This window comes from Polypterus senegalus, chromosome 4, assembly GCF_016835505.1.
Source record: "Polypterus senegalus isolate Bchr_013 chromosome 4, ASM1683550v1, whole genome shotgun sequence".
Classification (NCBI taxonomy): domain Eukaryota; kingdom Metazoa; phylum Chordata; class Cladistia; order Polypteriformes; family Polypteridae; genus Polypterus; species Polypterus senegalus.
In genome coordinates this window covers 228,514,161-228,580,742 of record NC_053157.1, presented here as the reverse complement: position 1 = coordinate 228,580,742, position 66,582 = coordinate 228,514,161, and the positions used below count along the sequence as shown (strand labels likewise).

Sequence of the window (66,582 nt, the reverse complement as noted above, 5' to 3'; positions counted from 1 at the left end):
TCTGATGTGATAAATGTTCTTAGATACAGTTTATACAAACAACAGGAAATAAAAGGTAACACCTTTACAGATGTAGCTGGTTTTTATTGTATATTTGGGTGATACAGTATTTTTATAGTTCTCTATACTAATGTACAGAGCATAAAACACTTGTGAGCTGTTTGCTAGCTGCCTGGCCATTTTTCCTGACAACACCCATGACATTCAAAAGTTGATTCCTCTACTTAATTTATTAGATCAAAGTTCATACTACTCAGCCTATCTCTAGTTTATTAGTACATATTTATTTGAAGCTAAATCAGTCAGTCAATAAATAAATAAATAGGCACTTAATTTGATTAAATATATACATTTTTTACTCATATTTAAAAAAAATGATACTAGGGAAATTCCTAAAGACTGGAGGCTAATAAATTCATTGTTATAAGGAAAATGTGATGAGAATGATTAAAGTAACCAAAGGCCAGTAAGCTTAAAGTTCATCAAGGGCAAAGTAATGGAAGAAAGGTTTTAGGAAGATTAGCACAAACCAAGAAATGAGTACATTAGTGGGTCAGCTCAAGTTGAACAATTGGGAGACAAAGTCAGAGAGGTGAGATTGCGTTGGCTGACATGTGCAGAGGAGAGATGCTGGGTATATTGGGAGAAGGATGCTAAGGATAGAGCTGCCAGGGAAGATGAAAAGAGGAAGGCCTAAGAGAAGGTTTATGGATGTGGTGAGAGAGGACATGCAGGTGATGGGTGTCACAGAGCAAGATGATAAGGACAGAAAGATATGGAAGAAGATGATTTGCTGTGGCAACCCCTAATGGGAGCAGCCGAAAGAAGAAGAAGCACATGTCAAGAACAGAAGTGTTAAGTGAGAAGTTAGCACAGTTCAGGTAAGGGAGGTCATGTTTCACTAACATACTGGAATTCTATGAGGAAGCAACAAAAGGATACAATCAAAGTGGAGCATATGATATTATTTATCTGAACTTTCAGAAAGTATTTGATAAGGTGCCACATGAGAGGATGGGCGTCAAACCAAAAGAAGTGGGAGTTCAGGGTGTATTGTATGGCTCAGACACAGGAAGCAGAGGTCTATGGGTTGAGGAACCCTATTTAAATTGGCTGACATTAAGAGTGATGGCCCCACAGAGGTCAGTGCTAGGACCACTGCTATTTTTAATATCGATAAATGATTTGGATAGGAATATAAGTAACAAGTGATTAAGTTTGCAAATGATACCAAGATAGGTGGATTGGCAGATAATCTGGAATCTGGTGAATATGTTGAATCATTACCGAGGGACTTGGAAATTAGGCAGGCTTGGGCAGATTTGTGGCAGATGAAATTTAATGTCAGTAAATATAAAGTATTACACATAGGAAGTAAACATATTAGGTTTGAATACACAATGAGAGGTTTGAAAATTGTACATATACCTTATGAGAAAGATTTAGGAGTCAAAGTGGACTCTAAGCAATCAACTTCCCGACAGTGTTCAGAAGCCATTAAGAAGGCTAACAGAATGTTAGGTTATATAGCGCCTTGTTGTGCAGAGTACAAATTCAAGGAGTTTATGCTAAAGCTTTATAACGTATTGGTGAGACCTAATCTGGAGTACTGTGTGCAGTTTTGGTCTGCAGGCTACAAAAAGGACATAGCAGTGCTTGAAAAAGTCCAAAGAAGAGCGACTAGGATGATTTATTAGGGCAGAATAAAGGAGCTGACATTTTCAGTATAAGGAAATGGAGATTAAGAAATTACAAGGTTGAAGCATTTAAAATTAAGAAGGGAATTAGTACAGTGGGTTCCAGCTGTTGCTTTAAAATTAAATTTTTCAACAAGAACAAGGGTAAAGTTTGTATGAATATCAGAAGGTGATGGACTCTGATAGACTGATGCCCTGTCCAGGGATTGATCCTGCCTTGTGCCTGATGCTTGCTAGGATAAGGCTTCAGCTTCCCTGTGACCCTGCTCAGAATGACTGAGGTTCAAGAATGAATGGAGGGATAGACTCAGATTATCTATTAGCTATAGTGCAGCTAATACTAATACACCGCTCTATAAAAAACAACAGTAAAGTAGTTATTTAATATTTGTGCAGTGTGACATATAAGAACTTATGATTTGCTGGTAAAATAACTTATGAATATGACATCCTAATGTGGCTTTATTAAGCATCAAACAAACATTAGCATGTTTGCAAAATTGAGAGACATTTTGTCACCCACATAAGCCACCAAACTGAAGTTAGTATAGGCCACGCTGCAAAAAGATAAATATCCACTTTACTGATGCTTTGTGGGGCGGCACAGTGGCGCAGTAGTAGCACTGCTGCCTCGCAGTTAGGAGACCCGGGATCGCTTCAGTGTCACAACAAAAACAGAGACTGTCAACTTTTGCAAAAAATGTGGCTATATCATCATGTCGGCCTCGAAACATAAATTTTCGTACCTGGTGACAGCAAACACCATTCCTGCAGTCTTGAACCCAGCAGCTCAGCTTTTGCTTTTGAAAGACCCAAATCTCTGTCCAAATTATTCAATTCAGACTGTGTTATCAGATGTGGATCGCCTGATGAGCACGGTTTGAAATCAATGTCACTGTCAGTACCCTGCATTGCAGTTTCTTCATCTGGTTCATCTAAGATCCAATCCTCTGGTGGTTTCGGAATTGTAAGACTGTCGTCATGTGGCACCAGTCTCATTGCTGAAGGCAGATTAATATATTCAATTGACTTCTTATTTTTGGCAGAGAAACCAGACACATTAGTCAAACAGAAGTAACAGTCCATCACATGGTCTTTCTGTTCTCACCATATCATCAGAACAGCAAACAGCCTCGTCTTTTAAGTGCCTCTGAGCCAGGCGCTCAGGCTGACAGCACATGTCACACAGTAAATGTGAGGCACCCGTTCCTTGTCTTGATCACCAATTTTGCAGCCAAAATACAGATGATAAGCTTTCTTCACAAGAGCAGTCATCCAATGTCTCTGAGGCGCAAGTGCAAGCACAAGTGTATATTCACAGATATAGCAGAATGTATCGCGGCTGTTACAACATTGACAAGACATATCACCTGACACCAAAACGTCTATAGCATCAAGCTTACTTACTGTTATATTGCTACAGATAATATACTTTACTATACTGATACTATACATACACAGTGACTATCAATATTAACCAAATGAGCAGAATCGGTGTATGCAAGCTACCTTTATAGCATGCTGAGACAGCATCAAGCTCGTTCAGACCTGCCCAGGATGTGAACTTCCACAGAACAGCTTCCCACATGGCCTGATTCCATGCCTGGACATGCCCAGGCTGCACAAACCGTTGTTGATAAGTCACTTATGGGATCAAAAATGTTTGGATACAAATATAAGAACTCTGAAAAGGTATGTGATGAGAAAATGTTGATGTGATATTCGTGATAGCCCCAAAAATCAATAATAAAAACCCAACAGTGTTCAAGAAGCAAAACTTTGTTGTGCAGTGAGCTGTCAAACATGGCGGTCCAGCTCTCGTCTCCAGGTCATAAGAACGTCAAGGAGGTTCAATGGCTCAGAAGCAGCGGCTGGAGTAGATACAGTCTGAGGGAGAGAGGAGAGGAGAGTGAGCCATTAGGTTGGTCTTTTAAATGTTCTAAACCTCCTGTGAGAAGCATGTTGTGCAGTAAGCCAGCAAGCCTGTGGCTAATCCCACAAAGGGGATGGGTAAGAGTGTGTTTGTTTCTCATTGGAATGCTGTTTAAGAGGGAGTTTCTGAAAGGCAGCTGATTTTCTTTGCCACAGGTTTACTGTTTAACAGGGAGACAGCTTGTGGTTAAGAGCATAAGAGCATGCAGCTGGCAGCACTATGTGGGAGTAAAAACGAAGTAGGGGACTTACAGAAATGCACATGATATTCGCCGTCAATATGAGCGACACCAGTCACAATATACATTATATATACATCTGGGCATGGACACTGGATGTTTTATTTCTTTATATGTATTTACTTATGTAGTATTATATTGTAGTATACTGAAACATACAATAACTATATCAATAGAGCTGATTTGGCATGTGTTTGCATGTATGTACATATGTATTTGTGTCTGTTCTGGGATCCTACTAAAGCAGCTGCAAAGATTTTCAAGGATAATCCACCTTAGACTACGGGCCTTGTGGCGTCTCAGTGCTGATCCTGGAGACAGTGAGGGCTACTTGGGCATGATGCACTGCCAGATTGAAGAAGTGCATTAGGTTTTACAGCTCCTTGAATAGTAGCAATGAGCAAACCCAGAAGAAATAAAGTTGCTTGTAACGCAGCTCTTGTCAGTGTTGTTGATGCGTCATAGCTTGCGAATCGGACTGCTTTCCTCATTTTGATGCCTACTGATCAGAAATAAAGCAGCAGAAACTAAAATTATTTTCTTCTACATTGTGTCTGACATACAGTGCTTAGGTTCTTCATTACAAAGCTGACATATTTTGAAAACAAGACGTATCTCCTTACTTTTTCTGGATAATAGAAACGAAATAGTAAGAGAGAAGGTGTTCTAAATACAGTACATATATTTTTATTCCTAAATGTGCTAACTTGTAAATTACTTCGAATACTTATTGTCTACTAGCTGTGAAACTACTGAAACTACTGAAATCGCCAGAAAAAATATTGAAATGTAGAGATGTCAGGTAATTGAAAGGAAGTTTCTGGGCATCTCTCTCCTAGGAGGTTTCGTTTTGCCAACTTGCTCGCATTGTTTGTGCATTAGTGGCTAAGCGACTGTTTTTCTTCTGAGGTTTCCTTTTGTCGGCGTTCCCACCTCACTTGTGTATTAGCAGTGGGAGGAAAAGTACCCCGACTCCACCTCTCACTTCTGGGCCAGAAAGACACACATACTTCCACGCATAGACGTTTATCTATAAGATACTAATATTTATTTATAAGACTATATAGCAACTTTAAAAACACTGTGTCTATGAAGCCACACAGAATGAGTAAATTATTCAAGGTAAAATTAGCTTTCCTTCAATTACGTAGTTGGTTTGATATTATTTTTTGAACTGGTGGTTTTGGTCTGCTAACTGTTCTTCATGTTAATTTTGTAGATATTTTAATCCAACGTGACAGGACGTTATAGTTACTATAAAATTTATTCTTCTAACATGGCTTGTTGTTTCCTTCAAACAGTATCAACTGAGGATATCATTTATGCAGATGTCAAAATTGCAAAACCTTTGAATCAACAACAGCAGTCTCCAACAGGTAAGTTTGGAGGAGCACATTTTGAGTATTGCATACATGTAAAATATCGTTCTGTTATTTTCATAACTGAATGAAGAAACTCACATTTTAATTTATAATAAAAACATCTTGCTAGTCTCTAAATGTTTGCTAAAGCAGTTGTCCTGGTCTCATGACTTTTTTCTTCATATGTGATTGTTTATTTTAAGAAATTTGTGAATGCATAGACTTTTCCCAGATTCTTCAGTCTCCATTCACTACTTAAACATATACATTTTAGGTTAAGTGACATTTCTAATGAAGAGTGAAACAACAGATTTCCATTGGCACATTTCCGTGAAACTAGTTTTGCACATAATTACGTCATTGTGAACACTTGCTTCTTCTCTATTTTATTTTATTTTTTTAATATTTTAGGGGTAGAAAGCAAGGAATATTGCTCCCTAAAGCTGTGCAAAATTAAATTTCCGTACGTTGAGTTGGGGCCTGATGCTTGCTAGGATAAGCTTCAGCTTCCCTGTGACCCTGCTCAGAATGACTGAGGTTCAAGAATGAATGGAGGGATAGACTCAGATTATCTATTAGCTATAGTGCAGCTAATACTAATACACTGCTCTATAAAAAACAACAGTAAAGTAGTTATTTAATATTTGTGTAGTGTGGCATATAAGAACTTATGATTTGCTGGTAAAATAACTTATGAATATGACATTCTAATGTGGCTTTATTAAGCATCAAACAAACATTAGCATGTTTGCAAAATTGAGAGACATTTTGTCACCCACATAAGCCACCAAACTGAAGTTAGTATAGGCCACGCTGCAAAAAGATAAATATCCACTTTACTGATGCTTTGTGGGGCGGCACAGTGGCGCAGTAGTAGCACTGCTGCCTCGCAGTTAGGAGACCCGGGATCGCTTCAGTGTCACAACAAAAACAGAGACTGTCAACTTTTGCAAAAAATGTGGCTATATCATCATGTCGGCCTCAAACATAAATTTTCGTACCTGGTGACAGCAAACACCATTCCTGCAGTCTTGAACCCAGCAGCTCAGCTTTTGCTTTTGAAAGACCCAAATCTCTGTCCAAATTATTCAATTCAGACTGTGTTATCAGATGTGGATCGCCTGATGAGCACGGTTTGAAATCAATGTCACTGTCAGTACCCTGCATTGCAGTTTCTTCATCTGGTTCATCTAAGATCCAATCCTCTGGTGGTTTCGGAATTGTAAGACTGTCGTCATGTGGCACCAGTCTCATTGCTGAAGGCAGATTAATATATTCAATTGACTTCTTATTTTTGGCAGAGAAACCAGACACATTAGTCAAACAGAAGTAACAGTCCATCACATGGTCTTTCTGTTCTCACCATATCATCAGAACAGCAAACAGCCTCGTCTTTTAAGTGCCTCTGAGCCAGGCGCTCAGGCTGACAGCACATGTCACACAGTAAATGTGAGGCACCCGTTCCTTGTCTTGATCACCAATTTTGCAGCCAAAATACAGATGATAAGCTTTCTTCACAAGAGCAGTCATCCAATGTCTCTGAGGCGCAAGTGCAAGCACAAGTGTATATTCGCCACAGATATAGCAGAATGTATCGCGGCTGTTACAACATTGACAAGACATATCACCTGACACCAAAACATCTATAGCATCAAGCTTACTTACTGTTATATTGCTACAGATACTATACTTTACTATACTGATACTATACATACACAGTGACTATCAATATTAACCAAATGAGCAGAATCGGTGTATGCAAGCTACCTTTATAGCATGCTGAGACAGCATCAAGCTCGTTCAGACCTGCCCAGGATGTGAACTTCCACAGAACAGCTTCCCACATGGCCTGATTCCATGCCTGGACATGCCCAGGCTGCACAAACCGTTGTTGATAAGTCACTTATGGGATCAAAAATGTTTGGATACAAATATAAGAACTCTGAAAAGGTATGTGATGAGAAAATGTTGATGTGATATTCGTGATAGCCCCAAAAATCAATAATAAAAACCCAACAGTGTTCAAGAAGCAAAAACTTTGTTGTGCAGTGAGCTGTCAAACATGGCGGTCCAGCTCTCGTCTCCAGGTCATAAGAACGTCAAGGAGGTTCAATGGCTCAGAAGCAGCGGCTGGAGTAGATACAGTCTGAGGGAGAGAGGAGAGGAGAGTGAGCCATTAGGTTGGTCTTTTAAATGTTCTAAACCTCCTGTGAGAAGCATGTTGTGCAGTAAGCCAGCAAGCCTGTGGCTAATCCCACAAAGGGGATGGGTAAGAGTGTGTTTGTTTCTCATTGGAATGCTGTTTAAGAGGGAGTTTCTGAAAGGCAGCTGATTTTCTTTGCCACAGGTTTACTGTTTAACAGGGAGACAGCTTGTGGTTAAGAGCATAAGAGCATGCAGCTGGCAGCACTATGTGGGAGTAAAAACGAAGTAGGGGACTTACAGAAATGCACATGATATTCGCCGTCAATATGAGCGACACCAGTCACAATATACATTATATATACATCTGGGCATGGACACTGGATGTTTTATTTCTTTATATGTATTTACTTATGTAGTATTATATTGTAGTATACTGAAACATACAATAACTATATCAATAGAGCTGATTTGGCATGTGTTTGCATGTATGTACATATGTATTTGTGTCTGTTCTGGGATCCTACTAAAGCAGCTGCAAAGATTTTCAAGGATAATCCACCTTAGACTACGGGCCTTGTGGCGTCTCAGTGCTGATCCTGGAGACAGTGAGGGCTACTTGGGCATGATGCACTGCCAGATTGAAGAAGTGCATTAGGTTTTACAGCTCCTTGAATAGTAGCAATGAGCAAACCCAGAAGAAATAAAGTTGCTTGTAACGCAGCTCTTGTCAGTGTTGTTGATGCGTCATAGCTTGCGAATCGGACTGCTTTCCTCATTTTGATGCCTACTGATCAGAAATAAAGCAGCAGAAACTAAAATTATTTTCTTCTACATTGTGTCTGACATACAGTGCTTAGGTTCTTCATTACAAAGCTGACATATTTTGAAAACAAGACGTATCTCCTTACTTTTTCTGGATAATAGAAACGAAATAGTAAGAGAGAAGGTGTTCTAAATACAGTACATATATTTTTATTCCTAAATGTGCTAACTTGTAAATTACTTGAATACTTATTGTCTACTAGCTGTGAAACTACTGAAACTACTGAAATCGCCAGAAAAAATATTGAAATGTAGAGATGTCAGGTAATTGAAAAGGAAGTTTCTGGGCATCTCTCTCCTAGGAGGTTTCGTTTTGCCAACTTGCTCGCATTGTTTGTGCATTAGTGGCTAAGCGACTGTTTTTCTTCTGAGGTTTCCTTTTGTCGGCGTTCCCACCTCACTTGTGTATTAGCAGTGGGAGGAAAAGTACCCCGACTCCACCTCTCACTTCTGGGCCAGAAAGACACACATACTTCCACGCATAGACGTTTATCTATAAGATACTAATATTTATTTATAAGACTATATAGCAACTTTAAAAACACTGTGTCTATGAAGCCACACAGAATGAGTAAATTATTCAAGGTAAAATTAGCTTTCCTTCAATTACGTAGTTGGTTTGATATTATTTTTTGAACTGGTGGTTTTGGTCTGCTAACTGTTCTTCATGTTAATTTTGTAGATATTTTAATCCAACGTGACAGGACGTTATAGTTACTATAAAATTTATTCTTCTAACATGGCTTGTTGTTTCCTTCAAACAGTATCAACTGAGGATATCATTTATGCAGATGTCAAAATTGCAAAACCTTTGAATCAACAACAGCAGTCTCCAACAGGTAAGTTTGGAGGAGCACATTTTGAGTATTGCATACATGTAAAATATCGTTCTGTTATTTTCATAACTGAATGAAGAAACTCACATTTTAATTTATAATAAAAACATCTTGCTAGTCTCTAAATGTTTGCTAAAGCAGTTGTCCTGGTCTCATGACTTTTTTTCTTCATATGTGATTGTTTATTTTAAGAAATTTGTGAATGCATAGACTTTTCCCAGATTCTTCAGTCTCCATTCACTACTTAAGCATATACATTTTAGGTTAAGTGACATTTCTAATGAAGAGTGAAACAACAGATTTCCATTGGCACATTTCCGTGAAACTAGTTTTGCACATAATTACGTCATTGTGAACACTTGCTTCTTCTCTATTTTATTTTATTTTTTTAATATTTTAGGGGTAGAAAGCAAGGAATATTGCTCCCTAAAAGCCTGCCTGCACATTTGTGTCACATGTTCTGTCTGACACATCAATTTGGGGTCAAAGGTAACCCATCTGTCAGTTTCCCTATCTGTAAGCTGATCCAAGCCAGTATCATTCTGGATGCTTTGCTGTCAGCTATACATCCAGGCAGATGGATTTTACTGGGGAAAAAAGTTCTGTACTGTCTAAGTCTGTAGAACTGTAAAAAGCCCTATTTGCTGTGGAGCTTGTCTAGATAATAGTTCTCTATCCATGCCCCCTTTTCATGCTTTGAATCATATTAAAATGTACCATGTGTTTACACTTTGAGGAAAATATTGCAGATCAGAAAAATATAAACTGCTCAAAAAATTTAAAGGAACACTTTGAAAACACATCAGATCTCAATGGGAAAAAGAAATCCTCCTGGATATCTATACTGATATAGACTGGGTAATGTGTTAGGAACGAAAGGATGCCACATCGTTTGATGGAAATGAAAATGATCAACCTACAGAGCCCTGAATTCAAAGACGCCCCAAAAATCAGAGTGAAAAAATGATGTGGCAGGCTAGTCCATTTTGCCAAAATTTAATTGCAGCAACTCAAAATTGTACACAGCACTTTGTATGGCCCCTGTGTTCTTGTATACATGCCTGACAACATCGGTGCATGCTTCTAATGAGATGACAGATGGTGTTGTGGGGGATCTCCTCCCAGATCTGGACCAGGGCATCACTGAGCTCCTGGACAGTCTGAGGTGCAACCTGGTGGCATTGGATGGACCAAAACATAATGTCCCAGAGGTGTTCTATTGGATTTAGGTCAGGAAAGTGTGGTGGCCAGTCAATGGTATCAATTCCTTCATCCTCCAGGAACTGCCTGCATACTCTCATCACATGAGGCCAGAAATTGTTGTGCACCAGGAGCCACTGTACCAGCATAGGGTCTGACAATGGGTCCAAGGATTTCATCCTGATACCTAATGGCAGCCAAGGTGCCTTTGTCAAGCCTGTAGCGGTCTGTGTGACCCTCCATGGATATGCCTCCCCAGACAATCATTAACCCACCACCAAACTGCTCATGCTGAATGATGTTACAGGCAGCATAATGTTCTCCATGGCTTCTCCAGACCCTTTCACTTTTGTCACGTGCTCAGGGTGAACCTGCTCTCATCTGTAAAAAGCACAGGGCACCAGTGGTGCATCTGCCAATTCTGGTATTCTATGGCGAATGCCAATCGAGCTGCATGCTGCTGGGCAGTGAGCTCAGGGCCCATTAGAGGACATGGGGCCCTTGGGTCACCCTCATGAAGTCTTTCTGGTTGTTTGGTCAGAGACATTCACACCAGTGGCCTGCTGGAGGTCATTTTGTAGGGCTCTGGCAGTGCTCATCCTGTTCCTCCTTGCCCAAAGGAGCAGATACTGGTCCTGCTGATGGGTTATGGACCTTCTATGGCCCTCTCCAGCTCTCCTAGAGTAACTGCTTGTCTCCTAGAATCTCCTCCATGCCCTTGAGACTGTGCAGGGAGACACAGCAAACCTTCTGGCAATGACACGTATTGATGTGCCATCCTGGAGAAGTTGGACTACCTGTGCAACCTCTGTAGGGTCCAGGTATCGCCTCATGCTACCAGTAGTGATACTGACTGTAGCCAAATGCAAAACTAGTGAAGAAACAGTCAGAAAAGATGAGGAGGGAAAATGTCAGTGGCCTCCACCTGTTAAACCATTCCTGTTTTGGGGGTCATCTCATTGTTGCCCCTCTAGTGCATCTGTTGTTAATTTCATTAACACAACAGCAGCTGAAACTGATTAACAACCCCCTCTGCTACTTAACTGACCAGATTAATATCCCATAAGTTTCATTGACTTTATGCTATACTCTGATTAAAAAGTGTCCCTTTAATTCTTTTGAGCAGTATATTTCTAGGAGTATTAATGGTGTGAATTTCATTTGAGGTAAAACATTATTTGTTTCAATTTTTTTTGTAAAGCCAAACTCCAAGTTTCATTTGAAATTAATATTTTGTGCTAATTGTTTCACTCATCACTAGGTATGTCTAAACTGACCCATTGTGATTAATTCTGGCCTGTGATGGACTGACATCGAGTTTGTGAAAGACATTTACCTAATACTGTAAGGATAATGATCTCCTAGAATTTCAACTGCTTTAAAATGGATATTTTTTATGGAATGAAGGTAGTGGTTCTTAAAATTCACATCTGGAACATCAACAGCTCTTTCACATCTAATGTAAATGAAGAGACTGTGTTCCTTTTTCATTTTTGTAAACACATATAAAGATTTAATTGAATGTCTATTAATAGGGCAGAATGGTTATACAGTAATCCCCCGCTCTATCACAGTTCAACTATCGCTCCTCCGCTACATCGTGGATTTATTAATACTATTATTATTACTAGGGGGCTCCAGCCCCTGTTCATTTCGCTCACCCACCCTCTTGTTAGGTTTACCGGATAAACAATTTAAAGAGATTGTTATTTTCATGGGAATTGTTACATATGCATTATTTCAATTCTTACTTTAAAACTTTTGTAAAAACAATATTTGTCCTTTATTTCCTGCCACAGGCGTGGTTAAATATCTTTCTCACGGCACTTATAACGCTGCTCGCTTTGTGAAGGGGGTGTCTGAACGCATGCTAAAGAGATGCGATCGATTCAGCTGGTGTCTTGCTGCTGCTTCTGCTGGCCAGCTGTGTGTTGTTCTTGTTGCGCTTTGCGTCAATCACTTAAAAGCTTGTACAGCAGCTGTCCTTTTTCCACTTCGTGTCTCTGCCGCTCACTTTGTGAAGGGGGTGAGCTGAACGAACGCTAAGCAGAAGTGGACAGATGAGCTACTGGCTTTGTGCTGCTTCTGCCAAGATGCATGCCTGCTCTGTTTGTTCAAAGCGTCCCGAAGGAGAAGGGGGTGGGTGGATGGGGAAGGGGGTCTAGTGTTGTGTGACGGCTGAACACACGTTAAGAAGAAGTGCTCGGATCTGGTCACGATCGCTTCGCTAAAACCCCCCTCCCCCTACCCCGGAGGCGTGCTGCTCCTGCCACTTCGTCTTGGGAATGGGGGAGCTGAATGCACGCTAAGAAGAAGTGGACTTTGTGCTGGCTCTGTGTTGCTTGTTTTTTAGGTTGTCACTCTGCCTTAAAAGCTTGTACAGCAGCTCTTAACCTGTCTCACTGCCTTGTCTTGCGTGAAGTTAAAATATTTTATAACAGAGAGATGTTACCATATCCTTAGCCCGACATCCACATATCATTTGTTTACAGTGTGTTTTAATAAGTTTACATGTGTTTAAAGTATGTGGGATGGGTATTTTAAGGCTTAAAATAAAAAAAAAAAAAATGTGGTCTTTCTATATCGCTGGTGGGTCTGGAACCTAACTTCCGCGATAGACGGGGAATTACTGTATACTGTAGCAATTAGTGTCCTCGCCTCATGGATGCAGTGTCCTGTTTTCGATTCTGGCATCCAGTTTTTGTCTATTTGGAGTTTGAATGTGGAACTTCCTCCCATATCTTAATGCTGTGCAGTTTAGGTTAACTGGAAGTTCTAAATGGGCCCTTGTGTGAGTGTGGGTGTGTGCCTAAATCGGTGCCATGATGGACTGGCATCCTGAGCAGTTCTGCTTCCTGTCTTGGACTTCAATTCTATCTTCCAGAACTCTGAACTGGTTTGAACAGGTTTGAGAATGTTGTATTACAGTATGCCTCTGAATAATATATTAGGACTACTTAGCCAGTAGCTAGATGAACTTGACAGATTGAAAGTGAGTATCTTCTTGTATTATTTATTACAGTAATTTTTGATTTGTTTGCAGATCCTTGGATAAGTATTGTCTGGCCTCAGTAATTTTGATACATTTAACATTGATTTCATTCTTTATATTAAAAGTTACTAACTTTCTTAATATGTTAAAAGTAAACAAGTTCTGTGCTGACTTTTGTGCTGTTTAAATATGTAAAAAATGTTATTATATTGTTTTGCATTTGCCCTTTGTCTGCTATGCTTTTTCCTTACCTTGCTCTCTACTCCCCAATTTTCATTTGCTTTCAACTATAATTTAATGTCTCCCAGAGCCCCACCCTTTATCCTATTTTTCCTACCCTAAAATATGTCTTCAAAACTTGGAATCCCATTGACAGACATCTGAATTTCTGTCCAACTTGGTACTTCCAGATTTTGATTCGTCACGAAAGGAATTGATTGTCATAGTAAAACCGTCATATTCACATATGGATCTTAGCACCCTTTGTGACATCTTTGATGACTCCAGTTTCCTTTAGTTCCACTCATTATGTTCAATTTTTTCTAACATTTTCAATTTTTTTCTTTTTCTACCTTCAGCTCATATCAGTCTGAAGGACATTTTGTAGCTCAAACCTGACTTCTAGCGAGCATGGAGGTTGCCACCAGATTTATGTAGCAAGGAAGCTGCTATGCTTTTAAAATGAGGGACAGATAAAATCAGGCCAACACTTAAGCCCTACCACCCGAATATTAACAGCACCCAGGAAAATGCCCATAAAGATTAAACACACCAAACACACAAATATATAAAATGTTCCTTATTTGCTAGAATAACTACTTACAAACACAAAAAGTACTAAACAAACCCCACAAACAAACCCCCACATGATGATATTTACAGTCCTGAAAAATGTCTTTACTGTAAGTGATGTAAGTGATCCTGGAAATGAAAACTATGATGGAAAGGAGTGCAGAATGCTCCTATTCAATAAACTGCTTCCCACAACATGGATAGTGAAATACTGTCCACCACTGGAATCCAGAAGAATAGTCTTTGGAGGTGTGCCGCTTCTCAAAGAGCATTGGTGGAGTGGATTGGGAAGAAAAAGAACCCACCACCGTCCTTAAATTCAATGGCCAAGCACCATACTTCTCCACTATGAATGTCCAGAACAGGTTTAGGAGTTGCTACGGATGATGTTGATTGGAAAATGGCACAAACGAAAAGTCCAACCACATCCTTCTCTTCCTGTTTTATTGGTGCAGTGCATAAAAACCATGAACTACAAATGCCACAAGCCCTTCCGCATCAGTACAACCCCGTTTAAAGGCACCAACCCCAATTTTCAAGCAGGAATCTGTGCAACCAGTGTTGTTATTCACATTTAACAATCACTCAACAGGACATACTTACATACAAATAAAACCCCCTATATGGCCCCACTACAATGTAGTGTTCTGTTACCTTCTTCTGTCCTCTTCACCCGTTGTGATTTGTTTTGCTCCTTAACTCCTGCCAACAAACCAGCCACCTCACTCTACATTGCTCTCATTAAGGCCTCCTAATGCTCTCCTCTCTCTTTTTCTTGATCTGGCCCCTTGACTTTCCTACTGTCCAGGAATAACTTTTTTAACTCTTAACTCCTAACCATCTGCACATTTAGTTTAATTAAAATCACCATTACAGTATATCTTTCCCCTTGAAAAATGGAATTTGCTCTTAGCTACTTGTTTAATGTTTGTTCTGCTAACATTTCTGGCATCTTTACAGTTCTGGTATCACCCTCTGTACTATGTGACTAGTCCCACCCTAAAATTACTGCATAAACAGGTGACAGAAGTAGTGCCACCTACATAGTATTCATGTTGCCCTGGCACCTCAGTAAATATAATGTGCTTTTTCTACCAGCAAGTCTGATGTGGATATAATTAACCCTGGTAATTTTACAATTGAATTTGGTGTGGTGGCTTTAGTTTCCTTCTTCCTTTGCCACTCAATAGTTTACACCAGGCTTTGCATATTTTTGCTGGTCTGTCTGCTGACTTGTTGGTCAAGAGTTTCTGCAACGGCATTAATACGATAATCACAGGCAGAGATTCCTGCAACTCATTGAATGGTATATTCACCTGGTTAAAGCCAGCGGGCCAACTGTCCTTACAGTTCAAACGCCTGTAATCTGAATGGAGTGCCACTCTTGACATTGTTGGACTTGTGTGTCAAGGATGAGGCCATAGCGGGTCAGACTCTTCTATTTTTACTAACACATAGCTGTATGCTGCTCTTTTCTCAAGATCATCATATGCATCCATTCTTCCTTTGGCCGATAATGGCAGGTCACAGTACATTTGAATATCAAGAGATAGGCTTAGATATTGTCATGAGGATGAAGTGATAACAGCACCTGAAATGGCCTGTTAGCTTGCATTTCTTGTAAGACTGCTTGTACTGTCCTGCAGCTCGGCCCCTATTTCTTGACTTGAACTTGCAACTGATGCAACTGCTAACATAGGGACTGGACTAGGGTTGCTAGGTCCACTGGTTCCATCATGATCAGCTCATACCCTGCTGACTACGCTAATGTTAAGGATAATCAAAATGCATGTCAAAGTCTAGGATTACATGCTGGCTACTTAAAATCTTACATTAAGGTATAAAAGATGTACACAAAATCCAAAAGGATAGACTGTTATTACCTAGGTGCATTTCTAAAGGCACAGTGCTCTTGTCAGATATACATTCTTTTGCCAACTTGCAGGTATGTCAACGATTAAGTATGTTCCAGGGTGGAAGAGATGGGACTTCTTGTTTGACCACAGAAGTGACATCACTATTGTTTAGGTGTAGAGTTATCATATATAAACACTTACATATATGTTGTGAAAGCCCATGACACGTACAGCCACCCCAACCAGACACAGACAGGCACAGAGACGTGTTTTGCACCCAGCACATTGTTTATTTACAATTGTGGAGTATTTCACCCTCCTCCCCACAACACAGTGCACAAATCACCAAAACAAGCACAACACAGTCCCTTCTTTGCTGCCAGCCCGTCTGCCTCCACTCCTCATCAGGCTTTGTCCTCTTCATCTTAACTCTGGCCATTGAGTGGTGGTGACTGGCTCCCTTTACAGGGCACCTGGAATGACTCCAGGGGCCCAACGAGGTTCTTCCTGCCACACTTCTGGGTGTGGTGGAGGTGTGGCCAAATAGGGCCATGAAAATGTCCATGCTCACCCTGGCGGTGGACACGGTCCCCAACAGGATTGAGTTCCCATGCTCATGACCCTGGCCCTGCTGGAAACCAAGGGAGCTTCCCTCTGTTGGTCTGGGGGAGAAATTGTCCTGGAAATACTCTCTCTCCCGGACCCTCCATGCTCAGGATGTTCCGGTCCCAATGTACATTGCAGCTGGTGCAATAATGACAGGTCACAGAGAGGATGAATAGCTGGGACACCAACTAGGTGGCCCTGTTTAATTCAAGGAAGTCCAACAAAATTGCATTGTTTGCGTTTATGAATCAGTTAACCTTGGGCAAATAATCAACTAATCTTATTCAGCACTTCATTGTGGAAATAACGGTCAAGTACTGCATCTCTGTATAGGTGGGTCACTCTGTGTGCAAAAGACGCCTCCTTTCAAACAGCCGAACTTCTTATATCACACGAACTGGAAGTCATGGGGCTAAGTGCCCTCACTAACACTTTCAAAAACAGTTGCCTGTTTACACTACAAGAGATTCTACCCATTAGTTTATTTTTTAGCAATACTTAAAATTTGTTATAGGCAGATGGTAATACAGGAGAGAAAAACAAAACTCTTGTGTACTATACACAAAATCATTTAACATTCAAATGTGATATTACCTTTCAGAAATGATTTTAATATACGAGTCATTTAAACATAATAATTGCTGCATAAATCACTGTTTTAATTGAAGTTTCTTTATTACTGCTTGTCATCTTTTTTAAATAGTCTTAAAGAACAATGTCATCTATGGGGAAGTAAATATTGTGAAATATTCTAATCATCAGCAGGCAGAAAGAAACTCTCGCACAGGTAAGAACTTTTATTAAAACAAGACACCACTATATTTCATTTTGATAAAAGACAGTACAGTACTTCATTTATTTTATAATTTGACTTGAATAGTTTGTTTTATATGTTGTGTTTTACTTTAATAAATTTATTTTTGATTATTATACCACTATATTCCATCACAACAGACAGAATATACTGTATGGACTTAATTAGATTTTGCTTTGTCAGCTGTAGACTTAGCAATGGTGCTGATAATTTGAGCTGAAATGAATGTGAATCAGGAAGAAGAACTGGCTCAACAGGCTCTAAGATGAAAATAATTGGGGGTGTAATTGGGGTACAGCGATTTATTGAATGCATGAATTTGGAAGAAATCTTTGGAACTTTCATGAACAAAAGAAAAATTTGGCAGATTAAGCCTGGAATCAGGAAGTCAATCCCACCAAACAGAGCATACCATTGTTTGAGTTTAAATCAGGAGAAACCAACTAAAGTAAGGAATAAAACCCGCGTTGTAAAGAATTATCATGGCAACAGGACAAAGCTCATACAATGTAAGGAAAATAATCAAGCATTGGATAATGTTACAGACTGTCTAGGAACCCGTATTTTCGTTATATCTACTTTGACTTTAAAAATATGTAATATTTTTCATTGTTCATTTTATTTAAGGGTTGTTGTTTGTGATGCCACTGTGCCCATTTTCTTTAAAATTTTAAAATTTCTTTATTACAATTCTATAGGCACCACTGTTTTGTTTCTGATGAAAATCTAATTGCTACTCATGTGCTTCTCAATTTAGGATATCATCTGTGATGTCTCTTTCCTATTTAGGATGGTGGCACACAGCACCCAGTATCCAAGTTTTTGGATTCACATACAAATATGAAATAAACAAATCTCCATTGGCATTAGTGTTACTTTGGTAAAATGTAGAAAACTGCCATTCTACACTGAGAAGAAAACTCGGTGACAGTAATACAATGGCGATAAAATGACAAAAGACTGACTAAAACATACAGTGAATGTAACATACATTGATTGAAAAAGTCAGAGGTGAATAAAATGCTTTAGAGCAGGAATGTTTTCAAGAATATAACCATAAATAGTTTTTAATCAATGAACATCCTAAAAACTTCAAAATACAGACACAAACTTCCTTATACTCATATCTGGTGTGACTGTCCTTTGTATTCTCTTTGTTCTGCTGTTATGTTGCTTCTGCAGGTTCTCTTAGCATTCCACTTGTTCACTCAATCCAGTTCTACTGCAGATTTTGGCTATCTGACTTACACTCTTCAATGTTTTCTGTTTGTTTGTGTTTCTATACAAGAACATGGTCAGCACATCTGAAACTACCCATCTGCTTCTGCACAGTACTCTGTGTGTGTGTTGTGTGTTGTGAGTGTTTATATAATATATTGTGAAGGGCTAATAAGGCAGAGGAGACCTAAAAAAAGTTGGGGTGCCAGCTGGGTCTCCCCATTTACGGCCAGCGTCCAAAACAAAGAACAAAAATGACAGCAGAGTCGTGCAACAGAAAACAGGTGCAATATCTACCTTTTGAGCCTCAGCATCTTTACTGAATTATCAGCTGTCTTGAGCAGGTCTGGGATGGGGAGCTCTGTCATGTGGGACATAGTTCCTCTAACTGAGATGCCATCTTTCAGTAGCCCTTAAATTGATATAATCCCAACTGGAAGAGATATGATTTAGTTGAGCCGGGGTGTGGCATTTCAGAGAAAATAAATGGTATTGTTAGTGTTGGCACCAGCCCTTCCTCTTGTCCTGAGGGTTTTTTGCATACCTGAAAGGTAATCCTCAGGCGCCCATGTGTGACTACATATATTGTGAAGAGGGGGGCTAAACGCACCCCTAGAAGATGCAGTCGCTCCTCTGAAACCGCCTATTAAACGGTGATACCATGGGAATAAATAGTTTGTTTTTTTTTGCCTCCTCTTTGCTCCATTAGCTGCTGGCTTGCTGCTGCTACCATGTCGCGTGATCTGCATCTCGCGCAGCGCTTTGAACATTTAAAAGCTTGTACGGAGCTGTCCTTTTGTCTTTTTGCCTTGTCTCTCTTATCCTCCAGTCATCCTCTGCTTTATTATGCTGTATACGAATAAAGTTTATGTTTCTTGAAAACCCTGAATGAATCTGTGCAACTGTGTGACCCAAGCCTGACCATATATACAGTACAGGCCAAAAGTTTGGACACACCTCCTCATTCAATGTGTTTTCTTTATTTTCATGACCATTTACAGCACTCCGTCACTCTCCTTCTTGGTCAAATAGCCCTTACACAGCCTGGAGGTGTGTTTGGGGTCATTGTCCTGTTGAAAAATAAATGATCGTCCAACTAACCTGACTTCTGCACAACACAACTGCTGCTCCCAACTCCATTGATAAAGCAAGAAATTCCACTAAATAACCCTGAAAAGGCACACCTGTTGAAGCTCATCGAGAGAATGCCAAGAGTGTGCAAAGCAGTAATCAGAGCAAAGGGTGGCTATTTTGAAAAAAATAGAATATAAAACATGTTTTCAGTTATTTCACCTTTTTTTGTTAAGTAGATAACTCCACATGTGTTCATTCATAGTTTTGATGCCTTCAGTGAAAATCTACCAATGTAAATAGTCATGAAAATAAAGAAAACACATTGAATGAGGAGGTGTGTCCAAACCTTTGGCCTGTACTGTATTTGCAGTTGTTAGTATGAGTAGCTTCTGAATAACTTTATGACATGTAGATAAAAATGAGAGCTAATGAACTTGAAGGTTAGAAGAAAACAGGTGACTATGCTGGATGGCTGAAGTCTCTAATAAGGTTGTTTTACAGGTGAAAAATGTTGCCATATTAATAACAGGGACAGTGTGTATCAAGTTTACACATGGGCTATTACTCTGAACACCAGCTTTATAACAGTGTCCATATTAAATGTCTGACTCCATTTTTTTTTTTTGTCAGATGCCTATGGGTTACAAAACGAATTGAAGAATGTCATGACTACAGCACTGTTGTCAGGAAAAAGGCTGAAAATGAAAAACAATCCAATGATGGCCAAAGTAAAGGTGACACAACAATAACCTCAATCACCTGGTGAGGCACTTTATCTTTTGTCTTAATTTCACCCCCTTCTCTAACAGTCTTCTTTTTTCTTTTTTTATTAGTGTTTCCATGTAATGACAAACAAAGGTTGTGGCTTTTAAAGCTGCTGGTGATACTGCTGTGTTGTGTGGTACTAGTTGTCACCTTCTCCCTGATTGTATACTGTGAGTATATGTGAAGAATCTTAATGCAACTGGATAGAGAATCTGTGCTCTCCATCTTTGCAGAGCTTTGTGCAAAATTAAAATGAAAGAAAACATTTTGTAAGTGTTTGATTAGTGTCCTGGTAAAGAGGACAGGACTTGGGGCCTCATGCATAAGGCCATGCATAGAACTCACACTAAAACATGGCGTACGGACAAAAGTGGAAATGTGTGCACGTACAAAAAAATTCACATACACAAAACCATACGTATGAACCCGGTCAGATAATATTAATATAAATATTAATAATATTAAAATATTAATATAATCAGCACTTTCCCCATTCAGCGTTTGGTTAAAAGACAACAGCAAAAGCAAAGTGGTATAAACAACAAAAGGAAGCTGATCAAGTGATAATGAGTGGCGTAGAAACTAGAAAGTTCAAGTTCAGAAAGTCGCACAGTACCCGAAATAAAAAAGAAGTGGTCAGATATAAAAGTCTAGTTATAACCCACCATCTGAGTGTCATATGGAAGCATTATTAGGGTAGAGAGAAAAGAAAAAAATAGGGGCAGAGTGAAAAACGGTTGAAATGTCCACTTTAATCTCATAGTTTATTTTGTCATTAAAGCAGAATATCGTAAACTTCATCTTAAAATCAATGTTTAATTTACTAGAGTTTCTCAGAACCCATTTTAACTAAAGTAGCATGTTAAGTGTTGTGTATTGTACGTGTTCTTCTTTGTGCTTTATGATTGTGAATTGCTACATGCTTCTTAAATGGGCTTCTCTTACGCTGACAGGACACAGAATACAATATATTCATGATATTACATCTCTCTGAACAATTTAAATACTAAGATGTAAACTTGATATCATTTTCATGATGAAATGAATTAAAGCATGTATTAAACGTGGGGGGACGGTGTCACATTGGTAGCAATGAGCTAGCACCCCATCCAGAGATTGTTCCTGCCTCCTGCAAGATGTTTGCTGTGGCATACACGACCCTCGATAAAATAATTTATTGCAGCAGTACTGTCTCTTTCAAATGTACCAACCCCAGTTCCTGTCCTTCCTTTTCATTCTTCACGTAACCAATCACCTCACAATAAACTCTTTAATAAATGTTAAGCCTTCTGTAAGCTTTAAACACTGATTCTTCAAAACTTTTAAGGAACACTGAAATATCTTCATAGTACATGTTTAATTATGCGATCTGTCTATCCATCCAGGGTCACGTCAGTCCCAGCAAGCATGCAGCGCAAGGCAGGAAAAATCCCACACGTTTTAATTATTAACAGTATAAATTATTTAAATTAAGTTAAAAAATGTATCTGTATAATGTAATATACATACTTCAATGCATTCATCGTAAAAATATCAAGAGTTCCAAAAACATAGCTTTTGTAAATATAGAATAGAATAGAACGCCTTTTATTGTCATTATACACATTTACAATGAGATTAAAATTAGTTCCTTCAGAGCCAACATATATGTAGAACACAACAAGTAAATAAACAAATGGTGCAAAAAGTTACAAAAAGTTGCAAAAAAGTTCTGTGACGCTATATACATATGGAAAGAATAATAACTATTGCACTATTGGGTAATTGCACATTATTTAAATATTGCACAATAATGATGATCATGTGCAGTGAGTAGTGAATCTTGGACCCTGAGAGTAATAATATTGTACAGTATACAGATATTGCACAGTTATTATCAGTATCATTTAGATATTGGATATTTCACAGTTGATGGACAGAAGGAAGTCCAGGGGTTGGGGGGTTAGACTGTATAATCAGTGCATGTGTGAGTTTAGAATTGTTATTGCTTTTGGGAAAAAATTGTTTGTCCTTGTTTTAATGCTCCTGTAGGGCCTCCCTGAGGGCAACAGGCCAAACAGATCAGAGCCAGGGTGGGAGCTGTCCTTGATGATGTTTTTTGCTCTGCTGAGGCAGCGGGGGGTGTAAATCTCCATCAGGGAGGGGAGAGGGCAGCCAATGATCTTCTGTGCTGCCTTTGCTACTCTCTGAAGCCTCTCCCTGTCTACCATGGTGCAGCTGCCCTACCATACTGTGATACAATACGTCAGCAGACTCAAGATGGATAAGCGGTAGAAGGTCAGTAGCAGGTTGGAGTCCAGGTTGTGCTTTCTGAGGACACTCAGGAAGTGTAACCGCTGCTGAGCCTTTTTGATGACTGCTGTGATGTTGTCTGTCCAGGAGATGTCAGTGGAGATAAGGACACCGAGAAACCAGAAGGTATGGACCCTCTCCACACACTCACCATTGATGTAAAGGGGGGCTAAACTGGTGCTGTGTCTACTGAAATTGACAATGATCTCCTTGGTTTTCCTGGTGTTCAGAGCCAGATTGTTCTTTGAACACCAGGCTTCCAACTTCAGGATCTCCTCTTTGTAAATTGCCTCGTCTGCCTTTGAGATGAGTCCAACCACTGTGGTGTTGTCAACAAACTTGACGATGAGGTTGTTGTTGTGGGTCGGACTGTAGTCGTGGGTGTAGAGACAGTAGAGGAGGGGGCTCAGCACACAGCCTTGTGGGGTACCAGTGTTCAATGTGCGAATATAGGAGAGGTGGGGGACGAATCTCAAAGTCTGGAGCCAGTTTTGTAAGAAAGTCTTTTATCCAGACACATATGAGAGGGGGGAGGCCAAGAGCGATCAATGTGGTGATGAGAATGTCAGGAATGATTGTATTAAAAGCTGAGCTTTAATCCAGAAAGAGTATCCGAACGTAGCTCTACTGCTGCTTCAGATGGCGCAGCACAGAGTGGAGAGCTACGGCGATGGCGTCTTCTGTGGATCTGTTCGCACGATATGCAAATTGGTAGAAATTGAAGTCTTGGGGGAGATAGTTCTTGATGTGCTGGAAAACCAGTCTCTCGAAGCACTTTATGATTACCGGAGTGAGGGCCACAGGGCAATAATCATTTAGGCTGGTGATGGGAGACTTCTTCAGCATTGGTATGATTGTGGCTGATTTTAGGCAGGAATGACGACCTGGGCTAGGGATAGGCTGAAGATTTTGGTGAAGATAAGGGTGAGCTGGTGGGCACACACTCTGAGCACCCTACCAGGCACTCCATCTGGGTCTGCAGCCTTCTTGGGATTCACTGCCAGGAGCACCCTTCTGACATCGTGGCCCTTTACAGTGAGTGGAGTAGTGCAGGAACCCGGTGAGGGTGGGAGCAGGGCTGGGGCAGGTGAGTGCTGCTGTTGTGATGATTCAAAGCGAGCACAGAAGCAGTTTAGCTTCTCTTCTAGCTGCGCATTCAGATCTCCTGTTGTTGCATCACAGCCTCTGTAGTTTGTTATATTTTGTATTCCCTGCCACACCTCCTGTGTATTGTGGCTGGACAGGTGGGACTCTATGCTCCTCTTATGGTCTGTCTTGGCTTTTTTAATTCCACTTTTTAGAGCAGCTTGGGCAGCCCTGTACAGAGCTCTGTCACCCGACCTGAAGGCAGTGTCGCGGGCTCTGAGGAGTGTACGGACCTGGCTTGTCATCCAGGGTTTCTGGTTTGGGAAAACCCAAATGTTTTTGTCCACAGTCACATTCCCGATGCAGAACCTGATATAGTCCAGTACCATTCCTGTGAATGTTTCCAGCTCTTGGTGTTCAAATATGTCCCAGTCTGTTTGTTCGAAGCAGTCCTGTAGTTTGGAGAGTGCACTTTCAAGCCAGGTTGTAACAGTCTTTATGGTGGGCCTGGCACTGCGCCTGAGGGGGGTGTAGGCTGGGGAGCGCAAGAGAGAAAGATGGTCAGACTGTCCGAGTTCGGGGAGGGCTATGGCTCTGTACGCGTGCTTGATGTTGGAGTAAACATGGTCCAGAGTGTTCTCCCCTCTAGTAGAACACTTAACATGTTGATAAAATTTCGGGAGTACAGTTTTCAAGTTGGCCTTGTTAAAGTCTCCTGCAATTACATTAGCACTGTGTGGACTCACTGCTGTTTGTTAATGGTATTCAGCAGGAGAGAGAGCACAGTGTTTACATTGGCATCGGGTGGAATGTACACAGCCATGACAATCACTACTGTTAGCTCTCTTGGTAGAAAAAAAGGCCGGCATCTTACAGACATGTACTCGAGATCAGGGGAACAGTGTTTGTCTATAATTGTCCCGTTGTTGCACCAGTTCGCATGCACGTAAATACAGAGCCCCCCTCCTCTGCTCTTACCGGATTCCTTTGTCCTGTCCCAGCGGAGTAAAGTGCAGCCTGCTAGCTGCATGCTAGCATCGGGTATCCCTGGGTAAATCCAGGTTTCAGTGATAATCAAAACACAGCAATCACGAACATAGAGATTTCCAGCAAGTTGTAATTCCAAGTCATCCGTTTTATGCACCAGGGATCTGGCATTGGTGAGATACAGGCTCGGTAGAGGTGGCTTGTGTGGTTGTTTCTTTAGCCTTAGCATAATGCCCGATCTGCAGCCCTGCTTCTGCTTCCTCCATCTGCGCCGTCTCCTAGACCCGACAACAATCCACAGAGAGCCCGCTGGTCTCGTTATGTTGTCTGGGATGTAGTGTGTGTGATGAAAAACACTCGAAACAGATGTCTGGCACTGGACACCGATGTGTATAAGGTTCTGACGGGTGTAGCGGATGTTCGCCAAACCAATAGTGCACAACCAAGCAAGATGAAAGTACAAAAACAACAAAAAAAGAGCACTGAAAAGGAAAGCCGTGAGCCTAAATAGACTAAGAAGCCAGTCATCATCATCTTTAAATATGCGCTCCCTTCTATTGTTATTGTATGGTTCAATGAGATTCAATATGCAAATCCTCCAAAAACGTATAATAATAATAATAATAATAATAATAATAATTAGTATGATAAAAAACAATGAAACATATACAATATTAAAGTATATGTATATATAGTGCAGATAAAGCAAATGGTTCATAAAGTGGCTCAGGTTGTGCAATATTACAACTACAGTGCAAGTTTGCAGTGAGGTAATTGTACTCATAAGTACAAACAGTTCTACCAGGAACACTTGATGGACTGATTGAGGGAATTTGTAGCTCCTGGGAAGAAATTGTTTCTGAACCTTGATGTCTGTGCAGGAAAGGTTATGGTATTTGCAATAGTGGCCATTCTGTGGACAATTACATTATTACAGGTTGATTACAATCAGATACCTTAAATTTACACAACGATATGCGGTTAATTTCAGTGTATTTTATAAGGCCACATCAGGGATGTGAATCTAAAAAAGTAAGGGAAACCACACAGGAACAGTAGCACTACTGGGTGCCACCAATTTGCAAAACTGAGTGGAAACTTGCGTACACATGAGGTAAGGCAGGCGTGAGAATCTGCGTACACAGCCTTTATACATAAGGCCCCTGGCTTTTAGATAAGGTTGTTACATAATTTTGTTAGTAGTGGGTTATTCTCACCTAAGAACATCATTGGTCAGGCAAATTAGAAAATATCATTTAATTCTTGCAGTTCCTTTGGATAGCACACCACTAACATGTCCTCCATTATAACCATCTCACCTTTCACATGACAATGTGTTCATTTGGCTGAGTTGTTTCTTCTAAATTCTTTTGAACCTCTGAGCTTGGAAATGTTTTCTCTTTTGTTTGTCTTGAAGGCTTTTAATCTTAGTTTTCACCTCTATGGTCTGAGCAGAAATCTTCGCTTTAGACTGAAAGAACTGTGTTTACTTTAGCCTGTCCATTTATTTTTCAGGTGTGGTTACTTGCTTAACTGTTGTTAAAAGTTGCTGTTCCATTATTCCTTTTGCCATTTGTGTGACACAGAAGTCAAAAATTGTATTTTATCAACATATCCCACTTATATAAGTTGACAACATACAGTACTCTGCATGATTGTGATTAGAGTAATAAAACCAACGTTTTGCAAAGACTTTTGCATCATAATTCTGGTCTAAACTTTCATGTTATGTTTCTAATATTGATGTACGTTTATTTCGGTCTCCTGATTTTCTAGTTGTTTCTGTTCATTACCTGTTACCAGTTCTCTTTGGACACTACTTCTCTCAAGGTGTCCATAATAACCTCTTTTTCATATGTAAGCTGTACACCTTCCTTGTATGATTCTTGTCAAGTCTGGCAGATGTACTTTTTGGACAGTGAAGCAACAATTTAAAAACTGCTGCTATTCCTCCTACTTTCTTGCTGCATGGTAGGATGAATTCTCCTTGTATCATCTTTCCATTCTGTAGATGCCGAAGCATTTCCACAAGAAAACAGAACTCCCATAAGGCCACTGGGGGCAGCACTGTGTAAATTCATAGGCTTACAGAAGACTGTAGATAGTGATAAGCAGACAATATAATATCAGAAACCCCCCAATATGTGGCTCTAATGCATTCTCTTAGATGAATCAATGGAAGCAGAACCCATCTCAGTGATGATTGGAATGGAATGTCAGCAAATCACAGGTCTCATTCACTCACACACATAAAATAAATGAAAGTTGCAAATTAACTTAATATGTATGTCTTTAAGAAATGGAAGAAGCTACAGGATGTGGTGAAAACCAGCTTAGACATCAGGAATACTCCACACAGGTCACTGGAGTTGCTTCACTATGCCACCCAAAGACATAATTCATCAGTTAAAAATGTAAGTGATATGTCTAAATTGTCTGTGTTTGGTTCTTTAGACGTGACTGGAAATAAATATAAAGAAAATGAAGACAGACTGGAACTCAGCATTTCTACTATCAAAGAAAAACTAGACCTGTTACAAGCAAACTTCACTCACCTGCAAAACCAGAGCTCTGCATTGAACGAGAGCTACAGTGAGCTACTGTCTCAAAATGATGAACTGAAAACTAATCACAGTGAGCTTCTTTCCAGATATTCTTCACTTTATGAGAACTTCACCGAGCTGACTTTGAGATTTACAGCCTTGGATGACTACTGTCCTATTGCAAACAACATTACAAATGGTAAGTGAGGTTCCACATTAATACCTTTAAAACAGGTAATCCTTAGCTCTCCATAAACTACTGACTTGTCCAAATGCCCCCATTTTTGACACCCCAGATACTTGTTCTTTTCCTCAATGTCTCCCAATGAGCAAATCAGTGCCTCTGTACAAATTTCATGTGGGTTTCTTAAACCTGTCCTACTCTTGACTAGTTGCTGCCCAAGGTGCTGATCCCCAGGTCCTCACCTAATCACGTAATTCAAAGATTATTTTCCTATGAATTTATTTTGGGCACTGTCAGTAGAGTTTGAGCTCAGCAGTCTCTTTTTTTTTCTAACTATTCTTTGGTTCCACAGAAAGGAAGTGTGCTGTCTGTCCAAAGGATTGGCTGCTGTTCAACAAAATGTGTTACCTCTTCTCAACTGTTACAAAGACCTGGAATAAAAGTCGTGATTACTGCGCTTCATTGAAGGGACACTTGGTGATTATTGAGAATGCAGAGGAACAGGTACACCTTTTATTGTGGTGAGGGTCACACAAGGAGACAATTATATACAAATGAACAGGCTGACAATGTCTGAAATGGTTAAAAATTGGTTTCTAGATTAGAGACAGTGATTTGTGAAACATCCCAGGTGCATGTCTGTTTTTATTTTTATTGTTTTCTTCTTTAGAGATTCCTAATAAACACAACAAAAAGCAAGGAAGGACCGTACTGGATTGGACTGACTGATCAGGAGATAGAAGGTCATTTTGTGTGGGTGAATAATGGATCTCTGGATGGTAATAACAGGTAAAGTGGTGAATTTTAAATAGAAATTTGAAGCAGCTGGAATAAAAGAAGAAACATTTGGAATTTGGATATTAGCATGCATATTTACACCTTAAATATTCTCCCATGGCAGGTGAATTGCAAACTGGTCTCTTCAGAAAAGTTTAAGTCCTGAAAATAGGCTGCTCCTCTTGATTTTTTCTTAAGTTATGTCTTAACTCTGGTTTGGAGTTTGCTGGTTTGGCTTGGGGATTCATTTTCTGGTAGTCACCCGCTTTTAAATTTACTCATTAAAAAAAAAAGCTTCTCACAACGTCAACTGATTAGAGAAACAGACATACTCTAAATGGAATTTTTGTTAGGTTTTTCTTTAAAGAAATCAGAAGGTGATGCCATCTAGTGACCACCAACCTGATATGCAGATCTGTGTATGTTACCACATACCTCCACTGAAAAATGGTGCTACTGTGTTTGAATTTGTCCAATCTTGGATCCTTCAGAGTGAACTTGTTGGCTTCTTTAAAAGGTTTAGTTTGTGGTATGCTACTTCTGGAGGGTGCTTTTTAACACTAGAATTACCAGAGCTTCTGAAAAAACTCGTAAATCCGTCCCACCTTAAAATCATTCACAGCTCTCCACCAGCGTCTTTTGTCATCTAAATATGCTGATAAAAATCAGGCTGCAAGCAGCCGGCTATTCCTTACCCCCACCGACTTAGAATGTGCACAAACTTCTCCCAGCTCATGCCTTGATTGATTTTCTGGGAGTGAAGTGGAGTTTTAGAGTAGAAATGATAGATCGTTGTTTGGAACACACACATTTCATGTCTGTTCCGTTTCTACAGTAATCTGTGTCAACACAGTGTTAAAACAGAAACCTTTTTTATAATTTAGTAGTAGATGACAAAATGTAGGCATAAACTATATAAAGTATGAAGCCTGAAGTCCAAATATCAAAGAAATACTTTCACAAAAGGTACAAATCTAACACAACAATTGCGCTTTTATTCAAAAATGTTGTAGCACACAGCATCTGGCCACCTGCATGTTCTTGCGCACACTGAATAAGAGACAAATATACAGTCTGACTGAGAGAATCAGACTGAAAAAAAGAAAACATTTAGAAACGCCATACTTTTAAAGCTGATTGGACGCTGTTCATTTTCAAATAATATTAATAACATGCTGGCGGTGATCAACGCACATTTTAAAAAAAGAAAGACAAATATATGTGACGTTTTGAAGAAATCATTTTATGACACGATTTACCTTTATTTATTTATTTACTTCCTAAAGCCTAAAGTCACAAGTAGTGTGCAGAGGGCATGCTCAATAATGTGTGTAATGCCACGGAAAGTGCCTGCTGACACTTTAGTATGCAAGCAATGGTATGTGCATTCTTGCTCCGATGTAGAAGGGAGCTGAGTTTACCTCTGTTACAGCGCGTCTATGTGAAAACAGCAGTATCAGATGCGGGGGTGGGGTGTGCTTGGGCTCGTGAACGCGGCCGAGATAATAAAACGGACAAAAAAAACAAAAAAAAAAAACAAAGCTAACCTTTACAAGTATCATAAATTACACCGGCTGTTACAGACTGAAATCAAATGTATGTTTTTATTCTAAAACAGTAAGACTAAGAGCAGTTTACTTCTCAAAACGGAGAGGTGCAGGATCGAACTCATTACCTTTTGATTCCCATTCAGCAGCTGATTTTATTACGCCACGGAGGCTGTCACAATAAACGGGTGTCAATGTCACATGTTAAGGCGTTTTTTTGTTTCTGCAGTTATACAGTATTTTTCAATAAAAGCGCAATTGTTGTGTTAGATTTGCACCTTTTGTGAAGTGTTTCTTTGATATTTGGACTTCAGGCTTCATACATTATATAGTTTATGCCTACATGATTAAAGTGGAAATGGCGAGATTGAAGTTGATTTTTCGTGCTTTTTCCCCACTGTATGCCTTTTTTTCTCTGTACCCTAATAAGCTTTCATATGACACTCAGTCACTGGTCTACAACTCGCCTTTTCACGGCGACTTTGATATGTGACTTCTTTTTTATTTCCGGCACTGTGCGATTTTGTGATTTTGGCCTTTCGAGTTTCTCCAACACGCTATGTCACTCGATCACCTTCCTATTGTTGATTATACCACGGTTTAAATAAACAAATAGTATGTTTTTCCTTTGCCTCCACTTGGTATTCGCTGAAATTCTTATATTTTCCCCCGTGCTTTTCCCATTGTCTTTTCACAGAAGGCTGAGCTTAAGGGCGATTTATATTCATTTGCATATTCAAAGAGGCGTAATTGTGGGAGGAGTTGGGGCGTTACATAAAGCGTGTACACGAGCGTTACTTTTCACGCTGACCGGGATTTATGTAATGGAAGAACGTAGAAGTTGGATTACGCACAGATTCCTGCATCTGGATTTTTCTGTGTGTAAGCACATTTCGGCTTTTGTGCTTACGCCATGTTATAGTGCGAGTTCTACGCACGGCGTTATACATGAGGCCCCTGGTGTGCCACTAAAGCCACTTTGTCCTATAGATATCGTGTTAGAGTTGTCTCAGTGTTCTTTAAAATGTAAAATGACTTTTGTTTGAAGCTTTAGAAATGGCTTTATCCCCTGGTTTATGCCTCACCACAATTTGATCATGGAAGTCTACCTGGCTTGCTTTTTGTCCTGGCATAAAGTGCAACGCTACCAATCTTCTATAAAATTTGCTTCTAAAATCAATATTAAAAATGCAAATATGTAAAAGCTGATCTAAACATATGTTAAAAATATACTCAGACCTAAATGAACAGCTAAAATGTACACATTCCATAAACAGAGTATCTAAAATACGTAAACATAATTCCAATAAGGTTCTGATAAAAACATAAAAAACAAAAGGATGTGTGAGTTAGTAGTGGGACCCCAAGGAATAACTATTAATTTCAGTGCTCCTGTTAAACCTTTCAGATTAAGGTTATGAAATTAAAATTAGGAATAGAGGAAAAGAGGGCTGTGGTGGGCTGGGGCCCTGTCCAGGGTTTATTTCCTGCTTTGCATCCTATGTTGGCTGGGATTGGCTCCAGCTGACCCCCGTAACTCTGAAGTTAGGATATAGCGGGTGGGATAATGGATGAATGGAAAAGAGGGTTACACACACTTGGATTAATATTAGGAAAAGAGGGGAAAAACAGCCCAATAGACAGTGAGGTTTTAAATTCTGAACTCATTTCAAGGAGAAATAAAGCAGACAGGATGTACAGTACCTGAGCACAATTCGGAGAGCCACAGCAAAGATTCTTAATACTTACGGAAATGAGAGATTTCAGTTTTGATAGTTAATAACTAGCAAACTTTTCATTAAATATGTTTTCACTTTGTTATTAAGAGTTATTGAGTATAGATTGGTGGACATGTCAAGTTTATCATTTAACATTAAATGTACAATACTGTTACTTGTGCAGAAAGTGGAAAGGTCTGAATACTTTATGAATCCACTGTACAAATACATTAGAGTAACTTAAACCAAATACAAATGGATGTCAACACAATCTGCTCAGGAAACCAGAAAAAACTTTTTTCAGTATCTGAGAACTATCACCATTTAACAGACTGAACTAATTGAATAAATAGCTACAAGTTGCTACTGAAGATATTACACTGTGAACATTTAAAGAAGTAAGTAATGAGAAATAAAATGAGGTTACGTAGCACTTGAAGCACATGTACAGGTATTGCAGCTTGACTGATAAACATCTACAACAGTATTAAAGTACAATGTAACTGTACAAATTACCCAAGACTATATTAACAGTAACAGCATTGCACTCCAATAAGCACAACACCCACTTTCTCAAAGATACACAACAGACTGAGTTTTTTAACTGAAGTTTGCCTCTTCCTCTCATTCATTGGTCAGGTGACCAAAAGCTCAATCCAATATGAACACACTTCACACTTGTGCACTACTCCAGATGTATTAATTTTACAATATTTACAGCTACAAATGCTTGCACTTTGAACATTATGTGCATACAACTGGGTAACTGACATGTTGATTATGCAATACAAGTAACCTTAGACCCACTCTGGACCGTCACCTTGATGTCGTGGTGGGGCTTGTGCACCTTACTGATGCTCCTCAGAGCTAGGTTGTGGGGGCTTTGTGCTCTTGGTAAGGTCTCCCTTGTGGTAACATGTGCTTAGACAGAGTTAACTTAAACTAAATCATGACAATTTAAAGTGAATTATAAATGAGATGATACAAATGTCAAAAAGCACTAGCAGTTCATGTTTTCATGCATGTATAATTCAACTTGATTAAAACCAAATCACACACAGTTGTCTCTAATCTGTCTACTTTTGTGCAAAAAAGTTTGATCTTCTGTTTCCTGTTTCTGAGGACCTCAGACTCAGAATACAAGGTGTGTCTCAGGTATCTGACTTTGGAGTGAAATTAACAGTTCATCACTGATAACTCCACTTCTTTTGCAGTTTCTGGGGGCAAAGGGAACATGATAATGGGTTTGAACCGGACAACTGGACTGGTGATGGAAATGGTGGAGAGGACTGTGTTCAGCTGCAGGTGAACCAGAAATACAACGGCTGGTACGATGCAGCATGCTCTAAGAAGGAAAAAATGATCTGTGAAGCCAATATAGGTGATCTTCAACAAGCAAGAAGAAGGCCCAAATAGTCCTGGGAGCCTAGGTAGAATTAAAGAGGTTTCATGAAGAGATACACTACAGAAGACCAGCAGTTTCACCTCGATGGTCTTTACAACATCCCTGAGTTCAGAGTACAGCTGCACTCTGCGTCTCCAGTGACTTCAGTATAACATTAAACTATTTGTATTTGACTTTTACTCTAATGTTTCCATGAACTTCTAATATTTCATAAATGGTTTCAGGAGTTGTCATTATTTTAAAATCTATTTTTAACATTCTGAATGCATTTATTAAAGAAATTATTGAATTATTATTATTACCATTATTAAAAAAATTATTGGGAGGAAACCCGAGGGAAGACCCAGGACACGCTGGAGGGACTATGTCTCCTGGCCTGGGAACACCTTGGGATTCTCCCAGAAGAGCTAGAAGAAGTGGCCGGAGAGAGGGAAGTCTGGCCCTCTCTGCTCAAGCTGCTGCCCCCGCAACCCAACCTCGGATAAGCGGAAGAGGATAAATGGATGGATGGATGGACAAATTATTGAATTATTGAGGACGTTAGATATCCCAGTAGGCAGTACCAGTGAGATTAGTTTAAGATGTTCAGGCACACTTGTTACCAGGGCACACAAGAGTCAGTAAAGTAATATAAATGACCTCATTGACCATTTTGAATCTTCCAAATCAGCCTGAAATATTCTATGGAAGTTGGAGAAGATATCTGCTGTTTGGAGCTGCTGTACACCATAATGTTTCAATGAACTGGTGGACTCAGCACAAAGTGGAACCTATTTTGATATAAGCCGGAAAAATGCCTCTGCCTGCCACAAAAACTGTAGAAAAAATAATTTTCCCAAAGCTCTTGAGATGTTGAGCTTACCTGCAAGAAACTGTAAACCATGAAGAACATATCAACCAAGCCTGATAATACAACTCATAAATGGCAAGTCAGTAAGGTTTATTGAGACTAAAATGTCACTAAACTTCTACACCCAGTGTCACATTTTAGTATTTGATATTTTTTAAATATAGTTGCTGAGGCCAGCTAACATAAGGCAAGGTTTGATGCACTGAAAATAATGCTGCTACTCTGGCCTGTGAATTATTATATGCTAAAAAGAAAGAACACATCTTGAAGTCAAAATGGACAGACAGAATGTTGTCTGGAAAAATAGAAGGTGACTGCAGGTGATGAGCTGAGACAATTAGGGGAGAGAGCCATGTTATATACATAAAAAAATATAAAGAATGTGTATATGCATTTACAAAGATAATAGGCAACAAACAACAAAACACAAAGCACAAAGTGTTGGCTAACTGGATATCTTTCTTGAATTTCTCTGAGAATTTGGGTGGTCTTATGTTCCCTTGACTCTTTTACAAACAGTTATTCACAGTTTTGAAATACTATTCGTGATCTGGCTTATTCAATGCTAGAAAAGGAACTGATGTCATTTAGCTGGTAGTTCTGGTTTTATATGTTGTGGAGCCGACCCGGACACAGACAGGCGGACATGTTGTTAAATACCACCACACGTTTATTTACACAATATATGTACAATAATATGGTCACTCAGACCCAGTTCAATTAGTGCACAAACCCCAAACACAGTCCTGCCTACACAATGCCTTCTCTTCGGGCCGCCTCCACACTCTCCTTGTGCCTTGTCCTCCTTCCACCCGACTCTAGTGCTGAATGAATGGAGACGGCCCTTTTAAACAGTCCCCGGATGAGCCCCAGGTGTTCCCGGCATTCCTCCTCTGGCCACGTCCCAGCGTGGCGGAAGTGCCGGCTGTCCTCCCAGCAGCTCTCCGGGTGGCCTCCTAAATCTTCCCCCCAGCACTTCCTGGAGTGGCGGAAGTGCTGGGGAAACAGGTCCCCAAGGCATTTGGGCGCCTCCTGGCGGTGACCACGGGCCCCTACAGGGTGGAGCTTCCATGCCCTGTACCCGTGGCCCCCAGAGCAACCAGGAAGGCGGCCCCACATGATCCAGGGTGGGCTCTGACCCTCTTCCGGTCCATCACGGCGTCCCGGCCGGGTCGTTGCCCCTGGCATCCCTGACAATGTTCCTAATGGCTTAAAGTTTCTTGCAGGTAAGCTCAACTTTCTTGTTAATGGCCCGAGTCTGTCATTGTGGGTGTGGATTAGTTTCCCACACACAGATTAATGTTTATAGTAGAATCATTTTTCTATAAATATCATTTATTAAATATTGGAACTGTAAATTCAAAGCAGTAGTATGGCTTTGGGAAAATTATTTCTTGTGCAGTTTTTCTTCTCACAAAGACACATTTTCCTTATATCAAAGTAGTGTCCACTTTGCATTGTGTTCTCTTTCATTGCAATGTCACAGTGCCCAGCGGCTCCAGCCATCACTCATCTTGTGCTCTGCTCCTCTCTTGCTGCCATAGAATAGTTCAGCTGAGGGTTACTGATTAGTTAACCCATTTCTCTGTCTAGACTAATGTGGTGCTTTTTCATGCAGCCTGTCTCCTTGTTTACTTCACCTTCCTTTAGTGAGTTTGGATGATGTGACACCCAAGTCAAATATCTCTGTTATAGTCTTCCATTTCTGTGTCTGTGCACTAGAATTTTGCTTTGGAGTAAAAAGTTGCTCAACTGTATTAATCGTGGCGAGTGAAATGCAAAACTTTAAATTTCCCTTTGCAAAAAAAATTAACCCCTTTAGGACACATTTTCATCCCAATTGCAACCTTTTTCCCCAAGTAAAAATTATGACACAATTTATTCTGATGCAGAGCATGGAGGGGGTATGGCCTGGAGAGTTTTCTGCTGCAGAATGACCCATATGGAGGAATAATGTCGGATTTACAACCCATAAAAACTTTTAGAATCCTCATTTTATAGGTTTCACAGTAGCTGAATAACACACAAACCAAATTTTATGGCACTGGTATGAAACAAATATCTTTTGTTTTGCTCATTACTATCTATAAGGGAAGGCCACATCCTGAGCTGTAAGCAGAGATGATAAAATGTTTGGATTTGTGGAGTACTGTATAAAGATTCTAATACTTTCAGTCGATTTTCTGATTAAACACAAGTCCAAACTTATGAATGATAATTGGTGCACAAATTCAACCATCAAGGCTTGTAAAAGTGAGATATGCTGTACATCATCATCCTTGCTGAACTCAAGAGTCTTAGATTGTGTAGAATATTAGCAAGATACCCTCTTGATTAACATCACTTAGTTGGCAGATTTTGATCTGTACGTATCTTATGTATGAAGAGGCTTGTCTAAAAAGGTCTCGACAATGATGCTCATCTTTTTATTTGCTTGAGGAATTCAGGTTATCTGTGGAGATCTGAGAGAAAATGTAAAGCACATATTTCAGTTTACACAATTTCTCTTAAAATCAAATTCTCATTAATATTGCCAAATAAAAGTGGACCTTTGTTTCTTAAACCTTTGATTTCATCCTCATTATCACTACCCATCATTTATTTTAGTAGGTAACTATGATTAATAAAGGCTGACCATTAAAAAGTATCCAAAAAAATCATCTTTACATCTGCACTGCAGTGTGTCACTTCACCAACAGGACTGCTGCTGAGATCCTACCTGCTGGAAATCACAATCCCTCCTGCCTTCAGTTTTGAAGAACACCAGAGGTTCTCCTATAACTCAATGGTGCCAAAAATAAGACTTTATACAAACAACTAACACCACTTTTTTTTTTCACATGTATACCTCATTGGTCATCAGAATCTTAGATTCTGCCCCACATCTCAGTAGAAACTGTTTTCCTTCTTTATCAACTTTTATTGACATTGCAGCAGTTTAGGAAAGCACCAAACACTTAACACTATTGAGTGGAAAAGGTCCATCCATCCATCCATCCATCCATCCATCCAACCATTCATCCATCCTCTTCTGCTTATCCAGGGTCAGGTCGTGGGGGCAGCAGCTTAAGCAGAGAGGCCCAGACTTCCCTCTCCCCGGCCACTTCTTCCAGCTCTTCCGGGAGAATCCCAAGGCATTCCCAGGCCAGCTGGGAGACATAGTCCCTCCAACATGTCCTGGGTCTTCCCCGGGGCCTCCTCCCGGTTGGACGTGCCCAGAACACCTCACCAGGGAGGTGTCCAGAAGGCATCCTGATCAGATGCCCGAGCCATTTCATCTGACTCCTCTCGATGTGGAGGAGTAGCGGCTCTGCTCTGAGCTCATCCCGGATGACTGAGCTTCTCACCTTATCTTTAAGGGAAAGCCCAGACACCCTGTGGAGGAAACTCATTTCAGCCGCTTGTATTCACGATCTCGTTCTTTCGGTCACTACCCATAGCTCATGACCATAGGTGAGGGTAGGAACGTAGATCGACTGGTAAACTGAGAGCTTTGCTTTACGGCTCAGCTCTTTTTTCACCATGACAGACCGATGCGTAGCCCGCATCACTGTGGATGCCGCAACGATCTGCCTGTCGATCTCACGCCCCATTCTTCCCTCACTCGTGAACAAGACCCCGAGATACTTGAACTTCTCCACTTGGGGCAGGATCTCTCCCCCAACCCTGAGAGGGCACTCCACCCTTTTCCGGATGAGGACCATGCTCTCGGATTTGGAGGTGCTGATTCTCATTGGTAAAGGTCTGGAGATGAAAAGCAGTCCAATGGAGGTAAAAATAACAGGGTCACCACAACATCCTAAAATGCCCGATGAGACACTCTTTTGCTCTTTTTTGCCTATTATTTCTGTCTCCAGAGAGTGATAAAAGAAGACTGTGGTTTTTAAAGTTCATATTGCTGTGTTCTGTGCTACTGGCTGTCACCTCCTCCCTGATTTTTTACTGTGAGTATATTAAGGAAAACCTAATGGAGAATCTGTGCTCTCCATATTAATAGATCCTGTAGAGAACTAAACTGAAGGGAAACCTCTTGCAAATCTTTAATTAATTTCCTTTAAAGAAGAAAATAACTCATACTCAGACAAATTGTGAAATCACCTAAATAGTTTTTGTGTGAGTTCAGTTTCATTTAAGAATATCATAAAATATGCATATTAGAGAACAGCAATTGATTCCTCTGCCTTTGTATAGCTAACTACTAATATGTACAACCACCTCACTAGGTAATGTTTTAAATAATGGTAACCTTATTTGACTTAATGACTATGTTGTTATTCTAGGCCTCCGAGTAAAGAAGTGCTCTCTTTTTTTTTGTTTTAAGTGCTCTTGCCATTAATTTTCACCTAGTCGGACCAGAAATCTTTGCTTTAATCAGAATTGTCTACACTGGATTATGTTCACTTCAGCCTGACCTACTAGGCTTTTCACCTTTTTGTAGAGCAAAACAAAATATACATTGTTGTACTTTACAGTTTAGAATATAATTTCCTAAGATTTTCCGGTTCAGATTTTTTTTTATCATTTAATATGCACCTAGTGGCAATTCTTTAGCTTCACCTGCTTGTTATTTTAAATATCTTGCTTCTGTCTAATAGCTAATCTTCTAGCTGAAAGTCAATGTGTTTAGTTAAAGGGTTTAGTGGATTTTCGCCCAGACATTAGAAGGGGGATTAAATGTGGTGAAAAACATCTTGGCCAGACTGGTTTAAATTAACTGAGAAGCCACAAACACACAAATAAGAGCTTAGACCAGTAGGGAGCACAAATGAGCTCCTAAGCCTCGATACACAACTACATGACACAATCCTGGGATCAAACACAAGAATCTTTTATTTTGCAGTACCTTCACAGACCTCCAAATCCTCTTCCATAATCGTAAGATAGAGTAATATGTTTTCTCATCTCCTTCCACACCTCTGACAATCTCATACACTCTGCTCTCGACTCTGACTACTCTATGGCAGAAGACTCCATCCTTTCTTGCTGGACCCAGGAGTACTTTCGTTGTTTCTTCATGGTTTTCCATCCAGGAAAAAAAATCTTTAAACTCTTCCAAAACCTCATCAGTGACATATGTGTTTTTTATTTGTGTTTCAATAAAACCTGCATTGAAATTAATTTTTAATGCCAGTTTCAGTAAATGAAACTTGCCAGTTTTGCTTCTCACTATTGGCATACAAAAAAAGTGGTGATTGTGATGTCAATGATAAAAAAAAAAAAAAATAGAAATCACACAAATTGTTAATAGTTTATTCATTTTTAACAGAAGGAGGGAGAAATTATGTGGTAGTGGCAAGGACTGATACACAACAGCTGAAAAATAGGGGAAATGAAGACAATAAATAAGCTGAATGAGGAAAATGAGGAGAAAGCTTTGGGAATCCATGAATATTGTGCAGACAGTACCTGACATGAACTGTACATGAGGACGACAGAGATCAGTAGTCTAGATCAAGAGGAACACGTAAAGACAGAAACAGGTGAAAACAGTTTGACTTTACATAAAGGAGGAGGAGACATTTGGAGAATTACATGTGAAGAACCACTGAAATATTTTAGTTCTTTTTGAACTTTTATATAAGTGAGGAATAATCCATTTTATGGTGTACTCTTCTTGTAACATGTCTCACAGACAGTACACAACTAGAGAGTTTTACTATAAGGTGCATTGCCTTCTCATAAATAAGGTCAACATTAACTCTAAACATCATCCAGAACTCACTAAGAAGAATGCAACCACATAATGAGATCAAACAACACACAACAAAGCAGCACTGAATATTACCATTGCATAAAAATGCTGCTCTTCCATGTAAGAAAGAGGCATAAGATAAACACTTATTTAAAAAAATTGTAAGACCAAATTTTTAGTGAGCAGGACCTGGAAACAAGATACAGTCAAAGCCATACAAAGGTCTTACCTCATAAAAAAAAAAAATCAATCCACCCTATCACTAAACCCAAAACAAAACCCAGAAGTCTTAGGCAAACAATCATTGCCAACAGATTTGTTTGCCTGAGAAAAAGTAGATGAACATCACATGGTAGTCTTTCAGAGGTATATCAGCAATCTCAGATAGCTGTGGAAGTAAAGGGACTGACCCTCTATATGGTTGTGTCTGTGACATCGTGAGTCTGATGTACTAGTAATGGTAAGGTTACCAGGAAAAATGGCAATGAAATCCAATATGGTGTCATGACAAGATGTTTAACACTATTAAATACATTTTATTTACACAAATAAACCAGAAATTTTAATTCCTCATGTTTAAAAATCCTATCAGTCAAGGGTTCCTCCCCTGGCAAGAGTTCAAAGTCTTGTTTTATGTCTTTCTTAATTCTTGTGCCATTTATGTTAATGTTGTTTTTTGTTGATGACGTGCATTGTTCTCTGTTTTTGATCTTGTCTTTTAGCTGCCTGTGTTAAGTTACATGTGTTTTGTGGGTAGTCCTCCAAGCAACCACTGCAAGGAACTGCCTTCCACCTTATAAACATGCAGGGTCTTTCATAATTCCTGGTGGTCCTTTTCAAACGTGCTTGGGAATGATGAGTTTATATGCTTTGTCATGCATGCGCGACTAGGAGACCGCAGATGGATCTTAAAACTCATCGAAGGACGTTTGCCGGCGGGGAATGGCGGGGTACTAACCTTGTTTCTTTGTTTTCCAGGACTAAAGACACTCTGCCATAAGACTTGCCCGCAGTACGTTCACTTCCGCCCTTCCTCCGCCAAATTCTATGACGTCAGCAGTCCCATCATCCATCACAACTCCTTCCCAGCATTCCTGCACTTCCGGCTCCTCCCATATAAAATGGCGCGCCTGGTATGGCATGCGCATGGATCCTATTTTTCTTGTGTTTTGACCATATATTTCTTTATTTCAAAAAGTCTGGAGTGTCGACAATATAAGGGGCCGGAAAATCCCAAACCTTTTTGTTGTCTTCTTCTGAGTCTTTTACAGCTTTATTGTTCTTTTGGTGATTCACAGATTATTTGGCTTTCTTCTTTGATTACATCTTTCGTTTCTGTATTGAGATATCGTTCACCTAGCTGAAGTTTTGTTTTAGATGATTCTATTTTGGCTTTTGTGCTCTGTGGAGCTTTATTCTTATTACAAGCATTTTTAGGAGGAAAATATGTTTTAGTTTTATAAATATTCTGTGTTGTTGTTATTATCTAGATCAGGCATGTCAAACATGTGGCCCCTGGTCCGCATGAGGCCCGCAACAGAAATCTGTGCGGCCTGCATGACAGATCCTAGTTAGCACTGAACTTGTACAAAATGATTACTATCGTTTGTGATTGAATCATTCTGCATCTTCGGCATTACTTATTGACTATTCTTACTTCTGCCTTCTGACAAAAGCGCGTTTTCCCATGGCATTACGGTACCGGAAACATCATCTGCTAGTATAGCCACGAGCCTTGACCAAAGTTAATGAGCCGAAAAAGTCACAACTGAAGTGCTAGGCTGCAGCAGCAGGCAGCACGGGCTGCTTTAGGCATGTGCAAACTGTGCACCTGCACAGGGCCGCCACGCCAAAATATATTGAATATAAAACAGAAAGAGAAAATAATGACACAGCTGACGGCAATGTGGCCGGAAAACATTGTGTTTCTTGTTAATTAGTACGCTGTATTTACTAATGTCGCTAGAGTCGGAGCAGTAAGCTAATATGTAGTATTATAACATTCTGCCGTAATAAGAATATCATGGGCCGCCACTTGGTTCTAAAGTTATGGACACGCACATATAGAAGCATGTCATGAGCATGAGGTGGCTATGCAGTGTCCGCAACGGACATGGCCATCCGCCGTGAATAAGATACCAAATTGATATTGGCGGGCAAAGGGGCCACTGATTCTTTCTCTGCCGAGAGCCGCCACAAGCCTAGAGCCACCCCTGCGCAGGCTACACTACTGGCTGGGCTGCTGAGATTGGCCACTGGGCAAAACTGACCATCACGAGTAGTAAGAGCTTGCATATTTTTATGTTTTTTTGCTGTAGTTTTATGTAATTTTGTGCTAGTATTGTAACGAACAGTTAGTGCAGACTACAGCTGAAGATCTGAAGTGAACGTGAGAAGTTGGTGAGTTGTTTATTAACATATTTTTGTGATTTTGAGTTTGTAAAATTAGTGTAGGTCAGGTGGCTTTTAACTTTAAAGTAAACTTAGTAAAGTAAAATTAGATTTGTGGAGGATTTGTTTTCCAATTACTGAGCAATGAATTCAGTGAGTGTTTTCACGATTTCAGTTCACACAAACAGGACTTTGAGCTGTTCTCTTACAACGTTGAGAATGTGCCTGAGAATATCCAAATGGAATTGATTGAACTACAGTCAGATTCTATTCTAAAGGCAAAATACAATGAAGTTGGTGTGCCAGGCTTGTATACTTACGTACCTGCCACCCTCGTATGTGCAGATCCATAAGTTGGCATTGAGAGTACTGCCTATGTTCGGAAGCACTTACCTTTATGAGCTGTCGAGCACCTTTCATCCCTCATAAAAGTTGCAGCTGCACAACATTTTAAACCTGATATTAACGAACTGGTTACTAATTAGAGATGGCAAGTGTCGGGACAAATGAAATAAATCTCAGACTGTAAGACTCCTATATAAGCAATGAATATAATATAATAAGGACCTAGCTAAGAGGCTAAGACTCTAATTATACGCTGTTGTACGGAGAGTATGGAAATAAATTGCTTTTCTTTAAACTTTAAACTTTAAGTGTTACATTTTTTAAAGTTTTCAGTACTGGAAAGAAAGCTACAGTAACTTTGTATAATAGTATAATAGTATTTGTTACAGTGCGGCCCGCTGACTCACGTATGGTAGTCGAAGCTGCTCACCGATGGTAGTGAGTTTGACATGCCTGATCTAGATGGTGTTAGGTGGTATACCCCCCTCTAGTGGACATTTTTGGAAGTGTTTTTAAAAAATAATGGTATTTATGTGCTTTAGGGCTCTTAGCTCATGACACCACACTGAAGTGATTGTAGAGTGCATATTGTTCTTTACTTGATGTTAAGAGGTTAAACAATTGTTTTCCAAATATAAAAGTAACCATTTGATTTTTTCAGACTCTCTAATCCTGGCAGCAAACATATCACATTCAACCACAAACATGCAAATGTTTGCCTCTTTCATGGAGAAGAAGAGTGTTAGAAGTCTCTGAACACCTTCTTTAACAACAACAACAATAACAACATTTATTTATATAGCGCATTTTCATATAAAAAGTAGCTCAAAGTGCTTTACATACTGAAGAAAAGAAAAATAAAAGACAAAATAAGAAATAAAAATAAGACAACATTATTTAACATAGAAAAAGAGTAAGGTCCGATGGCCAGGGTGGACAGAAAAAACAGAAAAAAAACTCCAGACGGCTGGAGAAAAAAAAAATCTGCAGGGGTTCCAGGCCACAGGACCGCCCAGTCCCCTCTGGGCATTCTACCTAACATAAATGAAACAGTCCTCTTTGTAGTTAGGGTTCTCACGGAGTCACTTGATGTTGATGGTCATAAAGACTTCTGGCTTTTAATCTATCCATCATTGTTGGAACATCACGGTCCTTTGAGAAGATGGTAGTAGCGCAAGCCACCACCAAAAGAATACCGAAAAAGGAAACAGAAGAGAGAGTAGAGGTAGAAAGTAGAGATTCTGTATATACTCATTGTCAATTCTGGTAGTTGTATCCTCCTGCATGTGAAAAAAGAATGCACAGAAGGCTCTTCCCTGTTATGCTGCATGAAAGATTGCTTAAAGGCATAGGCTTCAATAACAGATAGATAGCAAAGCAAACAACAGTACACCTAAAAAGGACAGCATAACCACAAGTTAAATAAGATATAGCGATAAGCAGACAATTCAAAACCCTAGTGGTGGAGGTGGTACAGTCTCCTAGAAGGTTCTAAGGAAGTGGAGCCCATCTCAGATGGAATTGGCACAAATCTGGAACCAACTATGGATGAGATGCTGGTACTCCACTCTCATTTACTGACATATGTACATAACAGTACAAATTACAGTCACAAATTCACCTATCATCTATCTAACATCAACTAAGACATGGAAGAACCTGGTTAGACACACTTAGAAAAGGGGGAATCACCACACGGGCAACAACCAGACCGGGAACTACACCCAGATCGATGTCAATGTTTCACCGTTTCCACCATAAACTACAATCCCTCTTTTAGAAATCTAAGCAAAAAGTCTGAATTGCATATGTTTGCTTCTTTAGACATCACTGGTAATAAATATAATGACAATGAAGACATGATGATTGGAATTCAACGAGAGTACAACACTACATCAGAGCATCCAAGAGGTATAGTCTCGTGCAGAAAGCTGATAGTTAATTACAGCGAGCTTCTTTCCAGATATTCTTCAGTTAGTGAGAAACACACTGAGCTGACTTTAACATTTATGGCTTCAAGTGAATACTGTCCAATTGCAAACGAAGCAATAAAGGTTTAGTAGTGCACATGGATCTCTTCACAGTGACTTGCACCTTTGAAATAACAAATCCTTTTGCATCCATTTATGACTGTTCTGTGAAAATTTTACTCATCTCATCAGAAATGACACCCATGTGCTTCTTGACTGTTCCTCAATATTTCCAAAACAGATGATCAATGGCTTTACTTACTAATCCCCAGTCCCTCAATCACTTAATTCTGCATTCTTGTGTATTTCGTTTGGGTGCTGTTACAGGAATATGAGCTCATTTGTTTCTTTTTATGCCCTTTTTTCTTTTTCTTCTCAATTTCCACAGAAAGGATGTGTGCTGTCTGTCCTAAGAAATAGCTGCTGATCAACACAAAGTGTTATTTCTTCTCAATGGATAAACAGACCTGGGGCCTCATGCATAATGCCGTGCATAGAATTCACACTAAAAAATGGCATAAGGACAAAAGAGGAAATGTGCGTACACATAAAAAAATCTAGATGCATAAATCTGTGGATTCACCATCTTCCATGTTCTTCTGCTCCATAAATCCTGGTCAGTGTGAAAAGTAACGCACATGCATGCGACTGCTGCCCCATATAAACTCCTCCCAGAATTATGCCACTTTGAATATGCAAATCAATATAAACAGCCCTAAACTCAGCGTTCTGTGAAAAGGCAATGGCAAAAACATGGGGGAAAATAGAAGAATTTCAGCGAATACCAAGTTGAGGCAAGGAAAAACGTACTATTTGTTGGTTTAAACAGTGGTATAAACAACAAAAGAAAGTTGATCGAGTGACATAGAGTGTCAAAAGCTCAAGTTCACAAAGTCGCATAGTGCCCAAAATAAAATAGACATTGTCACACATCAAAGGCAAGTTGTAGCCCACCGTCTGAGTATTATATGAAAGCTTATTAGGGGACAGAGAAAAGGAAAAAAAAATAGGGACACTATGAGAAAAAAGCTCAAAATAGCAACTTTAATCTCGAAATTTCCACTTTAATCACGTAGTTTATTTTGTCATTAAAGTAGAACATCATAAACTTCATCTTTAAATCGTTTAATTTACTAGTTTCTCAAATCCCATCGTAACTAAAGTAGCACATTACATGCTTTGTTTTCTATTTGATCTTCTATGTGCTACATGTGTGTGAAACACTACGTGCTTCTTAAACAGGCTTTCTATCCATCTATCCTTCCAGGGTCACACCAGTCCCAGCAAGAATACAGCAGGAACAATGACACCATGTCCTCACATGTTTAATTATGAACAATATAGATTATTTAAATGAAGTTAAAGTTTAATCTGTATAATGTAATAAACATATTTTGCTGCATTTCATCTTAAAAATGATATTGTCATCATATGTAAACACGCGCTTTATAAAATAGCGCAGGTTGTAAAATATTAAAATTGTATCGCAAGTTTACAGTGAGGTGATTGTACTAATAAGTACAAACAGTTCTACGAGGAGCACTTGATGAACTGATTGAGTGCATTTATAGTTCTTGGGATGAAACTGTTTCTGAACCGCGATGTCCGTACGGGAAAGGCTGTGAAGGGTTTGCCGTTTGAGAGCATTTCAATAGACAGCATGACTGAGGCAGCGTATGCTTGATGCTGTATACCAATAATTCTCTTTCCGATCAGATTGCACACTCAGATACAGTGGGATAAATAGTCTGAGTGGTGTATTGAGAGGAACAGAAAAGCGGCTATGGCATTTGGAATAGTTTGGCTATTCCCTGGACCATTATATTGTTACAGGTTAATTATAATCAGATGCCTCAAACTAATAAACAATATGCGGTTAATTTCAGTGTATATGATAAAGCTGCGTAGGGGTTGTGGATCTAAAAAAGAAAGGGAAACCACACTGGAACAAAAGCACTGCTTTGACGCTGGGTGCCGCCAGTTTGCAAAACCGAGCAGAGAACTTGCATACGCTAAGCATTTAGCTAGCGTGAAAATGTGCGTGGCTTTATGCCAAGTTTAGGTTTTGTACATTGTGATTTGAGCATGGAAATGGGAGTATGTGACATTTTTGTGCAGATGCACCATTTTTACATGAGGCCCCTGGAATGGCAGTCGTGAAAGCTGCATCTAAATGAAGGGAAACTTAGCGATTATAGAGAGCACAGAGGAGCAGGTACACCTTTTATTTAGGTGAGGGTCACATGAAGAGACACTGATATTCGCATATGAAATGATAAAATAGGATAGGGAGATTAGTTACAGTAAACTGTGAAACATTCTACAATAACAGCAGCATGTTTCTTTCTTTTTTTCCTAATAAACAGGGCAAAAAGCAAAGGAGGAACAGCAGACACCAGAGGGCACAAAATGTCAACTTTAATCTCGAAATTTCCACTTTAATCACGTAGTTTATTTTGTCATTAAAGTAGAACATCATAAACTTTATCTTAAAAACATTTAATTAATCAGTTTCTCAAATCATATCGTAATAAAAGTATAGCACGTTAAATGCTTTGTTTTGTATTTGATCTTCTTTGTGCTCTGTGTGTGAATCACTACTTGCTTCTTAAACCAGCTCTCTTCCTCCGACAGGACACAGAATCCATTACATTCGTGATATTACAGCTCTCTGAATAACTAAAATACTGAGATGTATACGTGATATCATTTTGATGATAATAGGAGTTAAAGCACGTTATTAGACATGGGAACAAGGCAAAGTGATTGTGTGTGAACTTCGATGAAATTATTTATTGCAGCAGTACTCATGGGTGGCTCTAGGCAGAGAAAGAATCGGTGGCTCCTTCGCCCGCCAATGTCAATATGTTATCTTATGCACGGTGGATGGCCACGTCCGTTGCGGACACTGCATAGCCGCCTCGTGCTCATGTCACAAGCGTTTAACTTTTGTCAAAATTTGCCGATGCGTTTTTAGCTGTGTCGTTATTTTCTCTTTCTGTTTTATATTCACTATATATTGGCATGACCGCCCCGCAGTCCTTGCTTTTCTTTCTCCAAGTAACCAATCGCCATACAATCAGTTCTGTAATAGACGTTAAGCCATCTGTAAGCTTATAGCGCCGATTCTTCAAAACGTTTAAGGAGCATTGAAATATCTTTGTAGTACATGTTTAATTATTATATCCTTCACGTCAGTCCCAGTGAAGAATATAGATTATTTAAATGAAGTTAAAAGTTTATCTGTATAATATAATAAACATATTTTGCTGCATTTCATCTTAAAAATGATATCGTCATTATATGTAAATACGCACTTTATAAAGTGGCGCAGGTTGTGTAATATTATAACTGTTGTGCAAGTTTACAGTGAGGTAATTGTACTTATAAATACAAACAGTTCTACAAGGAGCAATTGATTGAGTGTGTTTATAGTTCTTGGGATGAAACTGTTTCTGAACCACGAGGTCCGTACAGAAAAGGCTTTGAAACGTTTTGCAGTGGCTGAGGTACCGTGAGCTTGAAGCTGTATACCGATAATTCTCTTTCCGATCAGCTGCTGCTGTGATTCACACTCAGATACAGTGATATAAATACTCCGAATGGTGCAGTGAGAGTAATATGGAAAAAGATGATCCGCTGTGGCAACTCTTAACGGGAGCAGCTGAAAGAAGAAGAAGGTGCAGTGAGAGTAACAACGCTAAAGCAGTTATGGTATTTGGAATACTATGGCTGTTCCCTGGACCATTATATTGTTACAAGTTAATTACAATCAGATGCATTACACTAATAAACAATATGCGGTTAAATAGGAAAATAAGGAGTAAACACACAGGAACAGTAGCACTGCTTTGACGCTGGGTGCCGCCAGTCTGCCATACCGAGCGGAGAACTTGCGTATGACAAGGTATGAGGTACTGTGGAAAATTGTGTGGCTTTACACCAAGTGTAGGTTTATACATCGTGATTTGAACGTGGAAAAGTTCTTACGCAACATTTCTGTGCGTACGCACCGTTTATACATGAGGCCCCAGACGACAGAAGGATCACTTTGGATGTTAATAAAAGGCAAAGTAATGGCATTTAAATAGAAACTAGAAGCCGTTGGCACAAGAGAAGCAACATAAGGAATAGGCACGCATTCACCCATGGTTACAAAGTTAGCAGTGATAAAAACCAGCAGACAAAACAATACAAATGTTCACGTATCTTCTTAGAATTTCACTCTGCATTGCTTTCCAGGTAAAAAATGCAAAAGTCTCATTCTGACAATCTTTGCTCCTGGCTATCTTTTGCACCCTGCAAAATTTTTTTCATTGCAGTTCAATTGTAAACTGGCCTCTTAGTTCTTACTCATTTTTTTTCTCTCTTATTTTCCAGTCTGCCTAGTAGATAACAGGACATTGTAGACCATGACACAGTATCTTTGTGCTTTTACCTGGTTGTGTGTGTAGATAGATGTTAAGTTTTTACTCATCCTGTTTTATTACTGCTTCATTTCTCTTAACCAATAATGGAATAGGAGAGTGAAACTCCACTTTATTGCTTTTGATCTAAAATGATATGAACTAGTTATAAGCTACTGTAATGTTTAAGTTAGCATGACTTACAATTGCTTGTAAAGATTTAATTTATATACACAGAGAAAACAATATGACTATGGCTAATAGTCACCTTTTATTTGAAACCTCAGAGGTTAAGCGCTGTTTAACTAGCATATACTATATAATAAAACCTCACAGTCCAAGTGCCATTCTATATTGTGTTTTACAGAATAAAACACCAGAGGCTAGGCAACTTATCTTAACATGCATTAGATAGATAGATAGATAGATAGATAGATAGATAGATAGATAGATAGATAGATAGATAGATAGATAGATAGATAGATAGATAGATACTTTATTAATTACAATTAATTAAAATCCTAACTAAATAGAATATTCAGACCGTGAGACAGAGTACCAGCATGTGTCCACAGTGAAACGGCCTTTCCTTCTCAGCATGAATTAAAATGATAGCAGGCAAACAACCAGTACAATAATTGACAATTTATTTATAGTACACTCAAAATTGTTTACAGCAACAAAATAGAATAAAGTCATAAAAACAGAAAATGACAAAAATACTGCTCTTTCCCTTATATTTTTGAAAGTTAACCTTTTATATACTGAGAACCTGAAATAAGTTACTGATCAAAACTCATGCAAATAGAACAATGTGTAGCTATAAAAACTTCAAAAGTGTTAACAGCTCCATTTACTCCTGGGAAATGCAAAGAGACGGAAGCAAAACAACAGTTTGCATGTCATAAAACCCACAGCTTTCACCAAAAAAGTATACTTGGGATCTGCTTCATTAATATGTATAATTATAGAAAGATTATTCAGAGATATAATAACAGAAACATACCCTTTTGAAAAACAGCACAAAAGATTCACCATAAAAGCTGGCATTAATTTAATATTGAACATGCCTAAAAAATATTACACATCATAAAAATTTTTAAATTAATTCCAATGAACTGTGAAGAAATAAAACTGATTGACTGTCTATTTGACTGACTGCTGGAAGAATGTCAGCAGCTCTGATCTTGGGAAGAAACCCCATTTGCTCCTGAAGTACAACAGTTCTCACAAAATAAAAGGAACTCTTTCTTTACTGGTGACAAACAGTCGTTTATTGTTGATACAAATGTAATTTCCGTATGCTCCAATTTTCTACAGTATGTTTATTTGGAAGGAAGTAGGAGATAATCCAACCAGCAGCAGTTTGACTCAGTTCTAAAAGTTTTAGATACTGCTAACTTAATTAACAAATGGATATACTCACTTGAGGGGAAATGTGATAGACATTCTTCATTTTTATATAAACCTTTTGAAAAATATATTATACTTCTTTATCTTTTTGGTTTTATTTACTTTCTCGTATACGAAGTATTGGCAAAATATTGTAATTGTCCAAAAATCCGCTGTCAAGATTTTACTGAATGTCGACGTTTTTGGAATTATGTTTCCATGTGCCTGTCTGTAATAAAAAACAAGATAACTTGAGTACGCTTTCACTTAGGTCAACCAAATTTTGCATACAAGTATTAGGTAAAAAACGTAGATTTCTATCAACTTTTGGGCTATTTCTGCTAACCGGAAGTGGTACTTTACCTTTTATTCATGCAGTTGCAAGGCCCAATTTGTTCAACTTTACTTATATAATAATTGTTCAATAAATTATTCATTTGACTTGATTTGTTGTTCATGGTTCTTTAATGTACATAATATAAAAATATAATCATTGTATTACGATTTATTCCTCAAATATCCATCCCCAAATTTGTATATGAGAAAGTCCCATTTTTTGGTCTTGGTTTTATTTATATAGTACATTTAAAACAACTAGAAGTAGACCAAAGTGGTTTACATAGTGTAATGTATGGCCGGCCATTCATCCCGGCCAATACCCCCACTCCGCCGGGTGGAGCCCTCCCTGCAGTATGGAGGTGCCCCGAAGACCAGCAGGGCATCATGGACATTGGAGTCTTTATGCACAGCCCTGCTGGATACAATGGGTGCCGCTAGGAGACGCTGCAGGGAGGAACAACGAGTATTTGCCTTACGCCCTGGAAGTACATCCGTGTCACACGGACAAGGGGAATGATGTGCTTCCGGGGTGAAGTAAAAGACTGGGGATTGGAACACTTCCGGGTCAGGGATAATAAAAGGACTCCGGGAATTCCAAACGACGAGCTGAGCTGGGTGTAAGGGTGGCAACGCGTCAGGGAGTTGGAGGATTGTTTATTTATTGATTTGTATTGTGATTTGTGATTATAGTGGGGAGTAGAGTGCTTTGTGCACTGTGCAGTTTGAATAAAGTGAGTATTGGGACTTTTATATCATGTCTGACGTCTTGGACAAGGGTTCAAGGGAGTGATAGCGCTCCCTATCTGTCACAATAAAATAAAAGTTTAAAAAAAAAAAACAGTTTGAAATAAAAGCCAAATAAGGAATTATTAAAAAGGAAAAAAAAAGAAAACATTATAAATACATGAACACACAAACATAAATAAATAAAACATACATACATAAGATGAACACAATATAAACAATATAAATAGAAAGATGTAGCCACTCAAAGTCATAAACTAAAAAGCAAGTGAATAAAAGTGCACTTTTAGCAGAAACTTAAAACTATGAAGTGTGGGAGCCAACCTTATTATGAGGGGCAAATTGTTCCACAAATTTTTTTTGATATCTTTAAAAAATACTTAAGACTCAGTTATAAGAAAATGTTTGTGACCCATTAGGAATTTCCAGGATTAGTGCATGTGTGACCCCTAAAATGTGATCTCATCAACACCTAAGACCTTAATAGTTTATATGTTGTTTTGAGAATTGCTTTTCATATGTAAATGATGCTGGAGAGTAGTGATGTGTTGCAGGTAAGATAGGGCCAACATCTGCACATGTCACAAGAACACCATTTCAACTACTACTATTACAACAGTGTAGTTTATGGTCACTTGTATGTCTTCACCCTCTCACATTCTCATTACACTATAAATGTAAAGATAATATAACACAGTGTGGCCTTATTGACATGGGTCTAAAGACCATTAATTTTAGTTAAGAGTCTCCTCGTTAACAGCAGAAAACCAAACAGAACAGCCTTCATTGCTTGCCTGATAGGTGAACACTAATATTTCCATCAGCTACACAAACCAAGAAAATTTGGGGCGCCAGCTGGGTTATCCAATTATTGTACGAGTCCAAACAAAGCAAAACAAAAGGAACACTTTTTGGAGTGTACTTCCTGTTATCAAAAAAAATGATTTATTTCTTCTGTCCTTATTTGTACAGTGCTCAAAACGTCAAGTTCATTCTATGGAACATGAAAATGTGCAGCCTGTAAATGTCAATAATGTGCGTAGAAAGTTAAAAGAAACCCCAATTCAGTATTTGTTGCTTTTGATCTTAACTCACCAAAACTTTGGAAAGATTACAATCCTACAAATCAAAATACTACACAGAAATCTGATTGAGGCTACCAGTTTTACAGGACCCGCAACAAAGTGAAATTATATTTCTACCCAGAATTCACATTATTCTTACTGAGTTCTATTCTGTTTGAGTGCAAAAGAGTACAGTTTTCTGAAGAAATTATGTTCTTCAATAATCATCAACAAAAGCCAAGGCACTTGGAAAAGCAAGAACTGATCAATGGCAGGACTGTTTTACTCATGTGCAATTGTATGTAACTTCTTTAAGAGGATGGAGCTCCAGAGAATGTACGATATTAGTCTGTGAAAAAAAAAGAGGCAGCAAATGTTGTAAACAGAAAAGTACTCAAGTTAGTAATTCTGATACATCCGATTAATCCTAGGCTCTATAACTGAGGCTCTTTGTCTTTGGATATTTATCACGAAAACCTGGGTAACACAGCTAGTCTTTTAATGTAATGTCACATAAATATAGTTCAAATATATCCTTTTTATGATTATATCTGAATTATAATAAAACATACATTTTTTAATATTGTAACAAACTTATTTGCAAATACATGTTGTATACAACAAGTAGTTAACAGTGTGACTTGCCCCATTGCAGCTAATTTGAAAATTGCCTTTTAATACTAGAATCCCTGAAGCCTACGAAAAAACTCATAATCCCGGGTCTAATTAAATTCCTTTGCAGCTCTTCATCAGCATCTTTGTTTTGCAATGTGCTGATCAACACAAGCAGCAAGCAGCCTGCTATCCAATCTCCCACCAACACAGCTGAAATAAAGTCAGGGGCAAAATTCTCACAGCTCAAGTCTCTTTATTTGGGAGTTGGGTGTCTGGAATTGTATAGGGTACAATATATCATTATTTGGAATACATACATTTCATGTGTGTCCTGTGTCTACAACGATCTATGTAAGTGTAGGATGACAGGAAATGCGAGGCAAGCAATGTTGAATACATAGATAAAACAGAAACATTTTTCATGTTAAAGTAATACTTGACAAATTGTTGACATGAAGTGTACTGTATATTGTGTGAAGACTGAAGTCCAAATATCAAATAAACATTTTCACAAAAAGTAAAACAAAACAAGCGCACTTCTATTCAAAAATATAATTAACGAAAAAGAAATTGTTCAATTTATATGTTACTGGGAATGTGTAAAAAGTGAAGTCCAATCCTCAATTGAAACAAAGTTGCCACGGCAGTTTAGTTGGTGCAGAGGTCAGGACTGCTCCCTTATAATCAATGGGTTATGGGTTCGATCCTGGGTTATCATTGCATTTACCATTTTGAGTAGTGAGCTCCTATTATTGTTATTATTATTATTATTATAATATAATAAAACATACATTTCAGTTGAGTCTGTAACAGCTGGAGTAAATTTATGGTACTTATGGTAAAAGTACACAAATGCAGCTCAATCATATCTTCTTGGTGTTTTGTTGAGCAAACATACACCGCAGTGTCTGTGGTGGATGTTACTTTTCCTCTCACACGGACATTCACGTCAATATGTCATTTGATTGTTTTTTATTGAAGAGTACAAGAATAAAACTGAATAGAAAATTGTTCAAATTCATTTTTATTCAAGAATCCATGAATAAAATTGAATTAAAAAAAATCATTCAAAAGACTTGTTCATATGAATGTTTGTGTGCAAGGAAAAGTTACATCCTTTACAAGTACCATAAATTTACACAGGATGTTACAAATTCACATCAAATCTATGTTTTTGTTGCAGTGGGCCGGTGCCCTGCCTGGGGTTTGTTTCCTGCCTTGCACCCTGTGTTGGCTGGGATTGGCTCCAGCAGACCCCCATGACCCTGTAGTTAGGATATAGTAGGTTGGATAACGGATGGATGTATGTTTTTGTTATATGATAATAATAATAAACAGCTTAGTACTCAAAGTGCTAAATGTAGAGCCGATGTTGGATTCGAACCTGTTACCTGGAGATTTCTAAATGGTAGCTTATGTACTATACCATCTGTGCAGACCCATGCAGGATCGACATTATCACTGTGGCAGATGATTGAAAATGAAATGTGTAAACACATGCAGTGGAACCTCGGTTCACGACCATAATTTGTTTTAGAACTTTGGTCGTAAACCGAGTTGGTCGTGAACTGAAGCAGTTTCCCCCATAGCATTGTATGTAAATACAATTAATCCGTTCCAGACCGTATGAACTGTATGTAAATATGTAAATATATGTAAAGATTAAGCACAAATATAGTTAATTACACCATAGAATGCACAGTGTAATACTAAACTAATGTAAAAACATTGAATAACACTGACACAAAACACCCAGGCTCCCTGCTCAGCTACACGAGCAGGCTGCCAGCTCTCTCTCTCTGTAGCACACACAACACCCACCCCCTTCCCCTCCCCCTCCCTCCCTTCCCTGTCAGCAGCAAGTGCTCGCTCTCTCTCTCTGCGCTTGCTCGCTCGAGCTCTCTAATCTCTCTGTAGCACAACCACATCCCCCTTCAACCCCCGCCCCTCTGTCAGCAGCACATACAACACTTTTTTAAAAATGAGTTTTAAGCAAAGCGGAAAAAAAGGAACATTAGAACAAACCCGAAGTGTATTTAAAAACCAACCACAAGCAACCAAAAAAATAACAAGATCACACTATTTTAGCCTTACATTCCGATCACTGTAAACACTTTTTATAAAATGAGTTTTAAGCACAGGGAAAAAAAGGAACATTTGAAAAAAAAGAGAAAAGTAACATTGCAACAAATCACACGATGAACTGAAAAATTAACTTTTGAAAAATCCGTAATACAGAAACTACTGTATAAACCACCAAGAAAACTAACCTTGTAAGTTTTCTAAAACCTGTTCAGGAACGCATTCAGGCTAAAGTTTGTTCCAGACCGAGATCAATGTGCAGTGTGTGATGTCTTCCCAGGCTTTATCAATGAGGCCGATGCAATGAATAATATTAAAATGGTTCTTCCAGAACTCTTTCAGGGTCAAAGACGTCTCCTCGTCACATTAAAACACCTGGGGCCTCATGTATAACGCCGTGCGTAGAACTCGCACTATAACATGGCGTAAGCACAAAAGCCGAAATGTGCTTATGCACAGAAAAATCCAGATGCAGGAATCTGTGAGTACTCCAACTTCCACGTTCTTCCGCTACATAAATCCCGACCAGCGTGAAAACTAACGCTCGTACACGCGCATTATGTAACGCCCCAAATCCTCCCAGAATTACGCCTATTTGAATATGCAAATCAATATAAATTGCCCTTAAGCGCAGCCTTCTGTGAAAAGACAATGGGAAAAGCATGGGGAAAATATAAGAATTTCAGCGAATACCAAGTGGAGGCAAAGGAAAAACATACTATTTGTTCAAATAAACTGTGGTATAATCAACAAAAGGAAGTTGATCGAGTGACATAGCGTGTTGGAGAAACTTGAAAGCTCACATTCACAAATCGCACAGTGCCGGAAATAAAAAAAAGTCACATATCAAAGTCGCCGTGAAAAGCCGAGTTGTAAGCCCACTGTCTGAGTGTCATATGAAAGCTTATTAGGGTACAGAGAAAAAAGGCACACAGTGAGGAAAAAGCACGAAATGTCAACTTCAATCTCGACATTTCCACTTTAATCACGTAGTTTATTTTGTCATTAAAGTAGAACATCATAAACTTCATCTTAAAATCGTTTAATTAACCAGTTTCTCAAATCACATCGTAATTAAAGTAGCATGTTAAATGCTTTGTTTTGTATTTGATCTTCTATGTGTGTGAATCACTACTTGCTTCTTAAACCGGCTCTCTTCCTCCAACTGGACACAGAATCAATTACATTTGTAATATTACAGTTCTCTGAATAACTAAAATACTGAGATGTATACGTGATATCATTTTCATGATGATAGGAGTTAAAGCACGTTATTAAACATGTGTTTCACTTCAATGAAATAATTTATTGCAGCAGTACAATCAGGGGCGGCTCTAGGCTTGTGGTGGCACTGGGCAGAGGAAGAATCGGTGGCTCCTTCGCCCCCCGGCAGTAAGGGAGCTTATGCACAGTGGATGGCTGCATAGCCGCCTCGTGCTCATGACACAAGCATTTAACTTTTCCGAAATTTGTCGCTGTGTTTTTAGCTGTGTTGTTATTTTCTCTTTCTGTTTTATATTCAATATATATTGGCGTAGCCGTCACTGCAGTCAGTGCTTTTTTTCCCAAGTAACCGACGCCATACAATCAGCTCTGTAATAGACGTTAAGCCATCTGTAAGCTTAGCCGATTCTTCAAAACGTTTAAAGAACATTGAAATGTCTTCGTAGTACATGTTTAATTATTCTATCCTTAACGACACTCCCAGTGAAGAATATAGATTATTTAAATGAAGTTAAAGTTTTATCTGTATAATTTAATAAACATATTTTGCTGAATTTCACCTTATAAATGATATCGTTTCTGTTTCTGAACCGCGAGGTCCGTACAGGAAAGGCTTTAAAACATTTTGCAGTGGCTGAGACAGCGTGTCCTTGAAGCTGTATACCGATAATTCCCTTTCCGATCAGCTGCTGCTGTGATTCACACTCAGATACAGTGATATAAATACTCTGAGTGGTGCAGTGAGAGAAATATTGAAAAAGATGATCCGCTGTGGCAACTCCTAACAAGAGGAGCTGAAGAAGAAGAAGAAGAAGAAGAAGAAGAAGTGAGAGTAACAACGCTAAAGCAGTTATGGTATTTGGAATACTATGGCTGTTCCTCTACCATTATATTGTTACAAGTTAATTACAATCAGATGCATTACACTAATAAACAATATGCGGTTAGTTTCGGTGTATTTATAAAGCCGCATCAGGAAAATAAGGTGTAACCACACAGGAACAGTAGCACTGCTTTGACGCTGGGTGCCGCCAGTCTGCAAAACCGAGCGGAGAACTTGCGTACGACAAGGCATGAGGTACCGTGGAAAAGTGCGTGGATTTACGCCAAGTGTAGGTTTTATACATCGCGATTTGAACGTGGAAAAGTTCTTATGCAACATTTCTGTGCGTACGCACCGTTTATACATGAGGCCCCTGGTGAATAGTCCTTTGGTGTACAGTTTCTTGAAATTTGAAATAACCTGCTGGTCCATGGGCTGCAGAATAGGAGTCGTGTTGGGGGGGGGGAACACGACCTTAATAAGTTCATACTCCTTGACCATATCGTCAACCAAATTTGGAGGGTGTGCCGGTGCATTGTCCATTAGAAGAAGACATTTTTTAGGCAGGTTATTCTCTTCGAGATATCGCTTCATGGCGGGAGCGAAAGCCTCGTGCAGCCATTCCAAAAACAAAGTTCTTGTGACCCACCCCTTCGTGTTTGCCCTCCACATCACAGGCAGTCTGTCTTTATTTACATTGTGCTGTTTGAAAGCACAAGGGTTCTCAAATTGGTAAACAAGTAGCAGCTTGATTTTTATGTCGCCACTAGCATTAGCACACAGCAAAACAGTTAACCTGTCCTTCATTGGCTTATGGCCAGGCATAGCCTTCTCTTCCTGGGTAATGTAGGTCCTTTTCGGCATCCTATTCCAGAACAATCTGGTCTCGTCACAGTTGAAGACTTGCGGGATGTAGCCTTCGTCTTCCACTAATTTTGTGAAAATTTTCACAAATTCTTTCGCAGCTTCAGCATCGGAACTAGCAGCCTCTCCATGCCTTACCACACTATGAGTGCCACTTCTTTTGCAAAACTTTTCAAACCATCCTCTACTGGCTTTAAATTCCTCACTTCCGGCACACTTGTAGAAGGATAGTTTTGCAGCAAATCGCCATGAATCTTTCTGGCTTTCTCGCATAACATCGCCTCACTTATGCTATCCCCTGAAAGTTGCTTCTCGTTCAGCCACACTAGCAAAAGTTTTCCCACCTCTTCCAGCACTTGAGGCCTCTTCCTGGTTAACGCTGTAACGCCTTTTGCAACATCAGCTACTTTACTAGATTCTTTCTGCTTTAGAATAGTCGAAATCGTAGATTTTGACTTCTTGTACTCGGCGGCAAGATCAGTAACACGAACGCCACACTCAAACTTTTCAATAATTTCTTTCTTCACTTCGATTTCAATTTTCTTCAAAACTTTCTTCTCACCACTCTTCACTTGCTTAGAAGCCATGGTTAACTGCAAAAGCCCATGAAATATAGAGTGCAAAGATATCACAGGTAAAGCACGCACGTCTGACTGACAACAATGAACAGGGAGCGGCTCAACATGTGCTTAAATACAGTAATCGGCACGCACAGGCAGGCACGCGCAGGAAGGCAGGCAGGCACGCACGTGTAGATAGGCAGGCATGTCTGACCGAGAATAATGCAACACGTGCGGAAATCATCGGCGCACCCAAACCGAAAGGGAAACTTGCTTGTTCGTATACCAAGTGTGTGGTCGTGAACCGAGGCAAACGTTTGGCGAACTTTTTGGTTGTGAACCGAGTTGTACGTGTACCGAGACGATCGTGAACCAAGGTTCCACTGTACATGCATGCAAACGTCTTTTACTTTGTACTGGATGATAGTTGGGCGTCAGCAACATGTCAATTGAGCAATTTCTTTTTCTTTGGTTTTAAATTTTTGAATAAAAGCATACTTGTTTTGTTACAACTTTCATAGAAGTGTTTCTTGGATATTTGGGCTTCACCATCCCACACTTTATGACAAAATGATGTCATTATTACTAAAAGATACTGTATGTAAACATTTTCTGTTTTAGCCATGTGTTCAGCATTGCTTGGCCTCAAATTTTCTCTGTCATCCTATATTTACACAGATTGATGTAGACACGGAATGCACATGAATTGTATGTTTTTCAGATCAAAATATTTCATTACCTATATAATTCCTTAAAAATGCATTCACCAGGTAAACACTTTGACACAGAGTTCAGCTGTGAGGATTTCAGCAGGGAGATGCTTTCATCTGACTGAATGGGGGATGGGGGTGTGTAGCAGGCTGCATTCTGGTAAACCAACACATTTGCAAAACAAAAGCGGGCTAACAGTGCAGTGATACAGAGCAGTGAGCTTCTTGGCATATGTCAGGAAAATGTAAGGAGGTCAGGGACAACGGAAAAAATCGTAAGCTTCAGGGATTCTAGTTTTAAAGTGAAAAAGTTAAACACTAGCTTACAAATGAATCCACTTTATTTTGAATTCTCTGTAATGCACTAGAAATAATTCAAGTCAGTAGCTCCGCCAGCAGATTTCAGTTTACAACGTTACTATTTATTTATTCTCAGCTAATAACTGATTTATAATTTGTACTGTCACAGTAAAATTTGGTGTAGAACACTTTTCAATATAAGAAACATCTATGAGATACCTTTTGGATATTTTCAATACCAGGTGTGGACTAAGCCCTGGACACAGAGAGGCAGACATGTTGTAAACCACCACCACACATTTATTTACACAATATTTACAAAAGTCAAGTGCACACAAACCCCAAAAGTCCAGGCCTCTCACATTACTGTGCCTCTTCTTCAGGCCACCTCCACTCTCTCTTCTCCTTCTTTGTCCACTCCTCACCCGACTCCAGCCTTGAATGAAGGGTGACGGCCCCTTTTATCCACACCTGTCAAGAATAATCTGTCTAGAAAGTGCATTTGTGTGACCCATATCTCACCTCTGGAGTGCATCTACTAGTTAAGCACTGACAACTACTCTTCTTTTGCACAGCTTCTGGGCACAAAGTGATCATAATGATAGGAAATGGTCCTGATGGAGAGGACTGTATTCAGCTGTAAGTAGTGAATAAATACTATGGGTGTTATGCAGGGCCGGATTTAGACTTGATAAGGCCCTAAGCTTTTTGAGACATGGGGCCCTTTATAAGTCCAGATATTCTATGTAAGTGCCAAATATGATTTGTTTTGGGGGCCCCCAAGAAGGCGGGGGCCCTAAGTTATAGCTTGTGTAGCTTATACGTAAATCCTGCACTGGTGTTATGACACAGTATGCATTAGAAAAGACAAAAGGATATGTGAGGCTAAGGTGGGTAATCTCTAACAAGCAAGGCACAAAGGCTCTCAGGAGCATCAGGCCTCAATACAACCAAAGAGGACACATGATGTTGTAGCGTGGCTACATAATAATATATCCTGTGTTTGTGTTGAGTGCATTTTGTTTTCATCGTCCCGTTTACTGTCCGTTATGTGTGTGTCAGTGAATGTTGTCCCCATAACTGCAGAAGGGAAGGATGATGGAGATTGACCGCATCCCCAAGACGGAAAGCACCTGTTTACACACCAGATTCATGCGGAACATTTTACATTTAAAAAAGGGAAGCAAAGGCGAAAGGAGGAGGCGAGAGACGAGGAGAAAGAGAGAGAGAGAGGAAAATAAGACAATTTACCACCCATCTACACACTCATCACTGCTATTTATTGCTTTATTCCACTGCCTGCTTCTTCAAATACCGATTCTTCATCATGACAGCCTGAGCCAAGGAGCCCCGGGGTTCGAAGTCATTCCAACCATTGTCAGAGATTTTACAGTGAGGTTGTTTTGTTGTCGGGAGGAAGCACAATATCAACACAGCCAGTTTCAATACCATTGTACTTTATTTTGGGACACATTTTTCACCACATTTTCATCTGCTGTGTTTATCCAATCCATGTTTGTATTTGTGTTGTGTGCTTTTGTTTCTTGTTTAGGGGCAAAGGAGGGTTTAAATGTAAATATTTGTATTCTTATTATTCTTATTAATTAGTCACTGGTGTTTTTGGGATAAGTGGTAATTTGCACGCTCATATACATATATATTTATTACTGAATATTTGTTTATCTTTTATTTTCCAATATATCAGTGTTTAATTTTACATATCTGTTTACTGTTTCAGGTTATTTTGTCGTGTCAGAAAAAAATAAGACAACTTGTAAAGAGTATGGCTTGTTATTAGAGCAAGAAATCTCAGGTAATCCAAGGAATAAGTCTTGGTAGTGTAGTAGCCAGTCTGGGTAAGGGGTTGGCTGTTACAATGAGACAAAGCTCAAGAGATTTGCCAAGTTCAGAGAAGAGCAGCAATTCACATCATCTCTAGAGACTAATTTTTATTCCATTTCTGTCTCGTACTGCTTTCATACAATTTAATTTCTAATATTTTATGAATTGTTTCAGTAGAAAATGCACAAACCAGTCATTATACTTAATTTGGACTCCAAAGTAACATTTTGAAGAACATTGGTTTTGAATATCTGTGAGCAATTTAGCTTTTTAAATGGTGAACACCAATCAGTTGTAATTAAGGGAGACAAAACACAAAGTAGAGTTGGGGTGACATCTTTGTAACCCCAAATACTTGAAGTTCAGTTTAACAAGTCTTTACAGACACAAGTTCAGAACAGGTGGATGGACTAGAATGGGTTGGTTCAGGCAAGTGGAAAGCGGAAATAATGTTTTTGGTGGTAGAAAAGAGGGAGAAAGAAAAGAAATTATTAGAGCACAGTAGGTTTGGTGGGTTATCACACTTACTTGAGCACGTAAGCCGTCTCCCATTCACACATGCATAACGCAGCCTAGTGTGAAAAGTGCACACCCTCAGTCCCTACACACTTGACAGAAGGGCTAAAGAATTTGGAAAATGAAAAGTACATTCCAAATAATCTGCAACATGAATTCAGCAAGCAACACAAAATACATTGTTCAAAGCATAAAATAGCTAAATAAATAGTAAAGCAAAACAATATCACATATTAATGTATTATAAAAATGAGACTTTTTTTCAGATATCGTGAAACAAATTTGAAATGTACAGATTTAGCTCTCTATTCTTGAAAATATTCACAAATGTCACTGAGTCTCAGTGCCAGCTCAAACAGCTAGACTGCTCTTCACTGTGTCTCAGTTCTTCAATTTATTTTTTACATTGGCCAATTCTTTTCCATATCTTGGACAGTGTGGTTCCACTTCTACAGAAATGCCTTCTGCTTTGTATCTGTGAAGCTCCAAATGTGGTTTATTCAAATTCTGCATAGAAATTGACTTTTTCTTGATTCTGCTTTAATCATCTATACTATATTTTTTAATCTGATTTTTTTATTAATTGAACATGGTATTTCTGTATTATTAGAACAATCTAGACAAGAACAGGCCATTTAGCCCAACAAAGCTCACCAGTCCTGTTCACTTAATTCTTCTAAAATAGCATCAAGTTGAGTTTTGAAAGTCCCTAAAGTCTTATTGTCTACCACACTACTTGGTCTCTTATTCCAAGTGTCTGTCGTTCTCTGCGTAAAAAAAACTTCCTAATGTTTGTGCAAAATTTCCCCTTAAAAAGTTTCCAGCTGTGTCCCCGTGTTCTTCATGAACTCATTTTAAAGTCACGGTCTCGATCCAGTGGACTAAGATAAGGTAAGATAAATAAAGTAGGAGCCTTACCAAATTGTTTGATTATTTACCATATTGCCAAGGCAAAACTGTTAATTAATTAATCAAGTTAAAAATTGTTTTTCAAATCCCACATTATTATGGTGTCCTACTGGGTGGGAGTCTTATTGATTATTAATCATAAAAAATCCTACACCATCTCCTTACTAGTGATTGGCTACAGTTGTTAAAAATTGGGAGGGTTAACTGCCATCATTGTGAAAATGATTGACTGCTACCACATCTCTTGAGGTTGGAAGAAGGAGAAAGATTTTGGTGGAGGTTGGAGGAAGAAAGGAGAATGGTGTTGTCTTGGAGGTTGCAGGACATCTGCCTTTTTGTAAGAGGTAAACTGGAAGACGGAGTTTTGCCACAGGGAGCAGGGAAGCTTTGTCAGAGGTCACAGGTTGGATCCATCCATCCATTCATCCTCTTCTGCTTATCCGAGGTTGGGTTGCGGGGGCAGCAGCTTGAGCAGGGAGGCCGAGACTTCCCTCTCCCCGGCCACTTCTTCTAGCTCTTCCGGGAGAATCCCAAGGCGTTCCCCGACCAGCCAGGAGACATAGTCCCTCCAGCGTGTCCTGGGTCTTCCCCGGGGCCTTCTCCTGGTTTGACGTGCCCGGAACACCTCAGCAGGGAGGCGTCCAGGAGGCATCCTGATCAGATGCCCAAGCCACCTCATCTGACTCCTCTGGATGTGGAGGAGCAGCAGCTCTACTCTGACCCCCTCTCAGATGACTGAGCTTCTCACCCTGTCTTTAAGAGAAAGCCCAGACACCCTGCGGAGGAAACTCATTTTAGCCGCTTGTATTTGCGATCTCGTTGCTTCAGTCACTACCCACAGGTCATGACCATAGGTGAGGGTAGGAGCGTAGATTGACTGGCAAATTGAGAGATTTTTTTCCAAGGACGGATGGTGTATAACCTTAGGGTGGAAGAGGTCTTACAATGTACACCATGCTTAAGAAGATTATAGTGACTCTGCATTATTTTGGGGTTCTGTTGTACTTCCCAATATGAGTCCATTGCATGGGTTGCACATCTGCAGTGCATATAAACAGTGATTGCTTTTGGTAAAGTATTTAGTAACAAATGGTATGGTATAAAATGGCAAACATTTTCAGTCAAAAGTGTAAACCTTTAAGCAGGTTTGACTAGCTACTCTGCAGTCAAAATAGCTTATTCAATTAGACATATGACAGCAATATAAAAAACATATTTTAAAACAAAACTTTTACTAGTGTTCAGATTTTTTATCCTCTTTTTCTCTGTCCCCTATTAGTTTATCCACAGAGGAGAGTTAGCATTACTTTTATTAATAAAATAGATAGCATTTTTTGAGAACTGCCTGATGGACATGAATGACACATTACTGGAGGAAATTAACACTTTGTCAGTGTACTGTCTTCACACATTTTACTAAGAAGGAGCTTTTAATGTTGCTTGTGCTGCGTAGGAAACTCACATCGGTGACTTTGCTGTGCTTTTTGTTTTGTGCCCTCCCTCAATATAACCTATCGTCTATGGGAGGGGAGTGAATGCTTTCGATTTGTCAAACATTTCAGTGTCCGATTTTCCACGAATATTGACATTTTAGGGTCCCCTGATACCGAAAACATTGATATCTAGATGATGATGTGTGTGTGTATGTGTGTGTGTGTTTGTGTAGCACGATGTAGAGGTTAAATGGCTGGACGGAAAAATACCAAACTCGAAACCTAAGCCTGTTATGCTAAGCCTGTTATGCAAATAATGCAAGAAAAAGAGGCGCTGCAGAGGAGCCCTCAAATACCATAATTCTGCAATTAATTATGAATTTTTCTCATCAATTGCTATCATAATGACCTATTTTATGATCAGAAAGATCAGCAGCAGAGAGATAAATAATAACTGAAATGTTACAGAATAGTTCAGGCAATTTGGTTCCTAGGGAGCAGAACATACCGACACTTATGAATTTTTGTAGTTAGAGAGAAATGTAAGTACATCTATCTACATTGTGAGAGAAGGTTTCCTTTGATAAGAGCTACTAAAGGATACATTTTACTTCTTCTTGTGGATATTATATCATCCTTTCAATGATGTAGGTTAATCATCATGTAGGATAATAAAGAAAACCAAATATTCTAGTAACAAAAGTCCCTGTTCTTAAAAAGTTACCCAGTTGACTGAAATATTTAATTCAGATATGATGAAAATATGTATTAGATCTATCAAATTCTGTAATTTTGGCTGACTGTAAATATACTTGAACAGCCCATCTAAAATAAGGCTTTTCTTTTTAACACATCATAAAGCTGTGACCTTCACATTGTCAGATGTTAAGTCATTCACCAGTTTGAAGGAATAACGCTTTTGTTTTGTGGTAAGCTCAGTGCTGCTAATCAACCAGAAATTTTCCTACAGCTACATCTTTCTGGTTTTTTCCTCCTCCTTTGTCTGGTAATTAAAACATCTTAATGTGACAGATTTTTTCATTGTTTTCAGGTGTCACGGCTAAAAGTATATCAGCCCAATGTATGTTGCCGTAGCCTCCTTTCATAGCCAGGTGCTTCCACTATTTACATTGCAGTTTGGCATTGTCTTGTACCTTCCTATGTCTCAAGTCTTTCTTTAATATTTTGGCTTTCAAATTCTGATTTAGTGTATGGATTTTTATCATGATTTCAAATTTAATTTTACTTTTTTAAAGTTTAGTTATTATGAGTTACACCTGGGATTGTAATTTTCATTTTTGATTTACAATTTGGGAATTATTGCTTAGGTAAGTACAACAAAGAGACCGGGATCCAAGTCCCATGTTTTCCTTGCATGAAGTTATCTGGGTTTCCTCCAGGTGCTCCTGTTTCCTCCTAACATCCAAAGACATGCAGGGCGGGTAAGTTGGCATTCATCCTGAAACTACAGCAACAGTTGCATACAGTGCGACAAGAGCTTCCACCTGCAGCTAAAGTCATTCATGTACTGAAGTAGCATTACATATATACTTTGTCAGCATGCCTTTGTCGATCAAACACAGGAACCTCTGCAGTGTACTTGTGACTTCACACTATAGGAAGATAAGTAAATAAATCAAGGTGAATAGGTAAATAACATTCGATGAGGCTTTTATATAAGTAACATATAAATGTTTTTCATATAAAGATCATCAAAAAACATAATCACAAAGAGAACTTTGCATGATACTTTGGTGAGCTTGGCATGCCCTGCTGTTTCGCTGAAGAACATACGTGTGTCAGATTCACTGGCATGATGATGCCCGACCTGTTGCTGCATCCAAATGGTGCCATATTTCACCTTTATGCCTGGTGCAGCTGTGTTGTTCTTATGTGTGAGTGGTTGTTTCTTGCAGGGAGTGCTTCTGTTCTCTTTCTCCAATATAGAGCCATCGTCCACCTCTGTTATAGCAAGTCTTTATTTGAAAAACAACAGTGTCAGATCGGGAGGAGCGTGAACATGAAAAAAGAAAAATGCTAACATTTACAAGTACCATACATTTACACCGACTATTACAGACTTAAATCAAATGAATGCTTTTATTGTATAATAGTAACAATAAGAGCAGCTCACTACTCAAAATAATAATTCCGGGAAGCAGCCAGGATCGAACCCACAACCTCTTAATTATGAGTCAGCAGTTCTTACCGCTGCACCACCCAAACTGTCATGTCAGTGTTGTACACTAAATTTCTTTTATATATATATTTGAACTTCACACATATACACTTCATGTCTACATTTTGTCAATTATTAATAAAATATGAAAAACATTTCTTTTTTAGTTATGTGTTCAACAATTCCTGCCTTGCATTTCATCCCATATTTACCCATATCTTTGTAGACACAGAACACACATGAAATGCATATATTAATAAATAATGATATACTGTATTATTTACCCCATACAACTCCAGCCACCTCACACACAGATAAGAAGCCTTGGCTTGAGCTGGGTGAACTTTTTGCCCGAGTTGAGCTCCGACAGTAGAGGATGGGATAGCAGGCTGCCTGCTGCTTGTGCTGATCGACACATTTACAAAACAAAAGATGCTGATGGAG

The 66,582-nt window shown here is 39.2% G+C and overlaps 1 protein-coding gene across 1 annotated transcript; it reads left to right on the top strand.

Annotated features, from left to right (window-relative positions):
• The first annotated feature begins 7,291 nt into the window (after positions 1 to 7,291).
• Positions 7,292 to 33,098, top strand: LOC120528878 (asialoglycoprotein receptor 1-like). The gene is made up of 9 exons (XM_039752954.1): positions 7,292 to 7,409; positions 8,961 to 9,035; positions 12,032 to 12,158; positions 20,215 to 20,318; positions 20,418 to 20,519; positions 27,169 to 27,456; positions 27,794 to 27,945; positions 28,112 to 28,230; positions 32,698 to 33,098. Exons 1-9 carry the CDS (start codon positions 7,292 to 7,294, stop codon positions 32,897 to 32,899), a joined length of 1,287 nt encoding a protein of 428 aa, XP_039608888.1. The 3' UTR covers positions 32,900 to 33,098.
• The last annotated feature ends 33,484 nt before the right edge of the window (positions 33,099 to 66,582 follow it).

Excerpts from the sequence above, each read along its gene's own strand:
- LOC120528878 (XM_039752954.1), top strand. The coding sequence starts at position 7,292 with ATGGCGGTCCAGCTCTCGTCTCCAGGTCATAAGAACGTCAAGGAGGTT. Across the intron at positions 9,036-12,031 it reads ACAACAGCAGTCTCCAACAG|GCGTGGTTAAATATCTTTCT; the intron begins GTAAGTTTGGAG and ends TTCCTGCCACAG. Across the intron at positions 20,319-20,417 it reads CAATGATGGCCAAAGTAAAG|TGTTTCCATGTAATGACAAA; the intron begins GTGACACAACAA and ends TTTTTTTATTAG.